The following is a 72,089-nucleotide window of genomic DNA, read 5'->3' as shown; positions in this document are numbered from 1 at the left end:
TCTATATTTTCTATCTTTTTGTGAGCTGGTTTCATAACATTTTACCCTTTATATCTTCCTGAAATCACACTTCTTGGAAATATTACTTCAATTCCCTCCTCTTCCCCACAATTCAAGGGCCAGGGTTTAGCAGATACACAACATGATAGGGTCAAATACTGGCAAGTTATCAACTAACCTGCATGAGGTCTACCATATTACAAGGGCAAGTGGTTTCTCAGATGTAGCTGTTAACACTCAGGTTGTCCCTAAAGCTCCTTAAAGGGATACGGCCGAGGTAACCAAAAACCAATCTTTGGCAGGTTCTAGCCCACCTGCAATCAGAGAGGGCTCTCTCTTAATGATTTATCTTTTTTGATGATGATTTTAGGCTAGTTATTGGGTTCAAGGGGTTTTGTTTGTGTTCGGGTGGGAAGGAGGATGCTTTCAAGTAGAGAGGCAATGCATAGTGTGGTAAGTTTCAAACCATTTGGCGTGGAGTCATGGAGTAAGACTGTTGGTGCATTTTCTTGGTCACAAGAGGAAGGAGGAGCAAGGTAGCTGCTCATGAAATAATACTCAAGCTAAATGGAGATGGATTGAAGGCTAAGGAATGAGAGGCAACAAAGAATCTCTCAATCGGATTAGCAGAGGGAAGATGAACAAGCCCTATTTAGGAGCAGCTAAGAATTCCTAGATAACAGTCATTCATATGTGAATTAGAGAAAATATGAGCCATAAGGAATCCATATTTATGCCTAAATCAAGAGGAAAACATTAATAAGCCACAGAAACTGAGCATAGAGTGCAGCTAAGCAAATTCTAAACTAGTCTTTTGTTCTATGACTTGAGCATATGTGAAATTGAAATAACAGAGGTAAGAAACACTTATTGATTCATATAGCAGCACAAGAATTTCATCATTCACTCTTCAGAACCATTAACAACACATCAAACAGTCCATTCTCCAAGCTTTCAGCAATCTTTGATTAAGTAAAACATATCAGATACAGAGCGAGTCTCTCTTAGAGTGTATTACTAACTAAGAAACCAAAAACCAACCCCTAAACAATGACTTAGGGTCGTTTATATAGAGAAAGATATCCAAAATATCTATTACAGCTGACCTAAAATAGCTCTGCGGGAAATAAGTTTTTTAACCTAATTTTGTCCTGAAATTAAATGCAAGAAAGTAACTTTTGAGCTGCGCTGGGGGCAGCTGTATCAAAATGAGTTAATATGGTGTCCTTGGTGGCTCGGTGCAGTGTTTCTGCAATAACTGTGCTTTGGGCTTTGATCCACTGATCTCATGTGGCTTTAATGTGCATTAACTATGATTTGAGAGCCTTAAATAGCTCCGAGCTGTTTTGTTGACTTTGCTGGGGGGCTCTTTAATGTTTTCGTGCTTCGGGCCGCTGATATATCTTCACTGATACACTTTGCCGCATCCTGATACTCTTTGACATGAAATTGGGATTTATCTCTCCTCTGATACTCTTTAAACTATCAATTCGCTCCTTTTCTGCTCCTTCCAGGCAAAAAATCTTGCTGCAAACTGCGCTAGACTGAGGCTATACCTTCAGCTTCCATTTTGGCCATTTTTTCTTAGCGATGCGCGATTAGCGCATCAAAAACTCCCTCAGTTTTTCATTCCGGGCTTCCTAAGCAGTGATTTCGCCTTTCGCACCTTTTTTGGTGGTGACATCAGCATGACATCAGCGGTGGGACCGAGTACGGTGGGTGACGTGGCAGGGTGACGTGGCGCTTATGTCACGCAGGGGGGCAGTATCCAGTTTCATGGCACACCGCTTTTGTGCACAGTAGGTTTGGGAGGAGGGGGCTCCGCCACAGTCGAGAGGGTGACACATGGTGGGAGTATGACGGGAAAATCGCCCATCTCCCGTATGCTAACCATCGATAACTTCGGAGGGGAAAAGACCTGCCCACCATAGATCTCGGGCGTGGGCAATTGGACGGATGGCGGAATAGACAAGGTGGCAGAGGGATAAAGAAGGGGCCCGCGGCGCCTTTTATTAACTGTTTAATCCGGCGGGGGGGGGGAAACTTTAGGAAAGGTGGGTTTATGGGTTTAAAGTGGACGCGGGTCAGATATTTACATGTAGGACTTTAGGACAAGGGTGGAGCATGGATCTTGTAGGGTTAAGGTTAAGGGGAAATGGTTATTAGTGTGACCAGATGTCAGACTAACTGCAGTTAGGACACGGAAGGGCTAATGCCAAGCCCCAAATGAACTCCACATTTCCCGGACTTAGAAAATATGGCTATAGTGCCAAGGGAGGGGCTATTTAATATTTTTGGGATTTTATATAGTTTTTGCATAATAGGGGATAAGGGAATGATTTAGGAAGCTAAATAATAGAGTTAGGAGTTAATATGAATCTGTGAGGTGAAGTGTAGGGGAGAAGTTAAGCTTTGTGAACTGAAATTTAGACACAGGAAGTGAATGAACTGCGGAAAAATGACTTTTGCACAAGAAATGTGGCTTCTATTTACTGAAGAAAGTCAAAGCTTGACTTAGATTTTTACAAAAATGAAGTGATAACAGGACTGGTTGGGCAGATCCCAAGGTCCTCAAGGGGATGCTAGTGAGTGATTTGGGGAATAAGAAGAAGGGGAAGTTAGACATGCCTCGCTTGATCTGATTCAAATGAAAAAGTGCCTCATAATTGTGATCTGAATAAATTTAACACTTGAAAACATGAAATGGATCACATAGCTTGATTCTGCAACCACAAAACTACTTACCCAGCCTACTTACCTAACATTTTTTCTTCTTTTGGTTTGGGTGCACTTGAACTAGCAAACTCAGCGTTTCAAATTTTTTTCTTTTTACTGTCCTCCTATCTACATCTACACTTATTTCATCCAGGGGCTCAGATTAAGCTGTTTGGACAGATAATGATTCTCTATATTCTACAACAGGAAATTGAAACCTAGGGAGACCAAGATTAAGCTGTTTGGACCTCCCTTTAACTGAAAAGTCTTCAAAAAAGGATAACTCATCAAAATTGGAATACATCAGTGGCATTTAGACTAGCACACCTTCATGGCTTCTTCTTTGGCCTTTTTTGGAAATATGGAGCATTGCAGCATGCAAAGAATGACATATTTGGCATGTAAAAATGTCAATCATGAAATATGAACACCTGTTGCAATAGGAGGCTAACAATGGCTCCACTTGGGGATGGCTTTTCCTTGTGGAAAGCAAAGAACAGTAGGTCAGACTACCTTGATCTTCTATTGTTGCTGTAGCCTGAAACTTCTTTGTGCTGACTGTTAGATAATTGAAACTTTGGAATAAGATCAACACTTTCCCTCAACTGAATTGCTTGTGAACTGTGAAGCACTGCCTGCTTTTTCTTTTGTTGAAATTAGTGCAATGACAGAGATCTGAAATGGCGGACCTGGTTTGGTTATGTCTTCACGAACTTTATTGTTGCTCCTCTAACAATCAGATTGTTGTACAAAACTAAAACAAAGCACTGATATATACAAACATTTATGTACAAATATAATATAGTTGGGTTGTTTTCAACAAAAGGGATCATGATAATGCTTTAACATTCGGCCATTTACAGGGCCTTCTTCAGTTGTGCTGCCATCTACAGATTTGAGGAAATATGTGTTATTGCCCTGCACAGCGCTGATAATGAATGGACCTTTCCAAAGGAAATCAAACTTGGCATGCTTTCCCTTGTCTTCTCTTCGTGAATCCCACCTTAACACTTTATTTCCAACACAGAAATCCTCGGCCTTAGCTCTCTTATCAAGCATATTTTGAGCTTCTCTTGCAAAATTTGAGCTCTGTCATAGACTTGCTCTCTGGTTTGCTGAAGATGAATGGTCTAGTTGATTCTTCGTTGAATTTCATTTGGTTCAGCCTGAATCTCCTGTAACAGTTTGATAGTAGGAATGCCCAAAGATGAATGAAATCTGGCTTCCATGCCATATACTAGCTCATAAGGGCTCATCCCAATGGATCTCTTGGTTGAAAGTCTGTCTGCCCATAGGGCATTTGTGAGCTTTCTATGCCAGTTCTTTTTGTTTTCTTCTAGCACTTTCTTTATGATGTTGATGAGGCTTTTGCTGAATGATTCGGCCAAGCCATTACCTTGAGGGTAATAGGCTGTAGAGTGGCCCAAGGTAATGTGAAATTTATGGCAAAAATTGATCATATTTTTGGATTTGAAAGCAACGGCGTTGTCGGTGATGATTTTCTCAGGGCAACCAAATTTAGAAATGATATTGCACTCAAGGAATTGGATAATAGTGGAGTCATTGGCTTGCCTACATGGGATAGCTTCAATCCACTTTGTGAAATAGTTGGTGGCTATTAGAATCCACTTGTGCTGGCCTAAAGAAGAAGGATGGATTTCTCCAATGAAGTCAAGACCCCATTGTTGAAAAGGCTTCTCGGTTGAGATGGGCTTAAGGGGAAAAGGCAACAGCTTTCTTTTTCCTTCAAAGATTTGGCATTTGTGACATGAAACAACAAATTTCTTGACATCTGCAAATAAAGAGGGCCAATAGTAACCAGCCCTTAAAATCTTGTCAGCAGTGGACTTCCAATATAAATGCCCTCCACAGTCCCCTGCATGGAATTCTTTCATGATATTGTTAGTTTCATTCATAGTCAAGCAATTAAGCAATATGCCTTCATGATTTTTCAAAAATAATGCATCGTCTAAGGCACAAAACGTTAAAGCTTTCATTTTCAAAAATCTTTTCTTGGTTCTGGACAATCCTGGGGGAGCACACGGGTTTAATAATACAAAGAAAATATCAGCATACCATGGGGATTGCAAAAAGGTTTCACTGATCTGTGGAGTCGCCAGCTCCTGATCATTGTTCAGTTGGTTAATATCTAAGGCTTGAAAATTTGTTTTGGACATTAGTTTGGCTAAACCTTGTCCATTTATCAGCTTGGTGGGTTTTATTTCAATGTCATATTCAAGAATGCTGGCAATCCACTTGCCTCTTTTTCCTTCAAGTCCCTCTTGAGTTAATATGTCTTTTACAATAGAGTTTGGGACATAGGCAATCACATGGGAGTATAGAATGTAAACTCTGAAGTCTTTAATGGCCTTAACAAGGGCATAGGCCTATTTTTCCATGATTTGGTACTTCAAGGGTGCATCTCTTAAGGCTCGGCTGAAAAATGCAATTGGATTTTCATTTCCTTGATCATCCTTTTGCAAAAGGACAACAGCAATGGTGTGCTCAGATGGAAAAGAAAAAATGATAAAATCTTTGTCAAATTGTGGACTTGTGAGGACAGGCGTTTAAGTCAAGGCAGTTTTGATACTCTCAAAAGCTTGCTTGGTTTCAAGGGGCCATTTTACCTTGGCATACTTTTTTGACATGTTGCTTAACAGTCTTATCCGCTCGGCTAGATTTGGAATAAATCTCCTTAGGAAATTGATCTTTCCAAGGAATGCTTGCAACTCTTTTATGTTTCTTGGATAGGGTATTTGGAGAATGGCTTGGATCCTTTCCGGATCAATTATGATACCATATTTTGAAATGATGTGGCCAAGTAATTTTCCTTCCTCAAGGCCAAACAAAGACTTCTTGGGGTTCAAGGAAATGCCATATTTCCTACATGTCATGAATATTTTCCTTAAGTGTTTGAGGTGCTCTTGATAATATTTGGAGAAAGGGGTCAAGTCATCGAGGTAGACAACTAGGAAATCATGTATTTCCTTGGCAAATGCAATATCCATTGCCCTTTGAAAGGTGGCACCAGTGTTCTTTAGTCCGAAAGGCATTTTAACATACTTAAATGTTCCCCACAGTGTGGTAAACGCTGTCTTGTCTTGGTCATCCGGGTGAACAAGTATTTGATTGAAACTTGAAAAGCCATCTAGCAAAGAGATTCCAGATGACCCCACTACTCTTTGTAGGATGTGATCCATTTTGGGCAAAGGATAGTGGTCTTTTAGGGAGACTTGGTTTAAGTTTCTTAGGTCTACACACAGTCTAATCTCACTTGATTTTCTCCTTGTGGGAACCAGATTATATACCCATTCTGAAAATCTGATGGGTGCTATGATACTTGCTTCAAACATTTTCTTTACTTCCTTCTCAATCAGGGGAAGAAGCATAGGGTCGATTCTCCTTAGTTTCTGCTTGAACGGTTTTTTATTTGGTTTTAAGGGAATGGTATGTTGAATCATTGAGGTGTCATGGGACTTCAAGTCCTCATAACTCCATGCAAATACATCTTGAAACTCTTTGAACAGATCGACATACTTTGGTTTTTGATCAGGTGGCAGATTTTTGGACAATTTAATCATTTTGGGCTTCTCTGCTGTCCCAATGTTGTGCTCTTCTATAACAGCATTTAAAGGCTCCATTGTAGGCTTTTTAGGGACATCATTGGCATCAAACATATCTTCTAACGGAGTGAGGCTAGCAGGGAGAAAGTTATCCTTTATATCAATGATCTCGGCCTCTGTTTTGGCTATTTCCTCCAAATGCGTCTGTTTCATCTCTTCTATGTTTGTATTGTCAAAAACAGTTGGGTTTAGCACTTGTTTGGCTGTTACAGTTGTTACAGCCTGCTGATTTTCATTTGTTTGCTATTGGGAATCATTCGTGGCATCCGTGTCAATGTTTATATTTGAAAACTCACGCTCAAGAGTGAGGAAATTGTTAATCTGGGCATCATTTTCGAACACTTTCCAGTCTTTAACATTATTTGGGACAGCAGGCCTATGTTTTATCTCAGCAGTGAAATGGTGATTTCGCTCAAAGGGAAGCTTGCATGTACTAGCGAAAGTGGCTAGGCTGTGTGCATGAATGTTGTGATTTCTTGAAATCTTGGTAAGCTTGGATTCAGTGAATGCATTGTGTATATTAGTGGCAGCAGTCCTATAGGCCCTCATTCTATTGTCATTAGTAACAAAGTTACCTTTCATTTGTTGTATGATTAAATCGGAGTCACCTAGAATGGACACTTTTGTAGCCCCTAGAACTTTGAGCAGTATGAGGCCTAAAAGGAGAGCCTCATACACTGCCATGTTGTTGGTACATCTGAAATTTAGTCTGTAGGCATGGCCTTCTGCATGATTATTATGTGTATTGTGAATCCATATCCATGCCCCTGCTCCTAACTTGTTAACAGAACCATCAAACTCTAAATACCATGTGATTTCTTGCTTGTGGTTTGTATTAAGAGTTTCAGTCATTTTAGGATTGGGCAAATTTGAATTTTCTATTTGGGGAGATTTTTCTTGTATGCTGGTTGCATTGGTTGTTTTGCCAGTTTCATGGGTATGGGTAACCGATTCCTCATTTATGCATGTTTCTTGTTCTAAAGCCAAAGGCTTCTCATTAGTCGGGGGATAGCTATCATCATTAAAAAGAATAAATGAATCCATATCAGGATGGATTGAGTAAATTGGAAAGTTTTGGGTCTTTTCCTCACTACTTACCACATATTTCATCAGTGTTTCCCTGTATAGTCTCTTTGGTTGCCCAAAGACAAATATAGTGGCATAATAGAGGTCTAATTGGAGAGATCCTTGGAGTTTTTCTCCCTAAGATCTTGATAGGAGCATGCAATATTTGGTTGGAATGTCAGCAACCACTACGTCCATTAGGATTGTCTTGTTGGGAAATTGGACTAACGACACACAAAGGTCTTTGATTAAGCCTAAACACTTGACCTGACTTGAGTCAAAGGAGAATAGATCTTTGTAGGGTCTTGTTATATCAAGGTTTAGCTTTTCCATTACAGCTTTGGGCATAAGGTTGTGTGAGGCACCTGAGTCAAACATAGCATTATGCAAGATTTTGTCATGTATGTGCAAACTAGCATAAAAGGGTGGAACAGATCCATATGTTGATTTTCCATTAACTTTTGGACCGAACAACAGCTCAGGGGTATCCTCTAAAACACTTACATCATCCTTGACCTCTGGCATTCAAAGTGATCTTTAAATTTGCTGCCTATAAACATCATGCTTGGCAAGTTCTGAGAGGGGGATGGATATCTTAAGTTTTCCAATCTCTGCTTCTAAGTTAAATGGTTTTTCCAATGGAATCTTTGCGTTAGCAGTAGCAGATCTCTCCTTTTCAAGTGTATTTTCTGTTTTTTCCTTTTGATTATCAGTGTTATGGTGAATGATAGTTTGTGGTATTTCTGTTTTGGGAAGGTTTTTAGGAGTGTTGTTCGAATTTTCTTCTAACGAAGAAGGCGGCAAAGGCTGAACAATAGAAGGCTACATGTCTGTTATGTCCTCTACAGTCACTTGATGTGGGTTTGGGATAGTTATATCAGCTGGTTCTGTTATAATAGCCTTTCCTTTAATCTTGCTGGGTTGTTTGCTCTCTTTTGATTTGCTAGGTACAGGGATATCAATGGTTCTAGTTCTCAGCTTATATTGTTTGTGGACCTCATACACAGCAGAATCATAGCCTTGTTTAAAATCAAAAGACTCTCCAGACTTAGTCTGAAATTGATTTGTCTCATAGTCATCTTGGTCTTCTTTTGATAGGAAAACTTGTTGGTCATTTTTCAAATCTATCAAATGCATGTGAGTCTCCTCTGTTGGCTCACTAGATGTGGATGCTTCTGTGTAATTTTCTTGGAAAGGAGGCCTAATATCATGTTCGGGACTAACCCTTCCAACATTTGGGTTTTGATTCTTTCTGAAATTTGGGTTCCTTATGGTATTTGGTTGTTGTCCTTCCCATGATGATTTCCTCTCAACACTCTCTACTCTGTCTCCCATCCTATGCATGCCATTGATAATAGCATCTAAATTCTGGTCTAAGGCTGAGGGTTTTTCCTTGAAGATGGTTCTTCTCTCTGTTATGGTTCTGTTTCTTTTGGCAATTAAATTTGCCTCCACAGTGACAGCCACATTTTGCATTTCAGCAAGGCTGTTAGGGGCTCTTTCCTTTAACTAGTAGGCCATATCTGGGTCGAATCCATCAGGGAATTTATATAAGGCAAGGTTAGGTGGAGGTCTTAAGTTTTGTGGTATTGCATTATAGACATTATTGAATCTTGCACAATAGTCAAAAACAGTCTCTTGAGGACCTCTTTTAATTGTATCGTATTCAGCTAGTATGTGCAAGGGGTCATTCTTTTTCTCCCATCTGTTGATAAATGACTGGTATAAGACTTCTGGGTCTGCTATGGAATTGGCTGGGAGTGCTCTAAACCAAGTCCTGACATCGCCTGTCAAACTTTGTACAAAAATTTTCGTTCTCACACTATCGTCATCAATCTCATAGCTTCCAAAGTAGTCATGCATCTTCTTTGTATGCTGAAGGGTTATGCAGGCACTTGTGCCATCAAAATAAGTTATCTTAGTCTAGTAATCCTGAGGCATAGCCCTGGGATTAGTAGGCAGCTGTAAAGGTGCATATCTGTTAGCCATATTCGCAGGGATGAGCGGAACAACAGGGATAAATGGAACAACTGGAACAACTAGGATAATAGGAGTAGTATTGGTGGTATGTGCAGTGAATGGAGGTGTGGAAATGGTACTTGGAGAGGTGGGTGATGAACAAGGGGAAGTAGGGGTTGAACGAAAAAAAACTTTAACAGGGGTTGAAAAACAGCTAGGCTGAACTGTTTCAGGACTAGAACCAGTACAGTCTTCTTGTTTTTTTTTGCTAAGGTTTCTATGGATTAGATTAGGATTTTCAAAAGCAGCAGGTGGATTAGGGTATGGATTTGATCTTGTATAACGCGGATTCTTCTTGGGAGCCAGCTTCTAGCTTGTTTTTTGGGTATTTTTCTAAGAATATATGGGTTAAAAAAAAACTTTTGAAGGTCAGATTCTTCCTCAGTGGAAGTTTAGACTTGATTTGTGAGATTATTTGAGGATGTCCCCAGCAGAGTTGCCATTATGTTAACACTCAGGTTGTCCCTAATGCTCCTTAAAGGGATACGGCCAAGGTAACCACAAATCAATCTTTGGACTGCAGGTTCTAGCCCACCTGCAATCAGAGAGGGCTCTCTCTTAATGATTTAGCTTTGTTGATGATGATTTTATGCTAGTTATTGGGTTCAAGGGGTTTTTTTTGTGTTTGGGTGGGAAGGAGGATGCTTTCAAGTAGAGAGGCAATGCATAGTGTGGTAAGTTTCAAACCATTGGGCGTGGAGTCATGAAGTAAGACTTCTGGTGCGTTTTCTTGGTCACAAGAGGAAGGAGGAGAAAGGTAGCTGCTCATCAAACAATATTGAAGCTAAATGGAGATGGATTGAAGGCTAAGGAATGAGAGGCAACAAAGAATCTCTCAATCGAGTTAGCAGAGGGAAGATGAACGAGCCTTATTTAGGAGCAGCTAAGAATTCCTAGATAACAGTCATTCATATGTGAATTAGAGAAAATATGAGCCATAAGGAATCCATATTTATGCCTAAATCAAGAGGAAAACATTAAGAAGCCACAGAAACTGAGCATAGAGTGCAGCTAAGCAAATTCTAAACCAGCCTTTTGTTCTATGACTTGAGCATATGTGAAATTGAAATAACAGAGGTAAGAAACACTTATTGATTCATATAGCAGCATAGGAATTTCATCATTCACTCTTCAGAACCATTAACAACACATCAAACAGTCCATTCTCCAAGCTTTCAGCAATCTTTAATGAAGCAAAACATATCAGATACAAAGTGAGTCTCTCTTGGAGTGTATTACTAACTAAGCAACCAAAAACCAACCCCTAAACAATGAATTAGGGTCGTTTATATAGAGAAAGATATCCAAAATATCTATTACAGCTGACCTAAAACAGGTCTACGGGAAATAAGTTTTTTAACCTAATTTTGTCTTGAAATTAAATGCAAGAAAGTAACTTTTGAGCTGCGATGGGGGCAGCTGGATCAAAATTAGTTAATATGGTGTCCATGGTGGCTCGGTGCAGTGTTTCTGCAATAACTCTGCTTTGGGCTTTGATCCACAAATCTCATGTGCCTTTAATGTGCATTAACTGTGACTTGAGAGCCTTAAATAGCTCCGAGCTGTTTTGTTGACTTTGTTGGGGGGATCTTTAATGTTTTTCGTCCTTCGGGCCGCTGACATATCTTCACTGATACACTTTGCCTCATCCTCATACTCTTTGACATGAAATTGGGCTTTATCTATCCTTTGATACTCTTTAAACTGTCAATTCGCTCCTTTTTAGTTCCTTCCAGGCAAAAAATCCTGCTGCAAACTGCGCTGGACTGAGGCTGGCCCTTCAGCTTCCATTTTGGCCATTTTTTCTTAGCGATGTGCGATTAGCGCGCATCAAAAACTGCCTCAATTTTTCATTCCAGGCTTCCTAAGCAGTGATTTCGCCTTTCGCACCTTTTTTGGCGGTGATGTCAGCAGTGGGACCCAGTACGGTGGGTGACGTGGCAGGGTGATGTGGCAAGGTGACATGGCGCTTACGTCATGCAGGGGGGCGGTATCCGGTTTCATGGCGCACCGCTTTTGCTCACAGGCGGTTTGGGAGGAGGGGGCTCTGCCACAGTCGAGAGGGTGACGCGTGGCGGGAGTACGACAGGAAAACCGCCCATCTCCCGGACGCTAACCATCGACAGCTCCGGAGGGGAAAAGACCCGCCCACCGTAGATCTCGGGCACGGGCAATCGAACGGATGGCGGAATAGACAAGGCGGCAGAGGGATAAAGAAGGGGCCTGTGGCACCTTTTATTAACTGTTTAATCTGGTGGGGGGGAAAACTTTAGGAAAGGTGGGTTTATGGGTTTACAAGTGGACACGGGTCAAATATTTACATGTAGGACTTTAGGATAAGAGCGGAGCATGGGTCTTGTAGGGTTAGGGTTAAGGGGAAATGGTTATTAGTGTGACCAGATGTCAGACTAACTGTAGTTAGGACACAGAAGGGCTAATGCCAAGCCCCAAATGAACTCAGCATTTCCCAGACTTAGAAAATATGGCTATAGTGCCAAGGGAGGGGCTATTTAATATTTTTGGGATTTTATATAGTTTTTGCATAATAGGGGATAAGGGAATGACTTAGGGAGCTAAATAATAGAGTTAGGAGTTAATATGAATCTGTGAGGTGAAGTGTAGGGGAGAAGTTAAGCCTTGTGAACTGAAATTTAGACACAGGAAGTGAATGGACTGCGGAAAAAATGACTTTTGCACAAGAAATGTGGCTTCTATTTAATGAAGAAAGTCAAAGCTTGACTTAGCTTTTTACAAAAATGAAGTGATAACAGGACTGGTTGGGCAGATCCCAAGGTCCTCAAGGGGATGTTAGTGAGTGATTTGGGGAATAAGAAGAAGGGGGAGTTAGACATGCCTCGCTTGATCTGATTCAAATGAAAAACTGCCTCATAATTGTGATCTGAATAAATTTAACACTTGAAAACATGAAATGGATCACATAGCTTGATTCTGCAACCACAAAACTACTTACCCAGCCTACTTACCTAACATTTTTCTTCTTTTGGTTTGGGTGCACTTGAACTAGCAAATCCAACTTTTCAACTTTTTTTCTTTTTATTGTCCTCCTATCTACATCTACACTTATTTCATCCAGGGGATCAGATTAAGCTGTTGAGCAATCTTGCTTCTCTACCTATCTACAAATCTGCCAAGATTAAGCTGTTTGGAGAGATAATGATTCTCTATATTCTACAACAGGAAATTGAAACCTAGGGAGACCAAGATTAAGCTGTTTGGACCTCCCTTTAACTGAAAATTCTTCAAAAATGGATAACTCATCAAAATTGGAACACAGCAGTGGCATTTAGCCTAGCACACCTTCGTGGCCTCTTCTTTGGCCTTTTTTGGAAATACGGAGCATTGCAGCATGCAAAGAATGACATATTTGGCATGTAAAAATGACAATCATGAAATATGAACACTTGTTGCAACAGGAGGCTAATAGTAGCCACAAATTTTTCCAAACATTATTGTTGCCTTGCTATAACATGCAAGAAATTAATACAGAATTTTCATTGACCTACCTAGTAGCACTAGTCCTAGCTCGAATCCCAGTGTTTACCTTTCATATCTTCTTGAACTTAGACTATTTGGAATGAACAATTTATACCAGGCATTGTTGTTACCTTTTTGTAGCGTGCAAGAAATTAATACATAATTTGCATTGACCTAGCTAATACCACTAATCTTTGCTTAGATCTAATGGTTTACCCTCTATATCTTCCTGAGCACACCCTGCTTTGAAAGAATACTTCATTGCCCTCCTACCCCATAATAAAAGGGTTAGGATTCAATAGATATATGACACAACATGTTCAAATATTAGAAATCTATCAATTAGCCTGCATGGGGTCTGCCATATTACAGGGGCATGTGGCCTCTCAATTTAGCTTGAAGAATAGGATCAGGCTTAATGTTTTCACTGAGAATACACTATTGAGATATATGTTAAACATGGAAATACGAAATTTGTACACCGATAATTTTTTGGAAAATAGTTACACATAGATGTGACATCATGGACTACCATAATTAAAGGCTACAACATGTAGGGTAATGGGTTTATATATAGATATATATCCAAAATGTTAACCCCAAGGGTTGGATCGGCTATCTAGAGTAGAGTAAGACGTGTCATGTGAAGTTATTTACTATTGTTGCTAGTTGTTGCTGATTCAACTCTCTTTAATTCCCTTGGGGTGAGACCACATGATTGGGGCCAATTGTTTGCCTACTTTACCATCCAAGAAATGTGGGGAATTACTCTGCGGTTTCCATGCTTTCATTCCAAATAATAAAAAAAAAACAAAAGATATATCTCCAAAACAATTTATTATTGTTCCCTTTCTTATATTTGTAATACCATTGCCTTGGTCATATAGATGTGGATTCATGGAACTACTCTAGGGTTTGCCATGCTTTCATTCCAAGTAAAAAAAGAAAAGATATATCTCTAAAACAATTGATTGTTGTTACCTCTCTTATATGTGTAATACCATTACCTCTTTCTGTAGGTGATTTGTATTGTTTTCCTTCCTTCTATAGTGGCAGTCAAAAACCAAATTAAACCTATGTACAGAAGAAGATTACTGTAGAAGTTGCCATATTTTCTAACTTTTTTAAGGTTATTGCATATTGATGGTTTGGAAAAAATAAAATCCATCTAGTTTGTTTTGATGGATTGAATATTAATTATCAAGTATTACTGCAAGGATTTTGAAATATAAGCTAACTTTTCTAATAAAAAATAAAAAATGTGTGGTGATCCCTTTTAATATTTAGTGTACAATTTGGTTTAAGGCAACTCAAATATTTATGGTGAATGATGAAATTGAGTTGTGAATCTAAATAGATTGACTTGTAAGCAATTGATTCAATGGGAGGGAGGGGGAATGAAAATTTTATAGAATCAAGGGAATTATTGCAAAATATACAAATTCGTTGAAGATTGTTGAATTATTTTTTCAGTAGAGAAGGGATACATTCCACACTTGTGAAATCATTGTTATTGTACTTATTGCACTTTCTCTTTCAATGCTTCTTTTCTTTGAGCATATGTTACCTTACAATAATCTTGAGTTGATTCATTTTTCTCATTAGAAAAATCTACAATTGATGTTGATGTCAAAATCCAATAGCACTGCTATGAGTCCTTTCCCATGTATTGTTTTGGAAGATATCTCATAGCTTGATTGGGAGGGGAGGAAAGAAATATTTAGTTCATGAAAAGGCAGGCACATTCAAATGTCACAACACCCATATTGGAACCTTTTTGTGAAAATGGATTTGAGAAAACAACCCTTCGCTCTAAATTATTTCTTTAAGCCATGGAGGCTTGGGAAATTGTTCTTCCAAGTTGTTAAATTTGGCATTGTTCAATATATGATAATAAAGCCTCTTTCTACAATTATAGCAGTGATGATTGAATCATTTGGTGTTTATGGGGAAGGAGAGTTGAAGTGGTGTTATAGGTACAACTGAAGGTGGCGATGGGGACTTTGACATATCCCTCACAAATTCAAGGCTAATAAAACATATCATAAATTATAGTCTTTATTAAAACAAATAAAAAAATTTCCTTTTTGCATTGGAATTTTGTATAGTTGGTATATTGACAAAAAGTTAGTATCTAATAAAACATATTATAAATCTTCTATCTTTTATGGAACATAAGACACATGAAAATACAATAAAGCCATATTAATTATGGTAAAATCCATTCATAGAAATAAGATTAACCAATTATATCATCAACTAAGTACAAGGCCATTTCCTTAGTGGTAAAGAGAACTACTACATCACCACCATTATGAAACACGGGAGAAACTGAAGATCCTCTCCCACATATGGTGGTCTAAAGAGAATGTCAAGCTATAAAAACATTAAAATAACAAAAAGAAACATAGTTGAAACTATTGTATTTTTTAAAATCTTCTACTCTAAATTTTTCAGTAATTTAGCCTCAAAGTTTTCTTTACAATGTCCAAATGTTTAGGGAAGATGGGAGAAAATCCCACATCAAAGTCTCACCAAAATTGGAACACGAAGTTTAAGAAGTGCTGCCAAATTACCTCCAATATACAAGCACTCTTCCATATGCATATGCGGAGCATATTGGCCTCTATGCACCTTGCTTTTTACAAAAGTTAGCATCCAGAGTCAATGCACAAGAGAATTTAAGCAAAGTCCTTGAAAGGTATATGCTTTATAATCCGATCAATGAGTTTGAACCCTTCTTTGAAAGTATAGGGGTAGCGAATTATGAGGCCCATAGATTCTTGCCTCTATAGAAAATATATCTCAATGAATAGGAGTTTCTACTGGAAAATATCTCAACTTTAAAGAACAATGGGTTTCCTAGGCATGTGCTCGGGAAATTGTATAAGGAACACCCACAGTTATTAATTTGTTCTACAACGAAATTCCAAAAGAAATTTTAATTCTATGAGAACCTTGGAGTTAGTAAGTTTTCTCTTATAACAATCTTGACTTGTTGCCCCTCGCTTCTCAATGATGATGTACATAGAAAATTTGAGACCATTGCTAATGGTCTGAATGGGTTTCAAGTTGAGAAGAATAGAAGTTGTGGTTTGTTCAAAAAAAGTCCACTTAAACATAGTAGTATTATAGAAAATATAATGTTATTGGCAAGTATCGGTTTCCCTTGGGATGTTATAAGCATGCCATACCATACCAATTCTCAATTTTTTATCAATAGTTTAGAGAAAGAATTGTTTTCTATAGTATATTTTCTTTCAAAATTGGGACTAAGAAAGGAAAATATAGGCATCTTCATTTTACAATATCATGAGGTTCTCAGATGGGACCCAATAAAATCCATTGTAGATAATCTGGATATTGCAAGAGTTAGTTTGGATGAAAAGTCTCTTTATGCTATCCTCACAATTTTCATGCGGATGTCTTGATAAATTTGATTGAAGATGTTAATTGCATTGGTCTTGACAAGCGAGGATTTTCTGTGTATAGAGAACATCTAAAATCCACAATGCTCATGACTCTACTATCTAAAATTTATTTAGAAAAATGTGAAAATATACCATCTGGAGAGTAAGCAATAGCCCAGTGAAGAGATGATTTAATTTCCCATGGATCTAAGAGAAAATGTAAAAATCACAATGCCAAGGACTCCATTGCCTGAATTTTCTTCAGAAAAAATTCAGAATATTCATTCTAAAGCATTGAAACTCTCCCATAAAAGATATGATCCAATTCTCCATGGTGTTAAGCTCAAGCATGCCTCAGGTGCTCCAGGAATAACTACCAGTGAAATTTTAAATGATCCAATCCAGAGGCAGAAGCTAAACGTTTTATTGAAATTAGGCTTACTAAACTACCCTGAATGGATGATCAAAGTTTCCAGAAAGCTTCTATGTGGAAGAAATAAGCTCTAGGAGCGGTTAAGCTATCTTTTAAGAAAATGGGTTTCCATTAAATTTTGTTTGTTAGATGGTGAAGTCACAACCAACAATACTTAAACAAAGTGCATATTTGATACAAAAGAAGTTTGATTTTCTTTGCAGTACTACATTTAGCCCACTACTAGTTATTACATCATTTCCACACTATTTCTCATTTCATATCTAGATAAATATCAAACCAGGATACAAAATTTATGTATGGCTTAAAATAACCAATTTACTTAAGAAAGAGTGTTCTTACTAGACCATATTTGAACTACCAGAGAAAATATTTTTAGAAAATTACTACCACCCGAAAGGGAGCAAGTATTTTAGTCTTTGCAAACTTGGGCAAGTGTATGTTATCATTTTATTATTCAAAATTCTTCCATGCACCTACTTTTATTGTTTTTTGGTGCTATTTTTAAATACGTGGTAATATATGTGAAATTTGAGTTTGCGGTAACATGTTATTTGATGTGACTGCAGTATGCCCAAGACTCCATTGCCCAACATTTCTTCAGAAAAAACCCAGGCTATCCTTTCTGGATCTTGAAAACTTGTCCATAGAAGAGATGATCTAATTGATCATGGGACTAAGCTTAAGCATGCCTCACTTATGGAAGAAATATAAATTAGTGAAAATTTAGGAGAGTCAATTCAAAGGCATAAGCTAAAATTTTTGTTGAAATTAGGCTTCCTAAACTATTGCGAATAGATAATCAAAGATGAAAGAGAGAGTTGTTGTGTAAGAAATAGGATGGAGGAGTAGTTAAGTTGTCTTTTGGGACTTGAGTTTCCCTTTAATTTTGTTTTTGAAATGATGAGGTCAAGACCAAGAACACTGAATCAAAGTGCAGATTTGATCCAAAATAAATTTGATTTTCTTTGTACCACTACATTTAACCCAATGTAGTCTCTTGCATCATTTCCACACCATTTCTCATATCATCTTGAGCATAGGATCAAGACAAGATACAAAATGTATCCATGGATTAAAACTAAGGATCTACTTAAACACAAGAGTGTTCTTTCCGGAGCATATTTGAACTACCAAAGCAGATATTTGTGTAAAAATATTTCCATGAGCAAGTATCTTAGTCTTTGCAGAGTTGGGAAAGTGTAAGTTATCACTGTATTAGTCTCATATGAACCTGATCTTATTGTTGCGTGGGGCTATTTTCAAATACACAAAAATATATGCCATATTCCACTTGTAGGGTGTGTAATGACATGTTATCTTATGTGACTACAGAATGCCCAGTGCTCCATTTTCTATAGTTTCTCCAAAAAAAATTAGACTATCCTTTCTAGAGCATCAAAGTTTGTCCATGGAGGAGATGGTATAATTGGTCAAGGAGCTAAGCTCAAGAATTCCTCATGTACCAAAGAAATGAAAATCAATGAAAAATTGCTAATTGAGAGGAACAAGCTAAACCTTTTGTTGAAATTAAGCATCTGAACATATGATTAAAGTTGGCATAGAGATTTATTGTGGAAGCATTAAGATAAATGAGTTGTTAATTTGCATTTTGAGACTTGGATTTCCCTTTTAATGTTGTTTGTGATATGGGGAGGTCAAGATCAAGAATATGAAATGGAAGTGTAGATTTGATCCAAAAGAAATTTGATTTTCTTTGCAGTACTACTTTGTAATGGGGCAACAAATTTCTTCCATAGTTTTCTACCTAGGTTTCTTGACGCATATATCAATTAGATACATAAAATAATAATTACAGTTCTGCTCAAAGTAAAACTTCCAATTTTTTCATCACATACAGTATTATTGACAAGACAGTGTAAAACCAATTTTCCAAATCAAAAATATTCTTCAAATTTTAGCAGTACAATCTCAAATATTTATTTCATAAGATTCTACAAAGAATGTTACTAAAATCCACTATCAAACGATACTCCAAATTTTTACTACCAATTAATCCTTCAAGAAACCAACTAAATAATGAATATAAAAAAAAACCATAGCTATCATGTATTAAACCCTAACCCGCTTTTGCCTAGTTGATAGTGATGTCCAAAAATTAGATCACTATAGGTTGACATTTGGTAAACCCTACTAATGTGATTATAGGAACATAATTTTTTCAATCTATGAAGCATCACCACAGATAGCAAACTTCTTACATAATATGTATATGCCCGTCTAGGGTTTACTGTGCAAGAAGCAAGAGGTTCACTTCCAGGAAACAACAAAAATTTGTTCTTCCCTTCGAAGACCCAATAGATTGACTTGTGAAAAATTGACTCAATGGGAGGGAGGGGGAATGAAAATTTTATAGAATCAAGGGAAGTATTGCAAAATATACAAATTCGTTGAAGATTGTTGAATTCTTTTTTTAGTTGAGAAGGGAATACATTCCACACGTGGGAAATCATTGTTACTGGCACTTATGTACTTATTGCACTTTCTCTTTCAATGTTTATTTCCTTTTAGAATCCATTAACTTACAAGAATCACGAGTTGAATGATTTTCCTCATTAGCATAACTTGCAATTGATGTTGATGTTGAAATACAATAGGGTAGCTATGAGTCCTTTTCGATGTATTGTTTTGGAAGATATTTCATAGCTTGATTGGGTGGGGAGGAAGGAATTATTGAGTTCATGAACAGGCATTGGCATTCAAATGCCACAACACCCCTATTGGAACCTTTTTGTGAAAATAGATTTGTAAAGCAACCCTTCCCTCTGAATTATTTCTTTAAGCCATGGAGGCTTGGGCAGTGGTTCTTCCAAGTTGTTAAATTTGGCATTGTTCAATATATGAGTCCTCTTTCCACAATTATAGCAGTGATCATTGAATCATTTGGTGCTTATGGGGAAGGAGATTTGAAGTGGTATTATGGGTATAGCTAAAGGTGGCACTAGGGACTTTGACAAATACCTCACCAATTCAAGGCTAATAAAATGTATCAAAAATTTTAGTGTTTAATAAAACATATCAAAAAATTTTCTTCTTGCATTGGCAATTTTGTATAGTTTGTACATTGACAACAAGTTAGTATCTAATAAAACATATTAGAAATCTTCTATATTTTATGGAACAACAGACACATGAAAAGACAATAAGGCCATATTCATTATGGTAAAATCCATTCATAGAAACAAGATTAACCAATTATACCATCAACTAAGTACAAGGCCATTTCCTTAGTGCTAAAGAGCACTACTACATCACCACCATTATGAAACATGGTAGAAATGGATGATCCTCTCTGACATATGGTGGTCTAAATAGAATGTCAAGATGCAAAAATCTTAAAATAACAAAAAGAAACATAGGTGAAACTATTGTATATTTTAAAATCTTCTACTCTAAATTTTTTAGTAATTTAGCCTCAAAATTTTCTTTGCAATTCTTAATATTTTGGGAAAGCTGGTGTTATAGACATTTTTGGGAACTGCAACCCCAATCATAAATGTCCATAAACTAAGGGCTCTTAAGTCCCTAAAAGTTTTGTTCTGACCCCTAAAAGAACAAGGTCAACTGATTACATCTTCTCCCAGAAGTTCTCCATGAAAAATCACTCAGAACTGGTCAAAACTGGACCATTTCACCTGCTCCATAGGGAAAGTGCATTGCATCCCACCTAAATACACTAAGTAGGTGCGATGCATGTCAAAAAGCCCTTCTATGGGATGCAATGGGCGAGAAGAGACAAATGGCAGGGTCAATCCGCAAGGTGGAGGAGCATGGAATCTTCCAGAAACCTCTCATGTGACACTTGCCTCTCTGAATTCAGCCAAGGATGAGTAAGAGATCATCAATCTCCAAGTGGAATCAAGAACTATTAGAGAGAAGACACTAATCAAATCTCAAAAGCTGACTCACCCCCCTTGCAAACATCTATATATGGATCCCTCATCCCAGAGATCCAGAGGTTGGAATTTTGTATCTTGTAAGGAAGTGTTGTTGGTTTCCTCGTGCAATATCATAGTGTTGGGTGGTCTAAGCTTTTCATGAGGTGAAGAAGGGCTTCTTACTGAGAGGATGATGCTGGATCAGAATAATTGGTTGTAATCCTATTTTCTTTTTCTTGATTATTAATAAAGATATTCAAGTTTTCCTCCACATGCTTGTGTGATTGATGTTTTATGCATTTGTGTGGTTAATATACATCTGATCCTATATTTCTTATGATAATAGATCTATGTTCTCGTATAGCATTATGCTGCTGTGATTCTACAGGTACTCTTTGAAGCTGGGTATACAAGGAAGCAAGTAGCAAAAGACTATCAGAAGGGAGAATAACCGAGTAAGGAAACGAGTGCAAGATAGAGGTTGGTCTCCTTTATTCTTATCTCATCTATCTCTCATAAATGAAAACGAAAGTAGACTTAGTGTGTTTGTTTCTAAGGTAGCTATCACCCTTAGTGGGACTAGTAGTTCTGTATAGACACTAGTTTTCCCGATAACAAAATGGCGACTCCACTGGGGAGCGAATAGGTTGTTTGTTCATCTACATTTGTTTACTTTATAAACTTACACACGGAGCCTAAATCCAAGCCAGCTAGCCTTCGAATTGCATTTGTTTTACGAATGCAAAGTAGATCAATGCTGCTTCAGTCAATCTCCGGGTTCGTTTATGAATTGAACAATTGATCTACAAGCTCCCTAATTTCCCTTGTGGTAGCTCTATAACCCTCTTTGGATATACCCCTATGATTGATTTACTGATTACCATTTGCTCGACCTAAATCCCTGAACTGAACTGCAAACTATGACCCGGAACCCATTCAAAGTCTCGTCTATGGTCCATCACACTCTCTGTTCTGTGAACCTCACATGCATCACACTTCCCGAGTGTAGCAGGTGCGCTGCATTTTAGATTCATTGTGTTACAGGTGCACTGATCAGACTAGGCCTTGTTCCTAAATTTTGGTTTCTTGTGTTCACTCTTTTCAGATCTATTCAAGGGTTTTGCTACCTATAATCAGTACACCTTTGTTTGAAACCCCCTTCCTTGCTCTTATTCCACCTCCATTGTGAAAAGAATTGTAAATGTTTTAGTGTATTTTATCGTCATTTTCAGTTCTCTTTTGCAAAAAAGTAACATAATCGAGTTGTCGTTCTTTGATATGAAAGTGTCGTTGCTGTCATTTTCAGCCATAGAAGGCAATCCCCTTGTTTTGGTAGTCGATTATATGAGTTACTATTGCATATGATTTGAATTTATGAGTTTTAAAGTGTCGAAAAGCAATTTTTCATTTCAAAATCGCTAAGTGTCTCTCTTACCCTCGCTTCATTTTGAAAAGAAATTTGTTAAGTGCTGTCACTTTAAAAGTAATTCAAATTTTCACTTAGCTTTCTTACTTTCACATACATTAAGGAAGCTAAAAAAAAAAAATACATGCATGTGCATTTGCATTTAGACTGTTTGATTGGTTTGATTTAGGACAGTGCATATAGTGGGTGCTCTTTGCTCTTTGTTGAAAGAACGCATTCTCTCTTTTCTTAGTAGCTAGGATTTTCATTGTGAAAGAAGATTAAACGACTGTTTATCATCTTAGATTGCATTTTAGGAATTGTACATCTACATCACGCGGTGAACTTGAAAGGCAAATTTCTTAAGCAATATCAACTATAAAATAAATTTAATGAATCTAAAAACGCTTTGGAACCTAACGCACAACATCTAGAAGTCTAGGCTAGAGACATGTTCTGGCGTCGTAAAACGTGGTAACTGTTGCTTTCATTGTTGGTTGGGTGATTCCTCCACTTTGAGACGACAAGTGCCAATACAGACTTGTGCTCCCACGTACCATCGAGTATATATTGGGAGACCACAATAGGCTTTATCCTTTATCCATAGGAAGCCGTGTCTACCGCCCTATCGATCGCAATGCGCTAAACACAGCATTCAGGAAGATTGAGTGCTGTACCGTAAAAAGTATTCTGCAGTTTTGCGATTGGTTTGGTAATCCCTCTGTCTACATTTCCAGAGCGGTCCCTTTCATTCCTTTTCAGACTCCTTAACAGAAAAGGTCCATCTGAGCACTTGTCACTTCAGGCTCATTAAAAATCGAAGGCGAGTAGAGTCATCTTTTGTTTTTTCTCGACTCTTAAAAATTGAAAAAACAAGTTGTGTCAAAGCGTCTAAAATTTATTTTAAACGGAATAATTATCACCTTTCCTACGTTGGTCTTAAGTTGAGGAAAATGGAGTCCACCAACCAAGGAGTTCCCCTTGGAGGAAATCCTAGTCCCTTTTCCTCTTAGGGAGATGTTGGTGCACCCCATATGGCCACATTGTCACTTCCAGGATTGACAATCAGCTTGCCCGTATGGCTCTTCTCGACCTCCGTCGTTCAGAACACCACGATTCCTGAACAATTGAATCAGCAGCTAGACAATTCCTGAGTTACCCCCGAACCCTCTACTTCATCCAATTCTTCTCCTCCTTCCTCTTCGCTTGACGAAGCTAGTAAAGCTAAAAATGAAGTATCTGAGAAGAAGAAGGAAAAGAAGAAGAAAGAGAAGAAGAAGAAGGAGCCAAAGGTGAGAAGGGGCAACCAAGCATCATCTAGCAAAAATCTGCACACTGCACCGACCAGGCCTAAATCGCCATGTGTCATTTGCAAGGGAGACCACTATCATCGAGATTGTCCTTGCATCCCTCGGATCTTAAGGGACTGGTCTCCTCGTTTGCACAATCCGGTGTCATCAACCTCTGGTGATCATGTTGAAAATACACCGTCAACTAGTGAAAGTGAAGCCCCTGGACAAAAAGGAAAATGTAAATTTCCTTGTAAACTGTGTGAAGGCGACCATGCCGTCCACCCTTGTCCCTTCTTAGATGAGGCTAAAGGAGTTTTGGACGACCGTTCGTTTTCACCATTACGGTTTCCTCCTAGATATAAAAGACTCTTGCCGAGTCCATCACTAGTTGAAAATCCGGCTGACGCGCCTTTGTGGTCGGCCGAAGCATCTTTCATTGAAGATAAACCATCTGAATCCACACCAGATGAAAGTCAAAAGGTCGAGGCGGTAGTTGACCCGGTCTTGCCTTCAGAGGATCCATCTTCAAATGATACAATCACCGAAGCGAACAAGGATGACACCGTCCAAATTCTTTTCATAAGCACAGACTCCGACGAACATGGGTGCAGTCTACCCGTTCCTTTACCGCAAGAAGGAAGTTCGTCAAAGTCATATCCGGCCATCTATTCGGTCCCACCTCCAAGCAACCTGGTTGTTTCCTTTGATTGGAATCTACTAGGTAGACCCCGTTTATCGGCTAGTGTACCATTTCAAATCATTGCTCAAATATATAGAATGGCCATGGCTGATACCATCATAGATGAAGGGGCTTCTATGAGTATCCTTTCCTCAATTGCTTGGAAAGCGCTTGGTTCGCCATCGCGTTTGCCTGAAATGAGAAATCTAACAGGATTTGACAAAGGAACCAGTCAACCGTTAGGGATCCTTCCCAATGTGCCCATAACATTGAGAGGAAAAAATGTTCACATAAACGTGATGGTAGTCCAAGGAGCCCTGGATTATAATCTACTCCTTGGACGAAACTATATTTATTGCATGAGAGCCATTGTCTCATCACTCTTCAGAGTAATGTGTTTTCCGCACGAAGGAAGATTGGTCAAGCTCGTAGACCAGCTTTCATTTCCTGGTTCACACATAGCAAATAGTCGTACACCATCCCTGAGTTGTCTTCTCATGCAAGGAATGTCTCATCAATCCCCAGTCCATCCTCCTGATGAATCCGAGTGATTCGGAGGATACGACTAAAACCCAGGGGGGCATGTACCCTGGTCTGCTTCGGCAGGGAAACTTCAGGTATAGGGTAGGTTTCCGCGAAGGATATATGACTAGTCTGAGACACCCGTCCGTTTGAGAAGATGGTGATTAGACTAGAATAAGATTCCCTCGTCAAATTTATGTGAGTGGAGGTGTTTGCGCCACTCACCTTTGTCTATTTCGGTAGGCATCGCCAAAGAAGTGTTTTGATAGAACCATCTTTAGTAACTTGAAAGAGGAAGGCCTTTCCAGATTGAGGGGTAACCTCGAAACTCTATTCTATACCTGGGGGCATGCAAACCTCTTGTAAGCAAGTGAAAAGAGACCAGCGTAATGCTAACCTCATACATTCGCTAACTATAACTGCTTAAGTTAGGTGAATGGTCGGACCGACCGTTCATTTCGCAGAGGGCCTTTTGTTTTAAAAGGCGCTGGCGGAGTAAAGGAGAGATTTCCTACCTGACTTTAGTGGTTAGATAACTCCATAAACAGTAGTTGGTCACTCCTAGCTTGCGTGCAAGAGGCTCCAGAGCAAAATTTTGTAAGGTGCAAGCTCCATAAAAAATGGCATCTTAGATGAGACATCCTTATTATATGACTGGATTAATCGAGAAGTTTTAGCGCATAGTTCAAGCTCGTTAAAAAATAAACATAAGTCATGAGCAAATGTTTCTCCCTGCATTTAAGCTCATTAAAAAATGAACAGGTAAATAACCATCGTGAATGTAGTATTTCAGCCTTTAAAGCCTTGGTCCTGTTCTCATCATCACCTCCACTCTGCATTGGCCGATCATTCACCTCCATTTGATTGTTTACCCCTTTTGAGGAACAACAACAAAGAGTGGTCCTGTTAGCCATCCTTGTGACGCTGCCGTGATTGGAAAATTCCAAACCTTACCTGGAATCAGCTGCTACCTGAATTTATCACTCGTTCCTCAAAGACGAGTCTCCTTTAAGCTCTTTTCAACTGACTCATAAAATATGAAAAGATTTCCAAGCCATTGGCCTCTCCAGCTCGTTAAAATGACCAGAAGTGCTATCCCTCCTTTAGATTTCAATCTTTTTGGACCTAAGGGATTATTACACAAAAAGATCAAGCGCTTGTTTTGTTCGGCTCGTTAAAAGTACCGAAATTCCATCCCTTCTGTATTATCTTATACTTTTTTGGACTTAAGGGATTAGATGACGAAAAAGGATTTTTTGAAAGGACTGAGTTATGTTTGTCGTTAAACTCGTTAAAACCTAATAGCGACGAACTTGTCCATAACAGACAAGAAGAAGTTTCACTATCGCTAGGCTCGCTAAAATATAGCGATGGGTTTGCCCGAAGGGAAAATTATAGAACAAGCATATGTTATCCTCCTCAAGCTTGACAAAAATAAAGAGGTACTGGTCAGCAATGACTGGGGAAAATTTGGGAAGAAAACTTGAAGAAACTTTGTTGGTAGCAAGTCGCTCTTGAACATGAAACTTTCGCTCTGCATCCGAGTCGGGTTGGGTTGTTCCATTCACTGGTCACATCACCATGGTTCCATCACACCATCCACATTTGGGGTAATGCTACCAATCCATCATGTCAGTGTCACTGATATGTTCAAGAGAAGCCGCTCAGAGAATTCACCTATGTCTCACCCTCTGCAATACATTTACGCTCCATTCTTTCATGACCACCACCCTGAACCTTATATCACCAGATCGTTTTCACCTCCATTAAAATCATTTGCTCCATTCCATGTCATTGATGTCAGATTCCCTAAGGCCCTCCTATGATAGGTCACTTCTTGTTGACATCAGCCCTGTTGTGGAGGTAAATCCCCTCTGCGGACAGAGGCGATCCCTACTAGTCCAAATAGGGTCGAGCAACAATCAAACAACGCTAACACATAGGTTCCTAATTGAAAATTAAAGACCAATGATGAGGGCCTACCTAGATTCCAACGCTAATCCTTGTAGAAGAGTCGCTTCTCACGTTCCTTTGCTCCGACTAGTCACAATCCCCACGATCCTCGTGAACAGACACCTATACATGCAAAGAACGATACAAACACAAGCATAAAATCCAAGAGATGCAACTATATATAAGTCAGAAAGGATATAAATCAATCATCATTATAAAGACAACAAGAGTGGAACCATAATGATAGTCGTCTATTATTGATAAACAGAGAAGAATACAACCAAAGTTCTGACGTCAAATCCTTCTCAAGAGGGTCCAGCTAGCAAGTTCCTCAAGCATTCACCCTTGAAGATAGATCTCCCAAGACAAAACTCTCTCACTCACAAGTTCACACAAGATCAAAACACTTCACTACCTTCCTCAAGCTCTCTAACAATCCCACACTTGTCACACCAGCTACTTATCAAGCTCACAATACTATCAGCAACACTCCAAACACTAAGAATTCCAAACTCTAAGAATTCCAAAAACTAGTTGCTCATAGCAATGGTGGAGGCTTAAATAGGAGAAGGAGTCTCCATGAATGGTGGGAAGATGAGCTTATCTCCAAGGAAGGTAGCTCAAATGACGAAACAGACATGCCAGAGAAGGGATGACGACATATACAAGACCAACAACTAGGTCTGGAGTCATCTGGAAGGCCGGCTGTTAGAACAAACTCACCCAGACTGGATCATCGCGGGTACATAACTGTCCTGGAGTGCTAACATCGCTACCACATAACGGATAAGGTCATGTCATCATGGGAAAACAAGATCGACAGGTGCGTTGTCTCATGCAATTTGATCGTTGCGGGAATCACGTGTACTTCCGCGATGACAGCGCATGTAGTCTATTTTAGAGTGCTCACCAGCACGCTTATTTTGGAAACAGTCGCGATGATGCACAAAACTTTGGCAAAGTGGGTCATTTGTCCACATCAAAGAGCATTAGCATAAATGACTTGGACTCAGGACACAGTAGGAAGACTGGGATGAAGGCAGTGACAAATTACTGTGCAACAGATGCCCCCTAAATTTTGAAGCCCGAGAGAGTGGGAGGGGTGAAATGCTTTACGAAACTGACTGAACTAGAGCACCACTGGGAAGGACCCGCATGCAAGTACAACTGATATCTCTGATAATGAATTACATGTAGTCTAGGCATGGGCGCAGCCATCCAAAAGACATATGAAATGGGTTTGTGGTAGGACGCAGCCACCCAACTAATGAGACCATAATGATAATAAAGGTATGGTCGTAGCCATCCATGAGGACTCAGGTATGGTAGCAGCCATCCATCAATGAGTCATGTAATCATAAAACCAATCCATGCAGCCCGAACATAAGTAAGCTGAGTTTGGAGTCTTGAATCCACCCGATCCGAACAGAGTACAAGTCCAAGCATGCGAATACATGAGTTGAAGTCGAACATGCATGAACATCATCTAATTACCAGTCAATAGTGAAAATGTTAACAGACGCCAGAGGTACCACCAATAATGACAATGGTCCTCAAGGTACTATAGGTACAATCTACAGCGTGCGAATTAGTGAGCTGGTGTCAAACACCTGTAGAGTCATTCGATCGGAGGCCAATAATGAAAACCTCACGTTGAACACGAAGAACCTGCCGTTGAGGCATGCAGGCTGTAAGGCACCGAAAGGGAGTCTCTAGATTAGCTTCCTGGATAATGAGCTGAAATCGACAGGAAGTGACCTTGATCGAAGGTGGGCCATAGTGTTTCCCACATCATCGACACGAGATAGAGGAAAAATGTTGTGGCGAGTCAGAATTATGTGAGCTATCAGAGGGAAGGTTGTTATTCTGCAGAGGTCAACTTCTCTTGAACATATCGGCCGCACGACAGTGGACTTGGCAGTATTCGACATTAAATGATCAGTGGTCATGGCGACAAGGCAATGAACAGATGAGATGTCAAACAAGATAACCCAAACCCACGGAGGCAAGTGTAAAAACAAGATGAGATGTTCCCACCCAGACACGAATGCAGACAAGTGCCATGTTCAAGAGGGACATACTGCCGACACGACAATGATTGTGGTTCCATGTTCCCCACCATTGCTGGCGAGTACCCCAGTTATTTTTTTGATGACAAGCTTGACGGGGATAGCATATGCTTGAGAGACGTCATTTCGACGGGATCCGATGTCATTAAGTTTTAACGAGTCTGACACAGGAAGAACTCGGCGCCTTTTCATCTTTAGAGAGTTTGAAAAGACAGTAGAAAAGGAAACTCCAAGAGGGTCCTTTTTCGTAAAGTTGTGTCTCTCGAGCCCGAAAAAGTATAAAACAATGCTTGAAAGAACTGCTCGACCAGTATGATCGAGGAGTACTTTTCATAAGTAGTGACTTCGACCCAAAAAAGTAAAAAAGCAGTCAAAAGCACGTCGTTTTGTAGCCAATAACGAGTTTGAAATGACAAAAACCCGACGATCTTTTTAAGTTTAAACAGTCGAAAAAAGAGCTTAAAGACGACCGCCTCTCGCTTCTTTTAACGAGTTGAGAGGGAAACTCGGCCATATTTTCATGTTTCACGTCGGAAAAGAGCTTAAAGACGACGTTTTGGGACCAAGTGCGTATAAAACTGTCGTAATTCCACCAGCTGAGATCCTACACAAAGAACTGCACGCGTAAACCTGGTCGAGATAACATAAACAATGCGCATAAAAGCATAATGAAAAACCATATGTGGACCAAGCATGTAGTAAAAACCATGGCAAAAACCCATATTTTGGAAAATAAGATTTAATTTTACAAACTTACCATAAATAGGGGGGGTAAACCATATTTTTACCATTGTTACCATTGAGCCTTTGTGGAGCGACTTCGAGCGTTGAGGTTGGCGAGCAAAATTTGGCCTTGTATGTGCATCATTCATCCTGAAGCTAGTCCCAGGTAGATACACTTTGCCTTGCGCTCCATTTTGAAGTCTTTTTTCTACTTTTTAATGGTGGGAAGTAGTTGTTTGGGCAGATTTTTTTGAAACTCATCCTGCACTCGGTCAGTGCAGATGTCCCTATCGGGTCCACGATGACCAATAAAAGCTTACACAGGATGCGCCCGGATCAACGTAGATCAGCGCGGAAAAGTGATGTACTTCCGCGCTAACCCGAGAAAAATAACAAAAGTGCCCATTATCAGCACGACTATTTTAAAAATAGTCCCGCTGACGTTGCGCAACAATTTTTTAAATAAAATTTACGTATGAAACTCTGCAAGCAAGGTGCTAATGGAGTTTTTGATTGTGCAGGGTATAATGGCATTTATTTGGCAAGAATGCGTGCACGATAACAATGACATAGAGGCTTTCGCTGATGCTGGGTGCCGAAACGCATTGTGGGGGTGTGGTTTGCTAAAAATTTTCCTAACTCCTCGTTTACGGGCACAACCTGACCTGTTGGAGCTGATAATCAGGGCCTGGAATCCCGAGGATGGGAAGTTTATCATCCGAGGCCGAGATATTAATTTTGACTCAACAGACATCTGTTTTTTGACCGGGTTGTCTCGTCGGGGAGAGAGGCCCATTCTAGAGGGGCAACGACCTGGAGGTGATACCTTGGAGATGCTTATGGCTCAGGTGTGCCCACAGGCACGCAAATCAAAGAGTGGTAAAGTGACAATCCCAACTGTGCAGGACTTAATCCTTCGAGCGATGCTCTTCATGGTGACACGGGTAGCGGGCTCCCAAGCCCAACATGAGGTGTCGAAGAACCATCTCCGACTGGCCCTCGATTGCCTAAATCCAACCATGTTCAACTGGGCAGAGTCAGTGACGGCGAGCATGAAGAGGCAACTGACCAACTTTCATCGAGGAAGGAAAAAATAGTTTGGTTATGGATCGATCTTACTCCCACTCATGCTGGAGCGAATGTCGGCATTACAGTTGCAGGACATGGCATTGGACCCACCTGGACCACGCGAGACACGAGCCACGCGATGGGCTCATGTCATGCCACGAGGAGGTGGTGGTCGACCAGTAGCGTGGGGCATGTATTTTCGAGAGTGGCTAGAGAGACAGACGATCTTCGTGGAAGATTGGCCGTATGCTGGCATGGACTTCCGTGGAGACCCTGACATGCTGCTGCCTACTGGAGAGCAGTGGGATGATGGTGGTAAGGCACTTGATCTCATTTTTTAAGTTTTATTTTTATAATGCTTTTAATTTTTTCATGTACATGTCCTAATGATGAACGCTATGATATGCAGATGTAGGACCGGTGAGACCCCTTGGTCTAGCTCCAGAGGCACGGAGGAATGCGCAGGGCATTGGAGCTCTAGCCCTGGCTCCTCCGGGAGATGATGCCATGGAGACAGTGATCCGGAACCTTGAGGGTTTACTGACTGGGGTTCCAGACTACATGGGGATAGAGGAGGTCCCCATAGCGTCTCAGATCCACACAGTGGGAGTGGAGCCTAGGATGCACCGCCTATTGAGGCGGGTGGCACGAGCGGCTGGGCAGTACAGGGAGCACAACCCGCCGCAGTAGACACCTAGGTTTTTATTTCCTGCTGGTGATTTTTGTGAGAGACATGTGTCTCTGATGTACATAAAACATAGACTCTATTTAGACATGTACACTTATTTTTTGAGCACCTTGGTGCACCACACGATATATATCTATATCTATATATATATATATTCCTATGGTCCATTATTGTGCTTTTATGTGCTTGCTTGTATGATGATTTAATTAAATGTTACGCAAATGTCTGTCCAATACATGATTAGCCAATGCATCGGATAATGTGTTTAATCGTCGTGGAATATGCTGATATGTAATGTAATCAAAATTCCTTTCTAACAATTTAACACGTAAATATAACCTTAAAATACGATGGTCTCTGATGGAATATCGCCCGTTGAGCTGGTGGACGACAAGTTGAGAGTCCAGGTTCACAACCAATGTACGAATATTGAGATTAATTGCCTCGGCCAGTAATTCAATCACAGCACTATATTCAGCGACATTGTTTGTGGTACAACCTAAACACACACCTTGAAGATCTATCAACTCACCGTGAGGATCGTAGATCACCCACGTTGCAGAAGACAAATTATGAGTGCTGCGGCAGGCACCATCAGCGAAACCAACATAAGGTGCACCAGACATCTGCACAAGAAGCGAAAGACAAAATAAGCGGCAATCACACCTTCACACCAAGCCAAAAACATGAAAACATACACACATAACACACCTGCTAAAACACATGCATGTACAAGCCGAAGTGCATGGAATCACGCATAGTACTTTTTCAAGTATAGCCAGTTGCGGGGCTTATCAAGAGGGTTACCTTCGTAGTCAATTAGCTCATATGCTCATTTTTGCAAAACTTTCTTTACAATATAAGGGCCTAGCCACATGGGCTCGAATTTGCATACCCCCAGCTTATCATTCACTTGATCGTATAGCAGGACTAAGTCTCCCTCAACAAAGGAACGAGGATGGATGGTATGGTCGAAGTGAGTTTTATCTCTCTTATTTTGTGCTTTGATAGCTAGAGAGGCTAGGTGACGGGTCTCGTCCAGCCATTCTAGGTAAAGAAGACGTTTCTCTATCGGAGTAGTGTTGGGAAGCAGCTCGACGGCCAATTTTAACGAAGGGATCTCGCATTCGATAGGAAGGGTAGCCTCCAGTCCGTACACCAATTGAAATGGAGTGAAACTGGCGGCATCCTTCACAGAGGTTTGGTAGGCCCACAAGGCGAGGAACAATATCAAATGCCAATTAGACTTATGCATGCCAACAGTACGTTGAAGCATCGTAACCAAAACTTTGTTAACGGCTTCAACCTGGCCATTGAACTGGGGATAGTATGGAGTTGAACTATCATGTCGCAAGCCTAGTTGGGTTGTTAGTTCTGTCATCATGTGATTACGGAAATGCTTCCCGTGATCCGTGACGATGGCCTGAGGAACTCCAAACCATGAAATAACATGGTTAAACAAAAATTGCACCGCTGTGTGACCGTCTTCATTTAATGTAGGCATCGCCTCGGCCCATTTGGTGAAGTAATCAACAGCAACGATGATATACCCATGCCCCCCGGCCGAGCGAGGGTTACAGGATGTATAATCGATGCCCCACTTTGCAAAAGGGCCCACGGTAACAACAGGGTGCAACGGTGCAGGAGGCGCATGCATCTTCCCTTGGTATATCTGGCACTCATGGCAAGAGCGGACGGCAAGAATGAGATCCTTAAAGATAGAGGGCTAGAAACAGCCAGCACGGAGGATATTTTGGGCAGTGGCATATCTGGACATGTGACCACCGCAAGAGCTGGAGTGGCAGTCATTCAAAACACGCTCAGCCTCCTCGAGAGTTAAACATCGGCGAAGAACAGAATCAGCGCTGCGATGGTACAGGGTATCCCCAATGATACAGTAGGGTTGAGACTGGTGAGGGATCCTTCGCCGAGCGTCTTTGGATACGGCGGGGCGAAAGGAGGACGTTTGCAGATATATAATGATATCCTCATACCAAGGGTCGAGGGTGCTAATGAGAAACAGAGTCTCGTCCGGGATATGATCTTCTAAGTGAGAGGGCATGGAAGGATGGCAAAGAGCAAAGTAACTCAGCAAATACAAGTGATTTCTTGGACTTGGCAGTGGTAAATTCCAAGTCGAACTCTTGGAGGATGACAATCCACTTCGAGTACTTGCCCCCCAGCAACTTTCGTGACATAATGTACATCATGGGGTTGCAATCAGAAACCACAGTGGTAGTGCGCAACAGGATATAGTGACGGAAGCATTGGATGGCACAAATGATGGCCAGAGCCAACTTCTCGACGTAAGCATAGTGATTTTCCGCGTCTAAGAGGTTGTGGCTGAGATAATATATAACATGTTCGATGTCATCATCTTCTGTTTGAACAAGAACCATGCCGATGGTGGTGTCGGCGGCGGCCAGATATAGAGTATAGTCGCGATGATAATTCGGAGGACGCAACAGTGGAGCAGAAACAAGGAGACCCTTGAGATGCTCAAAGGACTCTTGAGCGATGGCATCCCAGTGAAAAGGGACATCGCGCTTCAATAACCGTGTAAAGCCTTTAGCCACCTCGGCATAGTTGGGAACGAATCGTCTCAAAAAGTTTGCTTTACCCTGCAAGATTTATAATTGTTGTAAAGAAGCAGGGGGAGGAAGATTCACAATATCCTCGACTTTAAGGGGATCCAAACGGATGCCCTCTCAGGAGAAGATGAACCCGAGAAGTTGGTCGGATTCAATGCAGAAGACACACTTGTGCAGGTTGAGTCCGATATGGTGGTGTCGACAACAAAGAAAAATATCGCGAAGATGAATAGGATGGTCCTGGCATTTGACTGAATGAGCTGGTAGATCATCTAGGTATGGTTGTACAATGTGACGGATGTCATGAAAAGCATAGGACATTGCACGTTGGAAGGTAGCACCGACGTTCTTCAAACCGAAAGGGAGCGTTTTATAAGAAAAAGTGCCCCAAGGTCAGGTAAAGGCAGTCTTATGCTGATCAACGGGCGCAATATTGATCTGGTTATACCCAGAGAAACCATCCATAAAGGAAAACATTTCGCTTCCAGCACACTTGTCAATGAGTTGATCGATGAAGGGTGTGGGCAAGTTATCCTTAGGACAGGCCCGGTTGATGTCACGGTAATCAACACAGACTCGAATGGTACCCTGTTTTTTATTCACAGGGACGATATTGGAGACCCAATCTGTGAGTGGAATGGGGTAAATAAAACTAGGCTTGAGAAGCTTCTCAACTTCTGCTTTAATGGCTGCAGCCTTTCGGGGGTGCACGGGGCGTAGACGTTGGCGAACAAGCTTAGCACCCGGATACATAGGTATCTCATGCACCACTATGATAGGGTCAATGCCAGGCATTTCTTCATAGGACCAAGTGAAGACACCACGAAATTCGTGAAAAACATCAGTATAGAGTTGAATTTCCTCCGGAGTACAAGTGACTCCAATGTGAATGTGCTCAACAATCCCTGGTTTCACAGAGATGTCGATGGGTTGGGTCTACGTAATGTTTCCCATATTTCCTTTAGAAAACACTTGATAAACTTGGATAGGTGTTTGAAGGGGTTGAGATGGGAGACAAGGAGAAAACCGTTCGAGACAAGTAAGCATATCCTGATGGGCAGGGAGAAACGAGGAACGATGGTGATGAGCAGGCCAAGGGAGTTCCTCGAGAGACATAGTCTCAATAATGGCTTCGTCGGAAGGGAATGTCTCCTGTAAAGGATCCGAAGAAGCCTCATTTTCGAGCCAAGGGGATCGAGCATACGAGTCAGGAACCGTGCTTGAAGAAGCAGGTTCGGGAGGAGGAGCCGATGCAGCAACGATCTCAACGTAGTTGAGCTCGGCAGGACTCAACGGCATCATATCGCCCCAAGATTCTATCTGATTAGCGGGGGGAAGAACCCACGGATCAGAGTGCATGGAAATCATATTAATAGGAGCGAGATTAGGAGGTGGGAGGGTAAAGACACCCATTAGGGCAGGATCTTTAAAAAGCCCGGCTCCCACACTCTCACATGATTTGGAGGTATGTTGCACAAAAGGCACGTTGCCTTCGAAAGAGGAGGCGAAGAAGGAGAACTAGTCTATGGTGACAATCTTCCCCTAATCAGGGAAACGAATGACACGAAAAAGAGACAAAGCCATGGCTTGCATGGCATATGTCCAGCTACATCCGAGGAGGAGGTTGTAGGTAAGATTAGCATCCACAACTTCAACTTCCACTTCGACCATCTTCCCTTCCAAAGAAATGGGCAAACGTTGGAGTATACCAAAAGGATGAGACTCTCTTCCATCAAAGGCTTCCAAGGTTGTAGGAGACTAGCTCAACGTCAGAGAACCAATAGCCTTCCAACAGGCAACAGACATGATGCAAGTTGAAGCACCTTCATCAATGATTGTACGATGAATCGTTTTGGTGTTGATAATGACCTGTATGAGGAAGGAAATTTGGCGAGGCAGTCTCAGCGTATGTCCTTCGAGGTCAAAAGTAATCAGATCCGAGTCGACCGGGTCTATGCCACCGATGGCTGATAGCAAGGGCTTCCTCTGGGAGGGGTAGCTCTGGAGCACTTCTAAGGCGGCCATAGCAGACGAAGCCTGAGCTAAGTCCTCAACGATGATGTAGTGTTGGGCAGCACGAGCATTAGGGTTGTAAGAAGATTTCTGGAGTACACATTTTGGAGGGGGTCTGATGGGCGTCTCAGTGCTAGGTCTCTCGATATGGAGCGAACCAGAGCTGGATGGAGGAGCACTAGAGGGGACCTCAGGCTCTTTCCCGGCATGCGACGGATATTCTTTTTCCTGAGTACTGATGTGGACGGGGATCGTCCCAGCCATAAATACTTGAGAGCCAAGTGAAGAAGAGGGTTGTGATGGATCAGCCACCATTTGAGTTTGTTGTGAGGGGAAAGGCTCTTTGAGCACAGCAGGAGTCCCAGGAGCACCTTTCAACAATCGACTAACCTCAGACCACCTCGGGCAGTCTTTGGTATAGTGATCCTCGTCACAGATAAGACAAGGATACTTGGGCTTACGTTTGGCTCCTTCCTCGGGTGGAGGTTTAGGGGAGTCCTGTTTGGGTTGTTCAGATTTATTCTTCCCTTTCCCTTTCTTCTTTCCTTTCGAGGTTTTATCCGCCGTGGTGGACTGGATGGCATTGACCTCGGAAGTGTTTCTAGAATTAGATCTACCCTGAGAAGTTTTTTTGTTTGAAGCATTCGATTTTTTCTTCCCAGGGTTCGCGGATGATTTCTTGGAAGATGGATTTACAGAGCCAATAACACCGTCAATAGATGGCTTTGGCGAAGCTTTGGATGTTCCGGGTCTCGGGGCATCAAGAAAATAATCATATAACGTACCTGACAGAGAATAAACTAAGTCGAGGTACTGAGCACGCGCGATAGCTTACTCTTCAGTTACACAAGCTCCCATAGCAATGTCTTGCGCGATTGCAGGGACAAAGGAGGTTGTAAACCAATCGGTCAGGAGCTGATCAAGAATCTAAAACTTGATCAAACGACAACGCCGTCTCCATTCATGTATATGATCGGATATGTGTGTGGCCGTGTCCTGTTTAAGAGATGTGAGGAGATGTGTTCCCGTCTCATACCGAATGGGCAACTGAAAGTGAGTTAGAAATGCCATTGCCAACGAGTTGAAATCTTGAAAGGATCCGCGATTCAACTCAATATACCACTTAGCAGCCGAGCCGGTGAGAGTCCTTTGGAAAAGGCGAAGCCGGATGGAATCATCAAGCCACGAATTTGACGAACACCAAAGGTGATAAGTCATAACGTGGGCTTGAGGGTCTTCTCTAGCTTTGCCATCGAATTTGGGACAATCGTCGAGTATCTTGGTTGGAACTGGTGGCCAGTATGGATTATGAAGGATAGGATCATTAGTCAATTTGGACACATCTGGCAGTTCCAATGTTGCTAAGAAAGGTAACTGAGGATTGAAGGACATCTGTGGCCATGGATAAGAGGTAATACCAGAGTTCCAACCAGGTGGTGGTTGCCCCCATGGACTTTGTCTGGACGGGCTTGGCCCATAAGGGTTCTGTCCGTAAGGATTCTGTCCATAGGGGCTGTAGCCATAAGTGGACGGTTGACTCTGGATCTGCCCCCCAGCACCCCATTGATTACCAACTTGACTTGCAGGAGCAACATATTGTTGCTGGTAATTTTGATAAGGAGCGACCTGCATTTGTTGATAATTTTGGTAGGGGGCCAACTGAGCTTGCCCCTGGGGTTGCTGGTAACCATACGGCTACTGAGCTCCATACTAAGCCTAGGGACCAGGCTGCGCTTGGTAAGAAGGTTTGGATTGGAACCCACCTTGTATCTGAAGACCAGTTTGAGACTGGGGCCTAGCCTGGGACTGAAAACTGGGTTGATCTTGAGAAGCGACCACCATTTGAGTGCCTGGTTGAGCAGGCCCAGAAGGATGTCCTTGAAAGGATGGAGATTGGGCCATCTGGCCGGAAGGTTGCCCTGGTTGAGTTTTGGACAGACCCATTTGCCCAAAAGGATGAGCTTGCTGGGTGTTAGGTTGTCCTTGTACAGCCGGGGGTTGTCCTTGCGGAACAGATGGCTGAGTGGATTGGATGGCTGGTTGACCCTGGGGTCGACCAACTTGCCCAAATGGTCGGCTAGGCTGGGCAATGGGTTGGCCTTGCTGCACGTATGGCTGACCGCCCTGCCCAGAAGGATACCCTTGTTAGATTCCAGGTTGTCCTAGTTGCACATAAGGTTGTCCTGCTTGTCCAGATGGATAACCTTGCTGGACACCAGGTTGACCTTGTTGGATGTAAGGTGGCGCTGGTTGCCCAGATGGGTAACCTTGTTGGACACCAGGTTGACCTTGTTGGATGTAAGGTTGTCCCGGTTTCCCAGAAGGATAACCTTGCTGGACACCAGGTTGACCTTGTTGGATGTAAGGTTGTCCCGGTTGCTCAGAAGGTTGAGCAAAATAAGTGAAAGATGGACCACCAGAGGCTAAAGGTTGTCCCTAAAAGGGTTGTCCTTGTGGGCCCCCAGGTTTCCCTGGGTGAGACTGGCTGTAATGCTGCTACCCTTGGGGGTTTTGCACATAAGATGGCTGGCCCTGGTTAGGCAGTCCTTGAAGCTGTGCAGGCATTGCTTGGCCACCATGATAAGTGGTGGGGCCCCAAGCAATGGATAATGGCATCGAGACCTCAACAGCAGATTGAGATGGCAAGGGGATAGAAAGATAAAGGTTGTGACCAGTGGAATCATAGTAATAGAACGGACCTTGCGAGTTCGGATCCTGGACATCTTGCAAATAGCGATCGTATGCCCCCCTGCTGGAATGGGACTAGAAGAAGCTGGGGCACTTTGTGTAGGATGAACAACTCTGGGTGTATGTGTCGCCTGGCTGCCACTTACCGGGCTGTGAGATGGACCAGCAACAGTAGTCACAGCGGAAGATGCCATAATAGCACTAACAACTGGTGTTGAATGTGCTACACAAACAGTTGGTTCAGTTGGAACTGAAGTGACAGGTGTATTGTGAACTGGTGGAAAAAGGGATCCGTAGTGGGAGTGATATGGTGATCCCACATGGTAGCCGAAGGGGGGTTCCTAGTACCCATATTATCCCTCAAAGACTTATAGCGTGAGGGTACCAGGGATGTGGCCAGGATAGGAGTGTCGATGCTTGACAAAACAGGTGTCTCACTTACTCTAGGAGACGTGTCCTCCATATCAGAGGAAGACATCGGGGTCGAAACACCAGTAGGGGTAAAAGGAATATCATCTTCGTAAGGCTCCCAAATGGGGTTCCAGTGAAATTCGTAAGCCTCGTCGTCTGGAGCGCGAGAGTTAATCGGTTGGACACTCAGGATAACAGGGAGAGTATCACTCACAACTGGTACCTCAGGAGCAACAGAAGAAGGAGACCTTTCGTCACTTGGAATGGGAGACAGGATTGATGATTCCGCCAGGATGACAAACTTCAAAAAATCCTAGGAAAACTAACGAGAAAAGACCCTACTCAAACTAATGCAAACAAGATTTAACCGGCTAAATGTGAACATGGCCAAAATAAATTTTAAGAAACCAGGACATAACTTGACCTTTTCATTTTTTAAGAGTCGAGAAAAGGACCAAAAAGATGACTCTAGTCGTCTTCAAATGTTTAGTGAGCCCGAAGTGACAAATGCTTAGGCGAGCCTTTTCTTTTAGGGAGTCTGAAAAGGTTTAAAAAGTGACTACTCTAGAGAGATAGGCAAAAGGGTTTACCAAACAAATCCGTAAAACTGCATATACACCTTGGCAGTCATATGAAAACCAATGACTTTCCGTATGGTAGTGAATCTTCCCGAATGTTGTGTTCGGTGCGTTACGGCTTGTAAGGCAGCAAACACGACTTCCTATAGATAAAGGATTGATAACCTAGTGGGGTCTCCCCATATACTCGACGGTACGTGGGAGCACAAATCCATGTTAGACCACTATCGAGTCACAAGAGGAGGAATCACCCAACCATAATGTGAAACAACAGTGACTAGGTTTAACGACGCCAGAGCACGTCTCTAGCCTAGACCTCTAAACAGTGTGCATTATGTTCCAATGCGTTTTTAGGTTCATTCAGTTCGTTTTAAGGTTGATCTTGTGTTAGGTTTCAGTTTTCAGGCCTTATTGTATGTAATCTCTCAAAATTCCCTAAATGCAAACTATATGCCAAAATATGTCATTTCATTCGATGAATGCTAGTTACGAGAGGGTTCGAGGGCTTTCACGCAAACGAAATGGTCACAAAACAACAAATAACTTCCCTAATGTAGCTAATGGAAATTCACAAACTTTTCTTCAAAATCACTAATCACTAATCAAAATGAAAAGCTTCTAATTCTCATTAACTAACATAAAGCAAAAGAGATTTTTCTTTTTGTTGACAGCAAAGTGCATTTAACAAACTTTGAGAAACGATAACAAACAAATGTGGAAAACCGGTTGAGCCCAAACAACTGTGATCTATGTCCGGGAAGTGAAAAGAAATCAAAACAATGCCAAGATTGGTTCAACAACGATCACTTAAACAATCAACCAAAAGCAAGCAAAGAGGAAGGCTCAATCAAACCAATAGCAAGTAGTAAATGAACCTTTGCAAACGAGTAACCAAGCAAAGTTGATCCAACAATCTTGGAATAATAAAACTAAGTCACAAAGCAAACGGGCAAGATTCGCTCAACAAAACTCACAAGAGAGTGCTTCAATCTCTTGACAGTGAAGAACAAATCATAGACCAAGTGAGAATAGCAGGGGATAGCAAGACCAATAGATTCAGGAGGCAGAATTGAAAAAATTCAATTCTACAGGAATCAACGTGGGTGGCACACAGCAACAATGCGCTGATAGAGTACTACGCGTAGCAACAATGCGATGTCAGCGCGGAAGTACACACCTTATCATTGATGGTCTGCTTCAAAGGACCGTCGCGACTGTTAGGTGTATTAATGCAATGAACAGGAGATCACATAAATGGGTACGTAATGACAGCGTGACTGTTGAATTATAAACCACGATGACTTTCAAAAACAACCACAATCAAGCCAAAAACTCCCAAACCAGGACAGTCAATCTTTAAACAAGCAAGGCATCTCCTAGACCGAACTAGGAAACCAAGAAATAGAGAACTAATCCCCAAATTTCGAAAAGAGACCAAAAAACAAAAACTCAAGGAAAGAATGAACAAAAGGGACAAAGGCCAGCTCCAAGCCGTTCAATTCGTAAACCAAACCGGAGATTGACTGAAGTGGCATTGATCTACTTTGCTAATGCAAAGAACTAGTGTTTCGAAGGCTACCTGGCCGTGCTTCAGGCTCCGTCTAAAGTTTACAAATCAAACAACAAGGTAACATCCCCAGCAGAGTCGCCAAATTGTTGTGGAGGTAAATCCCCTCTGCGGACAGAGGCGATCCCTACTAGTTCAAATAGGGTCTAGCAACAATCAAACAACGCTAACACACAGGTTCCTAATTGCAAATTAAAGACCAATGATGAGGGCCTACCTGGATTCCAACACTAATCCTTGTAGAAGAGTCGCTGCTCTCGTTCCTTTGCTCTGGCTGGTCACAATCCCCATGATCCTCGTGAACGGACACCTGTACATGCAAAGAACGATACAAACACAAGCATAAAATCCAAGAGATGCAACTATATATCAGTCAGAAAGGATATAACTCAATCATCATTATAAAGACAATAAGAGTGGAACCATAATGATAGTCATCTATTATTGATAAACAGAGAAGAATACAACCAAAGTTCTGACGTCAAATCCTTCTCAAGAGGGTCCAGCTAGCAAGTTCCTCACGAATTCACCCTTGAAGATAGATCTCCCAAGACAAAACTCTCTCACTCACAAGTTCACACAAGATCAAAACACTTCACTACCTTCCTCAAGCTCTCTAACAATCCCAAACTTATCACACCAACCACTTATCAAGCTCACAATACTATCAGCAACACTCCAAACACTAAGAATTCCAAACTCTAAGAATTCCAAAAACTAGCTACTCATAGCAATGGTGGAGGCTTAAATAGGAGAAGGAGTCTCCATGAATGGTGGGAAGATGAGCTTATCTCCAAGGAAGGTGGCTCAAATGACGAAACAGACATGCCAGAGAAGGGAGGGTGACATGTACAAGACCAACAACCAGGTCTGGAGTCATTTAGAAGGCCGGCTGTTAGAACAAACTCGCCCAGATTGGATCATTGCGGGTACATAACTGTCCTGGAGCGCTGACATCGCTACCACATAACGGATAAGGTCATGTCATCACGGGAAAACAAGATCAACAGGCACGTTGTCTCATGCAATTCGATCATCGCGGGAATCACGTGTACTTCCGCAATGACAGTGCGTGTAGTCTATTTTGGAGCGCTCACCAGTGCGCTTATTTTGGAAACAGTCGTGATGATGCACAAAACTTTGGCAAAGTGGGTCATTTGGCCACATCAGAGAGCATGATCATAAATGATTTCGACTCAGGACACAGTAGGAAGACTGGGATGAAGGCAGTGACAAGTTACTGTGTAGCAAGCCCATTATCCAAGAAGTCGATTTAGGAACAACCCTTTCAGTACTTTGAAGCTTGCATGCCTCAATGGCAAGTTTCTCACTTTCGGCGACGAGTTTACATCAATGGCCTTCGACAGAAAGATTTTACGTGGTGTTCGATGCCAAGTCCTTTATTCACACCACGTGAATTGTACTGTAGTACCTTGAGGGTCATCATCATTATCGGTGATTCCTCTCGTGCTTGTTAACAGCTTACATCATTGGCTGGTAATCAGGCGATGTCTTTCTATGTTTGACTCCAAAACATCTCTCACATGGATCGACTTTTGCTTTGAGTGAAGATTGAACGAGATTGAAGACCTCGAATCTAGTTTCATCCATCCAGGTTGCGATATATATCAAGGAAAATAAAAACATCAAATGTACATCATTGCTGAACAGATAATCATCCAATCTAAGGGATGATGGCTCTACCAGAATCATCAAGTCTACACTCAAACGATTGTCTGTCTCATGTACATGAAAATGAATTTATAAAGACGAGCATGGGAAATGCTCGCCTCAGCTAGATCATGAAAATATTATGAAGATAATGTATTGTATTGTATCTTATTACAGGTCTCCTTCCAGCTTGAAAGAACTTCAGATCCTCATGATAAAGCATTTCACCTGACATCAACAAATTAACGACCTCATGCTTTAGGGGGCAATTGTTATAGACATTTTTGGGCACTGCAACCCCAATCATAAATGTCCATAAACTAAGGGCTCTTAAGTCCCTAAAAGTGTTGTTCTGACCCCTAAAAGAACAAGGTCAACTGATTACATCTTCTCCTAGAAGTTCTCCATGAAAAACCACTCAGAACTGGTCAAAACTAGACCATTTCACCTACTCCATAGGCAAAGTGTGCTGCATCCCACCTGAATACACTAAGTAGGTGCGATTCATGTCAAAAAACCCTTCTATGGGGTGCGATAGGCGAGAAGAGACAAATGGCAGGGTCAATCCGCAAGGTGGAGGAGCATGGAATCTTCCAGAAACCTCTCCTGTGACCCTTGCCTCTCTGAATTCAAATCATCAATCTCCAAGTGGAATCAATAACTATCAAAGAGAAGACACTAATCAAATCTCAAAAGCTGACTCACCCCCCTTGCAAACATCTATATATGGATCCCTCATCCCGGAGATCCAGAGGCTGGAATTTTGTGTCTTGTAAGGAAGTGCTATTGGTTTCTTGGTGCAATATCATAGTGTTGGGTGGTCTAAGCTTTTCATGAGGTGAAGAAGGGCTTCTTGTTGAGAGTATGATGCTAGGTTAGAACAACTGGTCGTAATCCTCTTTGCTTTTTGTTGATTATTAATAAAGTTATTCAAGTTTTCCTCCACATGCTTGTGTGATTGATGTTTTATGCATTTGTGTGGTTAATATACATCTGATCCTATATTGCTTATGATAATAGATCTATGTTCTCGTATAGTGTTATGCTGCTGTGATTCTACAGGTACTCTTTGAAGCTGGGTATACAAGGAAGCAAGTAGCAAAAGACTATCAGAAGGGAGAAGAACCGAGTAAGGGAACTAGTGCAAGATAGAGGTTGGTCTCCTTTATTCTTCTCTCATCTATCTCTCATAAAGGAAAACGAAAGTAGACTTAGTGTGTTTGTTTCTAAGGTAGCTATCACCCTTAGTGGGACTAGTAGTTCTATATAGACACTAGTTTTCCCGATAATAGCTAGGAGAAGATCCCACGTCAAAGTCTCACCAAACATGGAACATGAAGTTCAAAAAGTGCTGCAAAATTACCTCCAATATACAAGGACTCTTCCATTTGTAGATGCAGAGCATATTAGCCTCTATGCACCTTGTTTTTTACAAAAGTTAGTATCCAGAGTCAATGCACAAGAGAATTTAAGCAAAGCCCTTGAAATATATATGCTTTATAATCCGATCAATGAGTTTGAGCCCTTGTTTGAAAGTATAGGGGTAGAGACTTATGAGGTCCATAGATTCTTGCCTTCAGGGAAAATATATTTCAATAAAGAGGAGTTTCTAATGGAAAATGTCTCAACTTTAAAGAACAATGGGTTTTCTAGGCATGTGTTGGGATAACTGTATATAGAACACCTGCAATTATTTAGTTGTCCTACAGGGAAATTGCAAAAGAAATTTCAATTCTATGAGAACCTTGGAGTTAGTAAGTTTTCTCTTATAAGAATCTTGACTTGTTTCCACTCACTTTTGAATGATGATTACACATAAAATTTGGGACTGTTTTTACTAGTTTGAATGGGTTTCAAGTTGAGAAGAATAGAATTTGTTGTTTGTTTGAAAAAAATCCACTCAAACTTAGTAGTATTTTAGAATAGTTAATTTTGTTGGCAGGTGTTGATTTCCCTTGGGATGATATAAGCATGCTATACCATACCAAGTCTCAAATTTTTATCAACATTTCAGAGAAAGCTTTGTTTTCTATAGCATATTTTCTATGAAACTTGGGACTAAGAAAGGAAAATATAGGCAGCTTCTTTGTGCAATTCCTGTGGTTCTTAAATGGGACCCAAGAAAATCCATTGCAGAGAATCTGGATATTGCAAGAGGTAGTTTGGAAGAAAAGGAGATGATAAAGATGTCTTTATGTCATCCTCACAATTTCCATTCAGATGACTTGATAAAGTTGATTGAAGATGTTAATTTCATTGGCCTTGACAAGCAGCGAGTTGATATGTGTATCAAAGAACATCTAAAATCCACAACGCCCATGACTCTACTATCTAAAATTTCTTTAAAAAAATGTTAGAATATACCATCTGGAGAGTTAACACTAGCACAATGAGGAGATGATTTAATTTTCCATGGATCTAAAAGAGAAAATCTAAAAAGAACAATGTTGAGGACTCCGTTGCCAGAAGTTTCTTCAGAAAAATTTCATAATATTCATTCTAAAGGATTGAAACTCTTCCATAGAAGAGATGATCCAATTCTCCATAGTGTTAAGCTCAAGCATGCCTCAAATGTCCAAGAAATAAATATCAGTGAAATTTTACATGCAATCCAGAGCCAGAAGCTAAATGTTTTGTTGAAATTAGGCTTGCTAAACTACCCTGAATGGATGATCAACCTTGCTAGAAAGATTCATTGTGGAAGCAATAAGCTCAAGGGGCAGTTAAGTTTTCTTTTGAGAAATGGGGTTCCCTTCAATGTTGTTTGTCATATGGTGGAGTCACAACCAACAATACTTAATCAAAGTGCAGATTTGATACAAAAGAAGTTTGATTTTGTTTGCAGTATTGTTATAGACATTTTTGTGCATTACAGCTCTAAGCATGAAATGTCCATTAACCAAGGGATCCTAAGTCCCTAAAAGTGTTGTTCTGACCCCTAAAGGAACAAGGTCAACAAATTACAGCTTCTCCCATAAGTTCTCCACCAGAAACGGCTCAGAATCAGTCAAATCAGGATCATTTCAGCTGCTCCACTAGCTAGCCGCGTTGCAAAGCACCCAAGTACACTAGCTAGGTGCGTTGCAACGCACCCAAATGCACTACCAGGGTGCGTTGAGCGGGAAATGACAAATGGCAGTGCCATTCCGCGAGGTGGAAAGACAATGGAAGCTTCCAGAATCTTCTCCAATGACACTTGCCTCACTGAGTTCAACCAAGGATGAGTAAGAGGCTCTCAGTCTCCAAGTGGAAGCAAGAACTGACAAAGAGAAGCCACTAGTCAAAGCATAGGATGACTCATCCTCTTTGCATACATTTATATATGGATCCCTCATCCCAGAGATCCAGAGGCTGGAATTTTGTATTTTGCAGAGAATTGCTGTTGGTTTTGAGATTGATATCAGAGTATTGGGTGATTTATGCTTTGTTGGAGGTGAAGAAGGGGATTTCTTGCTGGGAGGGTGATGCTGGATCAGGAATCATCAGTTGTAACTCCTCCTGGATCTTCTTGTTATATCAATAAAACTATTTGAGTTTCTCCTACATGCTTGTGTATCATTGATGTTTGTTACATTTGTATGTTTAGCTTAAATCTGATCCTAAGGTATTTATGAATATAAATCCATGTCTTTGTGTAGTTTTCTTCTTCTGTGATCATATAGGAACTTGGTGAAGCTGGGCAAGTAAGGGATCAGGTAGTTGGAATCTGTCAAAGAGGAGAGAGATTGGATCAAAGGACTAGCGCAAGACACAGGTTGGTTCATCCTATTCCTCTTCGTTTATAGTTCATAAAGAAGAATACAAAAGTAGTTTTCTCTGTTTGTTGCTAAGGCACTGTCACACCTTAGTGGGATAGGGTTGTTCTGAATAGACACTTTTCCCCACAACAAGTACTACATTTAGCCCCCTACTAATTATTGCATTATTTCCAAACTATTTCTCATGAATTCTTGAGAGAAAGATCAAACCAAGATGAAAAATGTATATATGGACTAAAATAAACAATTTACTTAAGCAAGTGTGTTCTTACCGAAGCATATTTGAACGACGAGAGCGAAAATTTGTACAAAAACACTGCCACCTTGAAGGGAGCAAGTATTTCAATCTTTGCAAACTTCAGAAAGTGTATGTTATCATTTTATTATTCATAATTATTCCATGCACCTACTTTTATTGTTTTTTGGTGCTATTTTCAAATACGTGGTAATATATGTGAAATTTGAGTTTGTGGTAACATGTTATCTGATGTGACTACAAAATGCCTAGGACTCCATTGCCCAAAGTTTCTTTAGAAAAAAATCCAGATTATCCTTTCTGGAGCTTCAAAACTTGTCCGTAGAAGAGATGATCTAATTGATCATGGCACTAATCTCATGCATGCCTCACGTATTGAAAAAATAAAAATTAGTGAAAATTTAGGAGAGTCAATTCAAAGGCACAAGCTAAACTTTTTGTTGAAATTAGGCTTCCTAAACTACTGTGAACAAATAATCAAAGTTCACAGAGAGATTTTTTGTGTAAGCAATAAGATGCAAGAGTGGTTAAGTTGTCTTTTGGGACTTGGATTTCCCTTTAATGTTTTTTATGATATGGTGAGGTCAAGACCAGTAACACTGAAGCAAAGTGTAGATTTGATCCAAAATAAATTTGATTTTCTTTGTACTACTACACTTAACCCACTACACTACTCTTGTGTCATTTCCACACTATTTATATTATCATCTTGAGCATAGGATCAAGCCAAGATTCAAAATATATGCATGGTTTAAAACTAAGGATTTACTTAGGCACAAGTGTGTTCTTTCCGAAGCATATTTGAACTACCAGAGCGAATATTTGTAGAAAAATATCGCCATCCTGAAGGGAGCAAGTATCTTAGTCTTTGCAGAGTTGGGAAAGTGTAAGTTATCATTGTATTATTCTCATATGAACCTGATCTTATTGTTTCATGGGGATATTTTCAAATACACAAAAATATATGCCATATTCCACTTGTAGGGTATGTAGTGACATGTTATCTTATGTGACTACAGAATGCCTAATGCTCCATTTTCTATAGTTTCTTTAGAAAACATTTAGACTATCTTTTCTAGAGCATCAGAGATTGTCCATAGAGAAGATGGTATAATTAATTAGGGCTCTAAGCTCAAGGATGCCTCAAGTACCAAAGAAATAAAAAGCAGCGAAAATTTACTAATTGAGATGCACAAGCTAAACCTTTCGTTGAAATTAGGCATTTGAACAGATGATTAAAGTTGGCACAGAGATTTATTGTGGAAGCATTAAGATGCAGGAGTTCTTAAGTTGTATTTTGAGACATGGGTTACCCTTTTAGTGTTGCTTGTGACATGGGGAGGTTAAGATCAAGAAGATGGAATGGAAGTGTAATTTTGATCTAAAAGAATTTTGATTTTCTTTGTAGTACTACTTTGTACTGGGGCAACAGAGCAAGAAATAAAATCAATTTTAAGAAATAAATAAAAATAAAAACAATAATAAATAACTTAGTTGGTAGCCCTATCGATTTCAATGTTGTGCGTCAAATTATTTATATGGTACATTATCAAAGAAAATTGTATGTCAAGCTATGAAAATAGCAAATGGCTCATGATCAAGATGAAAATTTTATTAACCCGGTGCATAAATTAGTTCTCTGATCTCGAGAACATTAAAAATTGAACCATGGATTGAGAGCTTCTATTTTCAATCCTGCTGCAGAAAATTTTAAATGCCTTAGGGTCCTCAACAGATTTAAAAGATGCACATGGCTTACTTAGTTCTCCTTGCTCTGATCTGTTATCTTGCATAGAATTACTAAGAATTACCTTAGCAAAATGTGGAAATTGGCCTTAAAGGATGCTTGAAATTGAGTCCACTAAAAAAAATGAGACATAAATACCTAACCTGAAATAAAACAACGACTTCCTTGGGACTTACAGCGGAACGATCAAACCCAACACAAATTCACCTTTGGCTACATTTTTTGGAATCAATCATGGGAAGGGCATCTTCAATCAAAGTTCGGATCCCTTAGCCTTTCTAAGAATTTTTTCCATAGTTTTCTACTTGGGTTTCTTGACACATATATCACTTAGATATATAAAATAATAATTACAATTTTTCTCAATGTAAAACTTCCTATTTTTTCATCACATACATAAGGTATTGTTGAAAAGACAATGTAAAACCAATTTTCCAAATAGAAAATATGCTTCAAATTTCAGCAGTACAATCCCATATATGTATTTCATAAGATTCTACAAGTACTATTACTAAAATCCACTGTCAAATGATACTCCAAATTTATGTTACCAATTAATCCTTCAAGAAACCAAATAAACAATGAATATAAATAAAAAACCCTAGCTATCATGTATTAAACCCTAACTCACTTTTGCCTGGTTGATGGTGATGTCCAACAAGTAGATCACTATAGGTCGAGGTCTAGTAAACCCTACCAATGCGAGTATAGGAACATAATTTAGTCAAATTTGTTGACACCTAATCTTCATGATTGGGGAATTTGTAAAATAAATAAATCAGGAATGTGAACAGTCATTGGAAGATGAATTGAACAATCACTCCTAATGTATAAAACAATAGCCTACCTATGGAATAATCAGACGAATCAGTTTTTTTGCCTTTGGAGAGTTACTGCCTGGCCTGACATGGTATCAGAGCCAGTTCTAAATATAGTCGTAACTCCCTTCATCTCTGCCACTGCCTCTGTCCTGAAATTCCACTACCTCAGTGCTGAGCGCTGCTCTGCCTCTGCCTCTGTCGCTCTCTGAACAGTCAGAGCCATGTCATAAACGTTTCAAAGCATTATCCTATGTACATTCCGTTGGAGAAACGGTTTCCTCTTCCACTGCGCTATGTCAATGAATCGATTTCAGAGCTGTAGACCTGAGCATTGAAGCGTGTAGATCGATCGGGTTGCCTCCTCCATTTCTGCAGTCATCTGCTCCTGCATACCCGAAGATAATATAGTCATTGGTTTCTATAAGTTAAATTCTTCCCCAGAACTTGCGCTTTGCCCTTGCTCCGAATTCAAACTGTCAATGTACATGAAAAATATGCTCGCAGTTGGGTAGAAGAAGGGATGTTGTACTTATTTTTAACGTATAACTGTGATGTGCACTGGTCTGACCTGCATACTCTCTGTGCGCTGGTCAAGTTGGCGTTCAGCATGAAGCTCTTTGCCGTGTATTTCTACCACTACGTCTATTTTTCGTTCCAATGACCTCAAGTTGGCGTTCAGCATGAAGCTCTTCGCCGTGTTGGAACTCTACGCCTTCATAAAAATCTACGACAGTCAAAGGGGTTGCACAGAACCGATCTGCATCCAATCAAACACTTTTGCTTGGCTTTTGAGTTCTCGTCTGCGTTGAATTGGATATGGTAGGTTTCTTTATGGGTTCCTCTTCATTCGAATATTTCTGGCTTTGTGGTCTGTCTGTCTATTTCTTGCCAAACGGCCCATCTTTTAAGCTTGATTGCAGCTGTGGCATCGATAATATTCCAGAGGTCTCCATGGATGCCCACTAACCGTCGTGACACTTTCTAAACTTCAACTAAAGGGAGAGCAATTGTATGAATACTTTTCAATATATTTAGTATGGTGAGCCCGACGTGAAAAAAAAAAGGGCGCACAGCTTTTTATATACAGATTCCATTGCATGTATCGAATGCCTGTTTCAAATAAATGTTGCTGACATATATTTTGAAGTTTTCAAATAAATACGCCTGCTGCCTGATTCAAATAAGTTCGAATTTAAAATAAGTTTTGTGCGCTGGCCTCCATAACTTGGTTTAATGCTTTGCCGAAGTTGACCGCTGTAAATTACAGTTCAAAGAATGCGCATGACCATGATATTTATAGGTGAAGTTTTAGGGGTCACATTGTAGATTTGAAATCTTTTGAGTTGCCCTTTTGAGTACAACTTCATTGTATATTAGCAGAAAGTCCTTTTTTATCAGCAGAATTTTTTTATCAGCGAAAGTTTTTTTTATCAGCAGAAGTATTTTTTACAGAATACATTCAATCATCTCTATGGTAGGAATAGTTCTCACTGGCAAGGAGAACTATCCTGAATGGTCCCAGATGATAAAACACACCCTCATCTTCAATGAGTTGTGGAAAGGAGTGTGTGTTGGAGAAGAAGACAAAGACCCAGTACAACCTACATCAGACAAAGAACTTGTCATTTGGGAAAACAAGAACAGCAAAGCCTATGCATTAATCACAGCATCTGTAAATGAAGAAGTAAGTCGCCATATTTCATCATATTCAACTGCCTTTGAAGCTTTACAAAAGTTGAAAGAACTCTATGACTCACATTCTGCACTTGAAGTTGTTCAGCTCATGATTAAACTCTTCACTCTTGAACTGAAAAATAATGATCCTCTTGCTCTTGCATCTGAAGTAAAATCCATAATGCATGATATCAAATCCACTAAGGTTGAGCTGGATATCCTCTTATTGCTTTTCTCAAGGCACTCTATCCTACTTACTCCAATTATCTTGAGTCTTTACAAGCAAATGGAAATCTTAAAGATATAACCTTTGACTCTCTCGTGAAAAATTTTGTTGAATAAGAGAAAGCCTTCAGAAAGAAGACAGCCCCTGAATCTTCTGAAGAGACTGTGTGCCTTGCTCATAAAGAAAAGCATCCTGCTCAAGATTCTACAAGAGGAAGAGGTGGACGAAGAGGAAGAGGAAGATACTTCAGAGGTAGGGGGGCAAACATTCTCAAGGAGAAAAGGCAGATCTGCATTGCATTCGCTGCAAACGAAATGGATCACATGATGCTTCTACATGCAAGCTACCATGGGACAAAATTGAGCAGAAAAGAAACCAGAAGAAAGGTAAAACTGATGATACAGACAAAGGTAAAGCACCAGAATCCGCTCACTATATTGAGGCACAATGTAACATTGGAGTAAGTGAAGATTTGTTTAATGCTTCACTTGCTTCTTCGAAAAATGATTGGTTGCTTGATTCAGGAGCAACCTGTCATATGACTCATAGGAAAGATTTTTTTGAAGATTTCACTGACAATGTTGATGGAGCAGTATACTTTGCAGATCAGTGAAAAATCAAGCCATCAGGGCTTGGTACAATCAAGCTTAAACTGGCTGGTCTTCCAGACTTTCTTTTGGATCATGTTCTATATCTCCCACAGCTCAAGAGAAACTTGTTGTCCTTGGTTCACATTCGCTAGCAAGTTCACTCCATTCATATGTTTGATGGCAAGCTTAAGGTAAGAAAAGCATCTGACCACTCACTTGTCATGAGGGGAATAGAAGAAGAAAGACTTCTCAAACTACAAGGAACTTCTGCTCATGCACAACATTTCTCATATATTTCTCATCATGAAGAAGGTACACTTCCATCAAGTTTATTATGGCATGCTAGATTTGGACATTTAAACTATGACAGTCTCCGCTTATTGAAGAAAAATGGTGTTTCTGGTTTGCCTACAATTCCTAGGAAACATAAGCAATGTGATGCTTGCATTCTAGGAAAGCATAGCAAACAGTGTTTTCATGATTCACATTCAAGAGCACATAGGAAGATTGAACTCATTCATTCAAATTTATGTGGTCCAATGCCTGTTCCTTCTGCAAATGGAAATAAGTATATCATGACATTTATTGATGATTACACCAGAATGTGTTGGGTTTATTTATTGAAGAACAAATTTGATGCTTTTCAAACATTCAAGAATTTTCATAAATGGATTGAAAATGATGCACAATCTCATATTGGGTCTATTCGCACTGATAATGGAAAAGAATATACATCAAATGAATTTGAAAATTATCTTTGCCAACATGGGATTAAACATCAAACAACTGTGCCTTATAATCCCCAATAGAATGGTGTAGCAGAAAGAATGAATAGAACAATCTTGAATATGGTACGATCCATGCTTTTCTTCAAAAATGTAAAGATAATGTTTTCGGCTGATGCTGTTCTATGTGCTGCATATATAAAAAATAGATGTCCATCTAATGCTATAAGAAACAAGACTCCTTATGAATTGTGGTATGGACATGTTCCTTCGGTAAAACATCGCAGAATCTTTGGTTCCACCTGTTATGCTTTGATACCAAAGGTACATAGAAACAAACTTGGTGCTAGAAGTCGTAAGTGTATCTTCCTGGGGTTTTCAAACACCTCTAAAGCATACCGTCTCTATGATGAAGTAAATAAAAAGTTTGTTGTATCTAGAGATGTCATTTTTCTTGAATCATCCAAATCTGACAATGTTGTTGAGCGGCAACTTGATCGCTTGGATAGATTCACAAAAACAAAATCATTTCAAGAGTTTGATAATCAAATTCCACATCTTGAAGGGGGGATTCCTATACTAGATCAACATGTGGAATCTTCTTCTGAAGAACAATCTCCCCTGCATGAAACTCCAACAACGGATGATCCTTTAAGTGATGTAATTGATAGAATTGTGTTGGGTCCCTATAATATTAGTGATTACCCCATTACTATTGTAGTTATACCCCTTATTTATATTGTTGTGCCCCTATTACCCCCATGTTGTTATTTCTGTGCCCCATAGAATCCCTTTTTTGTTATTTTTGTGGCTTTATATTATTATTGTTAGGTCGACTGGATTATATTGTGACTCCTTAGACTCCTATATATAGAAAGGAGGTTTTTTCATTTGTATCACCCAAGAATTGTTCATTTATGTAATGTAAAGGAGGTTGCCCCCTCGAAGAGGCTGAATTATAAGGCGTTGATCTATCTTTTCTATCTTTTCTTGAGCTGGTTTTATAACATTTGGTATCGGAGCTTTGGATTCTAGGGTTTCGCTGCTCCAAACAGGTCATCGTGGCATTTTCGCTATAACTTTTTTTCTGTGACGTTTCAGAAGTTTAAAAAAAAAACCCGTTTGAGAAGAAATCGCACTGAACCTCGGGTTCGAACTTCAGAGCTTTTCGAGCGATATTCGCGGAGATATAATCTGAGGAAGTTGGTCTTTTTGCAGACTCCTGAATTACATTCAAAACAGGTGACCTCGGAAAAATCGTCATAACCTTCTCTTTGGGGATCGGATTGAAATTTCGTAAGACGTTACAAAAATAGGACGGACTTTAGTTTCTTGTATGCATGTTTCAGATCCAAAGGTTGAAACAGTGACTCGTGGCACGTCGTACAAGTTCGCTCTACTGAACTAGTCTATAATCAAGTCACTGTGGGAGATTTCGCATAACTCTTCCTTGGAGAATCCAATTTGGGTCAGACTTGTGGCATTGGAAAGAGGACACAGAGGGCTACTACAGCTCAAAAATTCAGAACTAGATGATTGGAAGGTACAGAGATACATCAGAGGCAATATCGAGCTCCTACAAAGTGAAAAAATGTGTGTAAATTTTCTTAAATTTTTGCTTAAGCTTGGTTTGAAAATTTATTTTGAAGGAATTCAAAGGGCATAGTAGAGCATTATTATCGATAACTGATGCCCCGAAAGAAAATGCAAACACCTAGTAAGGAACCTGAAAGCTCTAGCATGACTCATGAAGAAGAGGAAGAAATGCTACATGATATATCAAAATTACAAGAACAAGTGCAACACATATCACGCTCACAAAAGCTAACAGAAGCTAAGATAAATGGCGTGGAATCTAAGATAAATGGCATGGAATCTAAGATAAAGGGCATGGAAGCTAAGATGGATGATTCGAAGACAGAACTGAAGAGAGACATGGACGAATTGAAGATAAATATGAATAAGTTGCTACAAGAAATGGGCACTAAGGGTGAAAGGGTACTAAAGGAAACTCATGATGAGAATAAAAGAAATGTTAATCAAGATTCCATAGATGCTAATGTTGGATCGAAGACTCATCATATTCCAAAAATCGATATGAGGAAGTTTGATGGCAAGGATCCGACCACATGGATATTACAGATGGAGCAATTCTTCGATCTCAATAATGTGCAAAACACACAAAAGGGACATATGGCAACTTTATATTTGGAACCAAATCAGTTTGTATGGTATCAATGGCTTTGCTCTCGTAAACAATTTATCACTTGGGCAATTTTTACGAAAGAATTGGTAGCACATTATGAGGATACAAAAAGCAACACTTTTTTTAGCCAATGGATAAGTCTCAAACAAAAGGGTTCAATAATGGAGCACATTGAGGAGTTCCAAAAATTGAACATAAGGGTAAAAGATATTCCAGAGGAGCATAGGATTGATGTGTTCATAGGGTCTTTAAAGGATAATATCCAACATGATGTTCGCCTTTGGGAACCTGATTCATTAGAGAAGGCATTCAGGTTAGCAAGAAAAATGGAAAGCAAAATTATGGCAACCAGGAAGCATACCACTCACAAATATAAAGACAGAAGTGTTGTTGCTCCTAGTCTTCCACAACCTATAAGGTTGACACAACAACAATTGGAAGAAAAAATAACAAAAGGCCTTTGTTACAGTTGTGATAGCAAATACATTAAAGGCCATAAGTGTGCTGAGAAGAAATTATTCTACATAGATTGTGAAGAGGAAGAAGAAAGGGAGCAAGAAAGGTCAAAAGAAGAGGATATACTCCAGGAACAAAGCCTAGATGAAGAACAAATAAATCCAACCATATCTTGTAATGCATTGGTAGGAATTACCACTCCTCAAACCATCAAGATAGAAGGACAAATCAAGAAGAAAAAGGTAATAGTTTTGATTGATTCAGGAAGCACCCACAATTTTATTCATTGTAAGGTAGCAAAAGAATTGAATTGCTTCCTATATCCAACACCAGAGTGTCAAGTGATGATTGCAAATGGAGGAACAATAAATTGCTCTGGAAAGTGCCATAATATCAAGCTATCCATGGGAGAATATGTATTGACTAGCCCAATGCTTTCCATTCCAATGGGAGGTGCTGATGTTGTACTAGGAGTCCAATGGCTACAATCCTTGGGTACAATAGCTTTTAATTTTCAAGAACTTTTCATCAAATTTTCTACAGAAGGAAAGGAAGTTGAATTAAGGGGTATTGCAGGGAAACCATGAAAGATAATCAGCTCTAATGGTATGACAAAGCTTCTAAAAAAGGAGCAAAGAGGTGTAATTGCACAATTATGTTCGCTAGATGTTTCCACATTGGAATCATCTATTTCTCCAGATCTCCAAAATGTCCTGGACAATCATTCCAAGGTATTTGAGACTCCCAAAGGTCTCCCACCTATGCGTGATCATGATCATGCTATTCATCTGATTCCAGGAAGTGTTCCTCCAAACATCAGGCCGTACAGATATCCCTATGTCCAAAAAAGTGAAATTGAACGTATGGTTGCAGAAATGCTAGAGGCTGGTATAATTCAACCAAGTCAAAGTTCTTTCTCTGCTCCAGTAGTATTGGTGCACAAGAAGGATGGATCATGGCGCATGTGTCCAGATTATAGGGAGCTCAACAAGCTCACTATTAAAGATAAGTTCCCCATTCTTGTCATTGATGAATTACTGGATGAATTGCATGGATCAATTTACTTCACCAAGTTGGATCTTCATTCGGGATATCATCAAATCAGAATGAAGATTGAAGACATTCCGAAAACGGCATTTAGAACTCATGAGTGTCATTATGAATTTTTGGTCATGCCTTTTGGCCTTACCAATGCACCTTCAACATTTCAAGGTTTGATGAATTCAATTTTCAAACCATTCCTTAGAAAATTTGTGTTAGTATTTTTTGATGATATACTAATCTACAGCAAGTCTTGGAAGGATCATGTTGAACATGTTGACAAGGTGCTACAACTATTGGAGGAGAAACAATTATTTGCAAAAAGATCCAAATGTTTCTTTGGAGTCCAGGAGGTGGAATATTTGGTTCATATTGTATCTCATGAAAGAGTTAAGGTAGACCCTAGCAAAATTAAAGCCATTAAGGAATGGAAAATCCCCACATCCATAAAGCATCTGCGAGGATTTCTTGGGTTGACAGGGTATTATCACAAGTTTGTTAAGAATTATGGGAGAATAGCAGCACCTCTAACAACATTATTGAAGAAAGATGCATTTTCATGGACTCCGGAAGCAACAAAGGCCTTTGAAAATCTTAAAGAGGCAATGTGCCAAGCACCGGTCTTAGCTACACTGGACTTCACAAAAACCTTTATTGTGGAATGTGATGCTTCAGGAAATGGAATTGGTGCTGTTCTAATGCAAGATGAAAGACCCATTGCTTTTGAAAGTCATCCAATCAAGGGAAAGTTTTTAAGCAAAGCTATTTATGAGAAGGAAATGTTGGCAATACTCCATGCACTTAAGAAATGGCGACCCTACCTAATGGGAAGACACTTCAAGGTAAAAATGGATCATGATAGCCTTAAATACTTTTTAGAACAAAGATTATCCTTTGAAGAGCAAAAAAAGTGGGTCACAAAGATGTTGGGTTATGACTTTGAAATCATCTACAAAAAAGGGAAGCAAAATGTGGTGGCAGATGCACTCTCAAGAAAGGATGAGGATGTGGAAGCATTGTTGTGCGCCATTTCTATTATCCAACCAGATTGGATAAATGAAGCAAGGGAAGAATGGAAGAATGATGAAGAAGTGTGGGCACTTATTCGAAAGCTACAACAAGATTCTAGTACATCTGATACATTTAGCTGGAAAAATGATTTGTTATGGTACAAAGATCGCTTATACCTCTGTAAGAATTCCCAGCTAAAACAAAAAATTCTTATGGAATTGCACACTTCTCCCTTAGGAGGGCATTCAGGATTTTTAAAAACTTACCACAGGGTTAAGAAGGAATTTTTTTGGGATGGCCTTAAATTAGATATTCAAAAGTTTGTGGCGGAATGTTTGGTTTGCCAACAAAATAAAGTTGAAACAATTAAGACACCAGGTCTATTACAACCTTTATCCATTCCAAGCCAACGTTGGGAGGAGGTTTCAATGGATTTTATCACGGGTTTACCCAAGTCTTATGGAAAGAGTGTAATCATGGTGGTAGTTGACAGACTTACCAAGTATGCACACTTTTGTGCATTATCACATCCATTTAAAGCTAGTACAGTTTCTACTGCATTTATGGAAACAATTCAAAAGCTACATGGAAACCCAAAGATTATTGTAAGTGACAGAGATCCCATTTTTACTGGAAATTTTTGGACAGAATTATTTTCTTGTCTTGGTACTCATTTAGCATAGCTAGCTCATATCATCTCATCTCAATCTGATGGGCAAACTGAGATAGTAAACAAATGTTTGGAAGGATATCTTCGTTGCTTTGTATCTGATAAACAGACACAATGGGTCAAATGGTTGCCTCTGGCTGAATGGTGGTATAACACTTCCTTCCATACAGCAACAAAAATGACCCCATTTATGGCACTTTATGGGTATCAACCACCATCCATCACATCATATTTAAGAGAAAATTCTAAGGTTCAGGCAGTGGAACATCACATTGAACATCAACAACAAGTCCTCCAACTCTTAAAGGATAACCTCGTGTTGGCACAAAATAGAATGAAACAACAGGCAGATCAACATCGCATTGAAATAAGTTTTGATGTAGGTGATTGGGTGTTCCTACGGCTACAACCGTATAAGAAAATGTCCCTAAAGCAAGCTAAGAAGGATAATAAATTATCACCAAAGTATTATGGTCCATACAAGGTGTTGCAAAAGATTGGTACTATGGCATACAAATTGGAACTTCCTGCAGCCTCTCGATTGCACCTAGTTTTCCATGTTTCATGTTTAAAGAAGGTTATAGGCGACAAGCTCCCAGTTCAAACAATATTTCCAAAACATGACGAGGAAGGAAAAATTATATTGGAACCGGAAGCAGTCACAAAAACAAGAACTCGACAGCTACGAAATCAATCAATTTCAGAGTATCTTATCAAGTGGAAGAACTTATCCGCTGAAGATTCCACATGGGAGGGAATATTCCACATGGGAGGGTGAGGACTTTATGCAGAAGTATCCAGAACTACTCAAGCGTTGAGGACAACACTTTTTTGAAGGAGAGGGGCATGCTGGGTCCCTATAATATTAGTGATTACCCCATTACTCTTGTAGTTATACCCCTTATTTATATTGTTGTGCCCCTATTACCACATGTTGGGTCCCTATAATATTAGTTATTACCCCATTACTATTGTAGTTATACCCCTTATTTATATTGTTGTGCCCCTATTACCCCCATGTTGTTATTTCTGTGCCACATAGAATCCCTCTTTTGTTATTTTTGTGGCTTTATATTATTATTGTTAGGTCGGCTGGATTATATTGTGACTCCTTAGACTCCTATATATAGAAAGGAGGTTTTGTCATTTGTATCATCCAAGAATTGTTCATTTATGTAATGTAAAGTAGGTTGCCCCCTCGAAGAGGCTGAATTCTAAGGCGTTGATCTATCTTTTCTATCTTTTCTTGAGCTGGTTTCATAACAAATTGGGAGACTCAATCTTGATTCAGTCCCAACTCAATCAACAGAGCAGACTAGACCATCTAAGAAAGGTCCCCCAAAGTGGCTAACAAAGACACTTGAAAGTGTTCATCCTGATGAAATTGGAAAAACAGGAACCAGAAATTCAAACCGACAAAATGGAGGTGATGTAGATAACTCTAATTCACCTGTTGATATGGATGTTACTTATGATTGTGAATTGAACTTGTCTACATATTTTGAACCAACTTCCTTCAAAGAAGCTGCTTCTCATGATGAATGTAAAGAAGCGATGCAAAAGGAGTATGATGCCCTCATAAAGAATGGCACTTGGAAGCTGGTTGATCCTCCATTTGGAACCAAACCAATTAGCTGCAAGTGGGTCTACAAGAACAAGTACAAGGTTGATGGCTCACTTGACAAGCACAAAGCTAGGCTTGTGGCAAAAGGTTTTTCACAGAAGGAAGGGGTCAATTATGAGGAAACTTTTGCCCCCACAGCAAAATGGGCCACCATCTGGACACTCTTTGCACTAGCTGCTCAAAACGGTCGGAAATTCCATCAAATGGATGTAAAAACTGCATTCTTGAATGGAGATCTAAAAGAGAATGTTTTTATGTCCCAGCCTGAAGGATTTTCTGTGAAAGGACATGAACATAAAGTATGCAAACTTGTGAAGTCCTTGTATGGCCTCAAACAAGCACCGCGAGCCTGGTATGAAAAACTAACTGAGCATCTTCTGAAACTCATCTTCAATCATTTTGATCTTGATGATGCAACTTTATTTTTCAAGAAAGTTGGAAAAACAGTTGTGTATCTTGTGGTATATGTAGATGATCTTTTAATGACAGGGAACAAGGAAAGCTACATTGCATCCATAAAGAAGGAATTGGGGAAAAGTTTTGAAATGACGGATTTGGGCTATGTTCATTACTATCTTGGCATTGAAGTAACCCAACATCCAAAATCCATATTTCTTTCTCAAAAGAAATACATTGGAGATTTTTTAAATAGATTTGGCATGACAGAGTGCAATCCTCTTTCTACTCCAATGGAACAAAACTTAAAGCTCACATCTATTGAAGGAAAGGAATTTGAGGATGCAACAAAGTATAGATATCTTGTAGGAAGTCTCATCTACCTCACTACTACGAGACCAGACATTTCATTTACTGTTGGAATCCTCTCCAGGTTCATGCAAAAGCCTTGTGAGGGACATTGGTTTGCTGCAAAAAGAGTTCTAAAGTACTTGAAGGGAACTCAAGACCTTGGAATCAAGTATACACAGATGGACGACTTCAGCTTGATTGGATACTCTGATTCAGACTTCGATGTAGACAAAGAAATTGGGGTATCTACTTCAGGATATGCTATGAGTCTTGGATCAGGAGCTGTCTCCTGGAGATCACGCAAACAATCAGTTCTAGCAGATTCCACAACTGAAGCAGAATACGTGGCAGCAGCTAAAGCAACGAAAGAAATTGTGTGGCTCAGGAAAATTCTTGAAGATTTGCAGGTAAAACAAGTACAATCAACTCCACTCATGATTGATAACACCTCTGCAATAAAGTTGGCCAAGAATCCAAAGTTCCATGATCGAACAAAGCATATCAATACTAAATATCATCTGATTCGACATCATGTTGAGGCCAAAACAATCCATCTCCGTCATTGTTCCACAAATGAGCAAATTGCAGACATCTTCACCAAATCACTTGGAAAGGAAAAGCTTGAACGATTCAGAATGATGCTTGGACTCACCAACATCCCTTCAGATTAAGGGGGGAATGTTGACACCTAATCTTCATGATTGGGGAATTTGTAAAATAAATCAATCAGGAATGTGAACAGTCATCGGAAGATGAACTGAACAATCACTCCTAATGTATAAAACAATAGCCTACCTATGGAATAATCAGACGAATCAGTTTTTCTGCCTTTGGAGAGTTACTGCCTGGCCTGACAAAATTTCAGTCTATGCAACATCACCACATATAGGAACCTTTTTACATAATCTGGATATGCCCGTCTAGGGCTCACTATGCAAGAAACGAGAGGCCCGCTTCCAGGAAACAACAAAAAATTGTTCTACCCTTTGAAGACCCAATAACTCTTCCTTATGGAGGTCAATTACCCTGAAGCTAACCCTACTCTTGATTTCCAAAATTATAGAGGGAGAAATAGCTCCTAACCAACATCATTATTAGGAATCAAGGTGATTAGAAACAAATCCAATATGAAATGGGGGCGATGGAAGCAAATATGACCTACAAACTAGGTGAATCAGGGATTGAATATTTATTTGCGCTTATTTATTTTTGGATAAAATATAATAATTATCTATTTTTTAGATTTTTTTTGGCTAACTATAAAAAGGGGTGTAATATAGAAAAATTTGGCCCTTCAAAATATAAAACTCCTTAAATTTCGCCCATGGGCTAAGGTTCGTCCCTAAAATTCTCCATGCCGATGGGTGTATTATTGTTACTTATTTTGGAAAATACTGGTAGTATGACGGATAAGACTCATAAAACGTGTGACCATTCCTCCCCCCCCCACAACACCGACCACAAGTGGGTTGCAGTGTCATGGCATTGTTTCCTCCACCCAACTAATACACGCTTATTCATTTACTGAAAAAATAAAAGAGACCAGAATGTAACTGAATATGCAACAGACTGTGTAACTGACTATGCAACTAACTATTTATTATTGACTTTAAACCTACTTCCGAGCTTGTCTCTGATACCCTTTCAATTTGATGACATGACTTCTGACTTGTGGAAAAGTTTCAGGCATGTGACGTTCACCCATCCTAGTAACATTATCCCATCTAGTTGCACTAGATTTACTGCACCAGACTCTTTGATCTCCGCAACCCTGAATGGCCCCAACCAATGCATTTGTATTTTGCCTGGGAATTTTTTATATTTGTTGTCATATATTAGGACATGTTCTCCCACCATGAAAGTTTTCCTTTTAATGTGCTTGTCATGTCAAGCCTTTTGTCTCCGTTGTTCAATTGATTGGTGGAATTCAACTAAAAATATTGATTCATCCAAATCCATTAATTCTTCCAACCTCTCTTTCAAGGATGCATCGTTTATCATTTTATTGGACTATGAAATGAAGATGCTTGGGACAATGAATGCAGTTGGTACTATTGTTTCTAGACTATATACTAGTTTAAATGATGTTTGCTTGTGCATTCGCTTTACCATTGTTTTGTAAGCCCACAATTTGGTTGGCACTTGCTCATCCCAATCATCTTGATTTGTTGATACAATATTTGTTAGGCCCTTCTTGAGTATCTTATTGAAGGCTTCGACCATTCCATTGGCCTGAGGATGGTAAGGGTTTCTCTTTTGATGTTGTATTAGAAAATTATTCAGGAGTAAAGTGACAATTTCATTTATGAAATGATCCCCTAGATCACTAGTTAGGCTCTTCAGACATCCAAATTTGGGTGTTATTCTTTCAAAGATGAATCTTGCTACTGTATCAGTTGTACAGTCATTTATTGGCACTGCTTTTGCCAATCGAGAGAGGTACTATGTAGCTGTGATGATGTATCTTGCATACAAATGACATGTTGGCGATGTAATCGAGCTGATAAAGTCTATTGCCCATTTCTTGAAGATTTCTACTATGTGTACTGGATGTAAAGGAAATTCATCTCGATGTGATGGCTTAAAACTCTCTGACAAACATCACAATTCTTTGTGCAATCCTTAACGTCCATGTGGAGGGTAGGCCACCACAACCTAACTTGTAGTATTTTCCTTATGGTATCTTTTCCATCAAAATTCCCCCCCACAACCCCAGCGTGGCATTCCCACAACATGTCCTGCCTCTCGTGTTGAAGGAGGCAGTGCCACAGAACTTTATCAAATCCCAGTTTGTATAGATATCCTGTAATTAGTTGATTATATGCCACTCTTACTATCAAATGTCTTCTCTGTGTTGCTATGTATCCTTCAGGACAACGTCATGTTACTGATAAACTAGTAAACTCCTCCAGATAATCTGGTATGGCCTCTACTCAGAACAAGTGGACATCTGGCAGTTGGTCGTCTAGACGTCCTTAATTTTATCCTGACTCTAACCTTGACAGGTGGTCTGGCCCCACATTTAATCTCCCTGGTTTGATAATAACTTCAAATGTGAACTCTTGCAATAAGAACAACCATTAGTAGATCCTTCCTTCCAGGACTGGTTTGTTTACCAGATATTTTAAAGTTGAGTGGTCTGTGAAGAACTTGAATGGTGCTCCCAATACTTAGTGCCTAAATTTTTGTAAGGTCCTAAGTAGACCATGGCTAATTCTTCTCTTTCTATTGTGGTGTATTTATTCTCTATTGTAGACAATTTCCCATTGGCGAAGTAAATTAGGTGGTATAGGTTCCTTTCTCTGAGTTGCACCAGTACTACTCCTAGTGCAATTCCTGATGCGTCAATGTGGACATGGAATTGTTTATTCCAATCTAGATATACTACGATTGGAGCACTCACCAATTTTTCCTTTAATTTATTTAGTGCTACTTGAAAGGCCTCTATCCACCTAAAGGCTTCCATCTTCTTTAGCAATTTCTCCACGGGAATAGTAATTGAAGCATATTTGTGGATGAATCAGAAATAATATCTGGTGTGGCCTACTGCTAATCACAGTTGATTTAGATTATTCGGTGGATCCATATTTACTATTGATGCAACTTTTGTGGGATCTACAAAAATGCCATCCTTATAAACAATATGGCCCAACAATGCTCCAAAAAGAAATGAAAAGATGCATTTCTTTAGATTTAAAGAGATTTGAGCTATATGCACTGCTCAAACATCACTCAAAGGAGACTAGTATATTTCTCTAGCAAGTTGTATATTGTGAAATCATCCATATATACTTCTAAGAATCAGTGAATGTAATCTATGAAGGCAGCTATGACAATCAAAGAGAAAATAGCAAGTGCATTCTTCAGACCGAATGGCATGACATGATATGCATAAGACCCCCAGTCTGTGGTGAATGTTTTTTTCTTCTTATCTTCTTCCACTATTCGAACTTGATGATATCTAAAGAACCCATTGGTGAAAGAGTAGGATTCATTCCCTGTAACATTATCTAGGACCTCATCACTAAAAGGCATTGGAAATGAGTCATGCACACATGCATTGTTTAAGCTCCTATAATCTACACGGACCCTGGTCTCCGTGACATCCTTCTTATTTTGTATTACAATTGGGCTGATCCATTCTACTTCATATATTGGGAATAGAAGTGTTGCTTCTAACATATTATCAATCTCTTTCTTGACTTTTTATTTTACCCTTTGATTGAGTTTGTATGGTCTATTATTCACTAGTCGTGGGTTTGGCCTAAGCATAATCTTCATTTCTCTGATGTCCCCTTTTATTCCTTTCAATTTGGCAATGGAGAATGGAAATAAGTCTTCATATTCAAGTAGTAATCAAATATTTCCTTAGTTGTTTTTCTTCCCAATAGTCCCCGATGGATTTCATCTTAGGTTTTTATTTTGAGCCAATATTTTTCTTCCACAACTTTACTGGAAGTAAATAGGGGGCGTCTATTTAAGGGCCCTCTTGAATATATCACTCTCCTTCAGTTTCCTAAAATGTCAAGTGTCTGAGTCCTTCCAAATCATCCTCCTCGGGATCTGTGTTAATTTTTCTGCAAGACATGAATTCTAGATACCCTGCTTCATAGAAATATTGTAAGAATCTCTCATCGATGCACCCCTCCCATAATTGTCCCGAAGTAAATAGGATTCTTTTAATGGCATACAAGGTTTCAGTCAGACGTCAGTCACTATCTTTAAATGAGAAATTGATATTGAATTGGTTAGCCATAGCATCCCAATCTCTCATTTTCATTCGAAGTTCCTCCTGTATATACCATGCTTGGCCAATTGCACCTAAGGTATGTATGAACATGTGCACCCAAAGTTCCTTTGGGACTCGCTCTTTTCTCCATCTCTCTATTCACTTTTATAGATGTTTCCTAGGATCAAAGTTTCTCCTGTATTTCACTATCTCTTGTGGGTGGTCTCCTTCCTATCAAAATATTTCCCTCATGGACCGCTTGATTTCATCCCATTCTCATAGGGTGTTGCGATGTGATCCCCACCATCATGCAATGTTGGCTTGTAATGAAATGTAAAATAACGAGACCTTGTGGATTTCTCTTATATTTCTATCCACCTTATTCAAAAAAGTATCTACTGATTCTATGCCATGAAAAGTTGGGTAATTCCTTACCTTTACCCCAATCCAGTTTACTTGGCATGTCTTGGCACAACATCTGGTATCAACCTCGTATCCTCCTTGTCGCCAAGCATCCCAAGCATCTTTCGAGTCAGCTTTTGAACTTTGTATGCTTCTCCAACTGACCAATCCTCCTGCTGTGGGGTTGATGTAGTCTTCTCTTTTTCTTGTCATTAGTTTGTACAACTAATCTAGCATCCCAGGCTCATCTCGATCATCTACAGGTTTGGTGAACGTTGTTCCTTGATATAGATCTAGTGGTTGTATTACCGGCATCCCTTCTACTTCAAAAATCATCAATTCTTTCTTTAGATCAATGATATCATAATTCTCATATGCCTAGTCTATGCCAAGGAGTTCTGGGTAAGGGTCCTTATCACCCACTATATGTATTACTTCAAATTCAACATGAGTCTTTACCCTTGCTACATCGACTTCTATGCTTATAGACATACGATGGGTAAGATGCAATATTGGTTTTCCATCCTTAGTTGAATTCGTGAATAATTTAGTTGTAGCTTTCCCAGCGCTTCCCACATTTTTCTTGGAAAGATATTTACATCAGATCCTAGATCTAACTTTGTATATTTAATTTGGAACCCTACTACTTGAGCATCAATCTAGAATTACCTACCGGTTCTTTTCTTGCTCCTTTGTATCCTCCTCAAATGTCTTTCAAGCAGATTTGTTGATATTGTTTCTCCTTTCTCTTCCTCTTCTGCCAACATTACTTTCAAACTTCTGCACAACTCTTTTAGAATATGTTAATTATCAACAATTTGCAGTAATAGCCTCAACCATTCTTCAATTAGTCGAGACCTTGTAGCTATATTAAGTCCTACCCCTTGTCCCTTTTAGTTTCTGCTAGATGGTCGAATAGTTTTCCTGTTTCCTGATAGTATTTCTTTTATTGGGTGGGATCGTATTATCGCCTTAGGTATGCCACCTGAACAATCGAAGGTTGGTCTACCACACCCCGATCATCCCCTATATTCTTACCCCCTCTAGTAATTATGTTTATTTTAGTTACTGGAAGAGTGTCAGTGGTTTGTGGTTCTGCGTTGATAAAATTAGTTCCTCGCTATCTAGTCCTTTATTCCCATCTTGCAATCAGCTCGGGACAGTCCTCTGTGGCATGTGGATCTAGAACTGTGAACACCAAGGCCTTCTTGGGAGTGGGCAATATCTGGTGACATTCCCCTCCTGATCACAATCGTAACATCTAATGGGTCCTTTACCCCCAGTTCTTCCTCCTCCCCTACCTCCTCCGCATCCTCCACAACTAGGTTCATTGATTCTGAATGTTTACCTATCCAACCATTCTACTAAGGAACCTAACGCCCAACAATGATTAGTGTGGTGAGTTGTGGATGCAGAGAAATCACAGTAATTTTTTTTGGACACATTGGAGCATTTCTGCAATATGTTTACATCGGATTCTAGATCTAACATTGTATCTTTAATCTGGAACCCTGCTAATTGAGCATCAATCTAGAATTCCCTACCGATTCTTTTCTTGTTCCTTTGTATCCTCCTCAAATGTCTTTTAGGAAGATTTGCTGATATCGTTTCTCCTTTCTCTTCCACTTCTGGCACCACTGATTTCAAACTTTTACAAAACTCCTTTAGCATATGTTCATTATCAACAATTTTGTAGGAATAGCCTAAACCATTCCTCAATTGGTCGATATCTTGTAGCTATGATTGAGTCCTGCCCCTTGTCCCTTTTAGTTTCTACTAGATCGTCAAATAGTTTGGCTACTTCCTGATAATATTTCTTTTGTTGTGTGGGATCGTATGATCGCCTTCGGGATGCCACCCAAACAATCGAAGGATAGTCTACCACACCTCGATCATCCCCTTTCTTCTTAACCCCTCTGGTAATTATGTTTATATTAGTTACAGGAAGAGTTTCAGCAATCTGTGGTTCTATGTTGATCAAATTAGTTCCCCATTGTCTGGTCCTTTCTTCCCATCTTTCAATCAACTTGGGGCAATCTTCTGTGGCATGTGCATTGACCTGACACTGTGAACGCCAAGGCATTCTTGGGAGTGGGAATTCTTTGGTGACATGCTCCTCTTGATTGAAATTATAAAATCTTACGGTTCCTCTACCCCCTATTCTTCCTCCTCTCATACCTCCTCCCCATCCTCCATGACTAGTTTCATTGATTCTGAATGTTGACCTATCCAACCATTTTTCTAGGGCACCTAACACTCGACACTAATCAGTGTCGTGAGTCGTGGATGTGCAGAACTCATAGTAATTGTTTTTGGGCACATTGGATTATTTCTATAATATTGGACATACTCATGGAAAATGTCAATAGTTTCAACAAACTTCACAGTAGTCTTGTGACGTTCAGCCTAGGAATGCCCCTTACGATCCCACTGCCATAACACCTACTGTTGGTGGGGTCCCTGATGATCCTGCAATTCCCACTGAACTATTTGTGACTCCTAGTGTTGCAAATTTAGTCACTAAATGGCCTTCTATCAGGCAATGAGTGCACCATACATTGGGTCTCATCGGTTGAACTGGTTGTAGATCTTTTAGTTTCTCTATTAGACTGGCGATCTAATTTTGGAGGCCCATGATCAATGGATCTTGCGATCCCATCCCTCCCCGATATTCATGGGGGTATCCTAACATGGCTTTTATGCACGTTTCTTGCTCTAGAGAATATTAAAGAGTTTCAATATTTTGTTGCGTTAGTGGTGTTCTAGTAAGGGGTAGGAGTATTTTAATGAACTAATCCATCTGGTGATTAGGATCTATTGTATAGACTAACTTTTTGATAACATATTTGAACCTTTGCATTAATTCCCAAGCAGTCTCTCCTTCCTTCTGCTTGATCTCCCATATTTCTGATAGTCCTTGCTGATCTATTTATGGTACTTATAACTCTTGAATGAAGCCTTTCTTGATGTAATCCACCGAGGGATTCTAGTTTAGCTCTGTCCATTTGATAAACCACCTTAGAGCTCTCTCCCTCAATGTATTCTGGAACTCAATCGACTTCACGTTGTCCGGTGTTTAGCGAGCTCTCCATATAGGTTCACATAGGTACCAATGTTGTTCCACATCTTCATTCCCTCTACTAGAGAACTTTGGATATCTAGTAAAGTATCTCGCCATGTTGCTTCGAGGATGTGCTAGGAGCACAAATCCTTGGTCTCTAGGTTGTTGAGATCCTCACAATCCCAAGTTACTAATACTTCTAGTCACACTGTTATTAGATGTATTGAAGCTCATCTTATATATATCATCCACACTATGTACTTGTATCACTTTAAGAAACTTAACAACAATTTTATTAGGGTTTTTGTAACACACTAGGGGAAGGTTAGGGTGAACACTACCTGAAATTTGGGGATTATGCTATTGAATTTCATCTAACATATCATCCTTGTCGAGAAACCTCCTCATCAAAACACACATGTCATCTCCCATCTCTTCCTCGTAAATGATGTGAATTCTTCCTTCAGGTATCTTACCTACAACCTGGGAGGGAGGGTTCCTGTCATTCTCCTGGCTCCCATCTGTCCTGTCAAAATCGCCTTCTTTCTCTGAACCCTCTTCCATCTTATTTCTCTCTTCTAGACTCTCTGACACCGCTCCTACATGGTGGGATCCTATACGTCTCCCTTCCAGTACTTGTACCGCTCTTTCCTACCACTTTTCTGCGATTAGAGATCTCCTTTGCACTTTGATATCTCTAGCTCTTCGCGGTCCTTCTATATCCATTCCTTCAGCAATATCGAAGTTTCCCCAACTGGTAGCATTATCCCCTTATATCCTTCCCCCAGTACTAGGTTTTTACACTACCATACTTACTATGTGTAAAGGTAACAACCCTTCCTCTACCATCAACATCTTAACCACAAGGGTACCTCATTCACTACTTTCCCTCTTAACCCCGATCTGAACACCACATCCGCTTTTGAGAAATACTGGTAGCTCTTTGCTATGAACTCAATTATGTACCCCTCTATGGTAGTCTCTACCCAAAAGTATATTTCCCTCGTTAGTTCATTATCCAAACATTGGAGCATCATGACGTATGTAGGAACCTAGTTGCGACATGCTGGTGTAGGTCCTTCTGGCCATATTTTCACTTTTAATTTCCTTAACCATTTATACAATTCTTCTGGGAATTTACACCATAATATCTCGTACTGATCGCTTACAGCCTATGAGTACAAGATTTCTTTGTTCACCTTAGCAGTAGATTGGCTTTGAAGGGTAGCTTTCTCTGACACGAATCGATCTACTCGATTATCCAACCAGTCCTATATCTCCTTCTTAAATATATGTGAGACCATATTCAAAACCACTTCTTATGATTTCTAGTCCCGAAAATGGAGCCATTTGTTGTTACAAAAAGGTCATCACGGAAAATACCCTGGGTTTGGGCACAAAGGGACAACAAGGGTCTATTGTAGTCTAGGACAACATCGACATTTTCACGTTACCCAAAGGGTAAGGAGTCTCACTCGAGGTGTGTCGTGACCAAAATTGAGAAGGGTTAGAAATATGTCAAGGGAAATCCATACATTAGCTTATCAGTATCCTAAATAAATCATTCATCATAGCCTCATACTATTAGCACATTGGTGCCTAAAGAAACTGGGGCTACACAACCTCTTGAACATTGGCTTGAAGCTACTCTCACTGGCTAACCGAACCAAGCTTATCACATGAACCATGGCTTGTTATGGTGCTCATGTGGAATAAATAGATAGGGTTCAGACCTCGTGTTGTTGTTGGGTTGGTAATTTGTCGAGCTAGAAGGTGGCCTTCAATGAAAGAATTGATTAATAACTTGTTTACTTGCCTAGCGAAGACAACCCAATTCCCATCAACTTACAAGTAGCTCTAACAAAATTGACTGCCTAAACTCACAGTTACCATATTCATTCAGAAAAAGGCCATTAATTTAAAATTTTGAGTAGGACCATAAATCAGAAGAATACACTCGATCATAATACCATTCAATCTGGTTCTTTCATTGATATTAACTTAAAGGTAGACTCATTACAACACACATCAGGCATAAATCCTTTTAACAAATACATAAAATACCATAGCCATAGGATGCCTTGGACCATAAGATAAGTCTCATTCTGGCCACTCTGTAATTGCTCAAGTCCTCGGGACCCTGTTATTGTATGCTTTTGACTCCTACCAGATACCAATATGCTCTTCATGTTGTCTTCTGCTTTTATCTTCTCTTCCATTTTTCCCACTGTCAGTTCCATTTGGTTGTCTTTTCCCTCAGCTTATTTTTGCTCTCCTCCTTGTCTACTCGGTTGTTCTTGCTTGCTCTCAACACCTTGACGCAACTACCTATCTACTATTTGTTCTTTCTTTCCTCCCTAACTATCATCTCTACAACTTTACCATTTCTCCCACCACCTATTCTCTGCCTTGATTATTTGAAAACATAAAAATTCAAAAGGAAGGCCCCAACAATAATTCTGCAGCCAGTCTTCAGTCAATAATCGAGGATTTTTATTCTCTTTTGTTGCAAATTCCCTTTCTCTTTGTTCAACCCACTCTTGGATTTCTTTCTTTGAGGGACGCCAAACCATATCCCTCAAATAGATCTCGGTCCCGCCAATGGAACCCTTTGTTGATTTAAGGGGCTTGACCCATGTTTATAGTGTATTGCACACCAACGAAACCCTCAACCACTATCCCTTTGGAAACTACCTACAAGAATATCATAGTCTCACCCGAACTGGTTATGGAAGTTTGCTAAACTAGGTTTCTGGAGCCAAAGGATATCTACATTGTGGCACCTATGTGTTCACTTATGTTTTATACCTATCTACAACTTTGCGTTCATAAATAACTTTGTTCCATTTATTTACTTCACATATTTGCATGTATCATATAAACATATCAACAAACAATACAATATGTATTCTTCCACATAATTTAGTAAAAATCATGCATAACAGCATATATAACATAGATGTTGGACACAGACACACAAGACCTCACCAAAAATTATTGTTCTTTATTAAGATGGTTCTTCAGTACATACAACTTCTTCAACTGTGTACTGAGCTACAGGTGGTCTGTGCACTCAGCTGCAGACTCTTCCAAGGCCTCCATGCACTTAGTTGTGGAGCCTTCCCAAAAATACAGACTCAAGACAGAAAAGTATGATCAATCTACTTTGCCTATTGCTTAGAAATCCTCAACAATGTATTACATTTCTTTATATAGGTTTCATTACTACAACCATGGTCCACATACCATGGATCTGACAAAACAATAGAGTAACACCATACCCCTTACCAAATAAAGGAATTTGACCCAAACAGAATCCCCTAGACATTGCGTGATGAATAAAACTTTGCAAGCTCTACTAACTCCACTCTTGAAATTGAAGAGTCTTTGGCAAAAACTAGACCAAGTTGGGTTGCGCCCAACATATGAAAATAAACAGTTGTGTTGCATGCTTCTTCCCATAAGTGCAACGGTGGGCTCTAATCATGAAACATGGCTTGTGCAACTCCCACAATACTTTTTTATTCCTCTTAGCCACCGCATTTTGTTGTGGGTTGTAGGGTGCTATCAACTCCCATCAAATGCCTTGTTTTGTAGAGAATTTCTTAAACTCATTCAACACATATTTTCCATCATCACCACTCCTGAGAGCCTTCACTTTCTAACTAGTCTCTTTCTCAACAAGTACTTTAAATTCAAACAATTTGGAGAATGTTTGTTCCTTCTTCTACATGAAGCAGTTCTAGCACTTCCATGAGAAATCATCTA

Source organism: Pinus tabuliformis, chromosome 1_1, assembly GCF_031772625.1.
Source record: "Pinus tabuliformis cultivar Carrire ecotype Pingquan chromosome 1_1, CPIR1, whole genome shotgun sequence".
In the NCBI taxonomy this organism is placed as follows: Eukaryota; Viridiplantae; Streptophyta; class Pinopsida; order Pinales; family Pinaceae; genus Pinus; species Pinus tabuliformis.
This window is presented reverse-complemented; position numbering follows the sequence as displayed.